Source organism: Trachurus trachurus (assembly GCF_905171665.1).
Source record: "Trachurus trachurus genome assembly, chromosome: 5".
Classification (NCBI taxonomy): domain Eukaryota; kingdom Metazoa; phylum Chordata; class Actinopteri; order Carangiformes; family Carangidae; genus Trachurus; species Trachurus trachurus.
The window spans coordinates 8,211,199-8,272,224 of record NC_139896.1 but is presented as its reverse complement, the minus strand read 5'-3'; the positions used below and the strand labels follow the sequence as shown (position 1 = coordinate 8,272,224).

The window sequence follows — 61,026 nt, the reverse complement described above, 5'->3', positions numbered from 1 at the left end:
TGTGTGCGTATGTAGGATCTTAAATGTCATTGTGTGGTGCTTGAGCAGAGTGTCTGTGGTTTCCTGAACATTCAACATCTCGGGCTACACTGAGATCTCACAAACACACACCAACACACACACACGTACCGAATATCAAGAGAGTATCACCGTGAGATAAACGACGTGTCAGATGAGCATGTGTGTGAATAAACCAAAGAAACACAACGGGGTGGGTGGGTGGGAGGCGGGGATACCAGGTGAAGGTGGTGATGCTTGTATTCTTTAGTTGCATAGATGTGGTATAATGTCGATCTGTGTGTGGATTGCGTAACACACACACACACACACACACACACACATATACTCTGTTCATTGTCAGCCGGTCAGATGGAGTGTATGGGTATAGGTGAGTGTGAAGTGACTGCATGTGTTTCACACCTCTGCAGCCGGGGGCATTTTCTTAGTAAAAGCCGCAGAGTTTCTGATCACAGCTGGAGGCAGCAGGGGCGGCGGGGAGGAGGGGGGGGGGAGGGGTGGAGGGGGGACACCTGTCAACCTCCCCATCAGCCCTGTGGTCACCCTGCCCTACATACACAAACACAAACACAGAGACAGTGAGAGAACACCACGTCCGACACAGGAACATTAGCAGACAGTAGAGGAGAAAACAGTCTGTAAAAAAGACACACAAAAAAAAGTTATTGTACATTTTTGTGTAAAGAAAAAATGTGCATGCATCTGCAAAATAGTCTCAAAATATGTTGTTTTTAGACATTTAGAGGGAAAAACAGGATTTTTAAAAGCCGATATTATAGTTCAGAGCAGGCGTGGCATAGTGATACAATGGTTAGTGTTGTCACTTGACAAGGAGAAGACTAGTCTGGAGTCCATCTGAAGTTTGCATGTTGTCCTTGTACCCAAGGGGGTGGATCGGACTACACGCAGGCGTAGCTCACAGTCGGCCATAATGGAACGGGCAACTTGCTCTGACTCTGGCTGCAGTTACAGTGCAGTAGATACAGTAGGTGATCCAGTCATCTTCACTAAAAAAAACTATTCATAACTCTGTGAAAAATAAATCAGTATGTAGCTATTACTTTAACTATTTGCATATTGTTACTTTTATTTTTTTTAAAGTACATGATTAAAATTATGCTGCCTGCATCATAACTGCATAAACGTTCATAAAAAACCAAACCGTTTGGAAATCGGACAAAAAATTGAGCAAGTTGTGGTCATTATAGCAGAACATGCACCATAGGCTTAATGCTCTGAGGGAGAGAGTTGCCCATCCCAAGGCGGCCGCCGTGTGGCTACGCTGTGTCATTAGGCAGCAGTGGCGGGTGAGTCATCTAGTCTTCTTATCTATGCTTGTACCTGTGTGGGTTCTCAACTCGAAACTGCCCCTAAGTGTGAATGTGTGAGTTTGTACTGTGTGCATGTTGTTGGTCTCTATATGTCGACTCGGCCTTGTGATAGACCGGTGGTGATCTGTCCAGGGAGAAGCCAGCCCTCGCCCTGAGTCAGCTGGCATTGGCTCCAACCCCTCGTGACCCTGCACAGACGAGCTGTTTAGACCATACTGTAGATGGAGGGACAGATAGTCTGGAACAGGAAAAAGCAGATTAATCGGGCAATAACCCATGAAAAAAAAAAAACCACATAAGGAATCAACAGCCCAGTCGGTTTGGTCAGAGTCAGCCCAGTAGGAGGCAGTTTATTTAGTATTTAGGGAAGTAGACATTAAAGGGATAGTTCAACATTTTGGCAAATTGGCCCATTGCCATAATCGCTATAGTCATAGCAGTAGGTTTGTTACCTTTAATTGTCGGTGCAAACTATTTTTAGAACGGCGGAGCAGAGCGGCGAGCTGCTCAGAGCTACGCTACGGAGGCTAATGGGATTTCTTGGTTTCCCTCATCAAACTCATCAAATACACAATCCAAAAACTCCAAAACGCGGTCGTGGACAAGTTATGACCTTCACATTCACCACGCTATGAGATAATAACAGAACGTTACGAAATGGAGTTGTTTTAGAGGTAAATTCATGCAAAATCGCTGATGCGTGTTACCGTTGGGGGCAGTTTTTCGGCAAACAGTCTCTGCATTTGCTTCTAAAACAACTCTGTTTCGTAACGTTACATTTTTATCTCATAGCGTGCTGAATGTGCAAGTCACAACTTGTCCACCAGAGCGTTTTGGAGTTGTTGGATTGTGTATTTGATGAGTTTGATGAGGGAAACCAAGAAATCCCATTAGCCTCCGTAGCGTAGCTCTGAGCAGCTCGCGGCTCTGCTCCACCGTTCTAAAAATAGCTTGCACAGACAAATAAAGGTAACGAACCTACTGCTAAGACTATAGGGATTATGGCAATGGGCCAATTTGCCAAAATGTTGAACTATCCCAAACTGTTGCCACTTTGGATTTCACTAAGACTTATAACAATCTTTTGTATATTATTTATTGAATATTTTTCTCATCTTTTGTGGTATAATGCAGGGAGAGCTTAGCCCCACTAGCCCGTTGATACCAGCCGTCACTGGTCCTTATGATCCATTCATCTTGTTCCCAGAGAGAGTAACTTTTATTTCAGTTTTCACTACACTCTTATTTTTACATCAAAGAGCGAGAGAAGAAGGTGAAAATGTTTTCTGTTGTTACTGACACACAGAGACTCAGAGGCTCCGAGCCAAGACTCAGTGGTGACGGGTGACACGGTTACAGAGTTCGACAACCCGAGTATTAAGGTAACAAGACAGACGAGAGACAGTACAGGTGGCCGATGTGTGTGTGTGTGTGTGTGTGTGTGCACTGTGGTGGTGACGGGGGTGGTGGTGGTGGAGGGGGTTACATTTCCGCCAGCGCACAGGTGCATAGTGACATGTAGCCCCTGCACAACTTTGATCCTATACACACACACGTATACCAACAAACACGCCTCTGATGTTGCGATAAGTGTCGTCTCTAACCACGGCGACGGTGGTATTTTCACTAGAGATATAAGGAGGAGGGGATTTCACAAGAAGTAAAAACTTCTCCTGAAAAGAGAGTGCACATGTGATCCAGGTGTGTGTCGACGGCAGGTGTAAAAAAAACTAAAACAAAAAACTCTGCAGCACAAAGTAAAGAAATACAAAAAACAAATGAAAAATCTCCGAAATACATTTTTGCACAACTGTTTTGTGTGTGTTTGCATGTGTCTGTGTGTGTGCATCCATGATTGTTCATGTTCACGTCTACATGTGGTTTTTCTCTTGTGTTCTGTGCATATATGTGTGTGTTTGTGTGTGTCTGTCTGTGTGTCTTTTTGTGCTATTTTCTCTTCCCACACTGTGCGTATGCTGAACAAAAATGTGGCCGCCCGTCTTCTAAAAAACCTGGGAGTGGCACATTAAACCACATGCAGATGCTTTCTAGTATAAAAATACAGAAACATAACGTACAGATGTTTATCTTGGCCTGGTCCCCCCCTCTCCTCCCCCCAAGAACAGGAGGTTAACAGCTCATTAAAGAGCTCAAGTGCAAAGTTGTGTGGAGCAAATCAACACAACCCAATGTCAAGTACATTTTCCGCATGTAATTTATGTGCATACAGAATTAAATCATATGAACCCTATGTCCCGTCCATATATTTAGGTATGAATGCTAATATTAAGCAGACATTTGTTCCCAAAAACATATTTAAGCATCATAAACAGATAGTTTCATTTTATGACCATATATCTTCATATATCCACAGGATATTTACATTATTGTGATAAAAAGCGACATATATGGAAACAATCACTCTGGATACAAGAACATGTAATATGTCATACATCACAGTCCAGTTTTAACATGTGACGATGTAATGCAGGACAAAAACTTAATAGCCGGGGTGACTTCATGTTGTTTCCACTACCTCCCACCTCCTCCCACACACACACACACACACACACACACACACACACACACACACACACACACACACACTAACACACACACAAGGGGATCTGCACTTTGTCATCCTTGCACTGGTCTTATTCATTCAGCCGTTCGAGTTCCCAAGGTTGATTCATTACAGAGAGAGAAACCACTTAATCGGAGGCACATCCACCCAACAGCGGATCGGATCATCGGTTCTGCAACAGCTGAGCAAAACATCTGCCGAACTCACACCCCTGCTCCCACCCACCCCTGCACCCCCTCCTCCCCCATCCCTCCCCCTCTCTCCCTCCCTCCCAGTCTCCCGGCCAGAGGACGGTCGGACGCTCTGGGGTTGATTTAGACCAACATTTGACATAAACCGATAAATTTGTTGATTCCTCTTCCAGAAGAGTCCACCCTCTTCACATAACTGCTGTGACTCTCGGAGAGTTTATCCCCCCTTCACACCCCCCACCCCACCCCACCCTCCTCCCATCCCTCCCGCCCCAATTTTTTTTTTTCATCATCTCCCCTGTTCTGTGAATCAACTGCCCCCGCCACCCACACCCCCTCTATACAGCTGTTCCCTTGCCTCATGTTGCACATTCTTTCATTCTTTAGGGCTCTGGATGTCAGGGACCCATTACTCTCCCCTACTGCTGTGTGTGTGTGTGTATGTCTGTGTGTGTGAGTATGTGTACTTGTATAGCTATACATGTGAGGACCAGTTTGAGTTTGAAACTGAAAAGTGAGGACGTTTTGACCAGTTCTCACTTTCTCAGACCCCTTCCAAGAGCTATTTGAGGGGTTAAGCCTTTATAATAACTACAGTAGGTTATTATAATTAGGTTTAAGTTAGGTTAAGTGTAATGGTTAAGTTTAGGCATTTGTTTTGGATGGTTAAAGGTGTACAGAAATGGCCGTTAGGGTTAGGGTTAGTGTTAGGGTTAGTCCTGTTTGTCGCGCCGAGTTGTCACGAGTTGCCGCATGAGTTTTCCTGAGTAAGGAAAACAAATTTTATTGGTCGTTATCGATCGGGCGGGATATTCAAAGCTGGGGCGAGACCGAGCTCGGTGTGTGTGTGTGTGGGTCTCAGACGTTTGATTGATGGATGATGGATCCAATATCAGTGGCTGATGATTCGTGAGCAGGCTGACGTATAATCCGTACGCCTGCATTATCCAATGCGGAAAAAAAATACCACACTTTCATCCCGGATTTAATCAAAAATAGAATTTTGCACAAAGTTTGACCTACATCGTCTGATAGATGAGTTATTACACTAATTTTATGACCCAGAGTGGGCTCAAATTCAATCTTCTTTTCTGTACAGCTTTAAGGTTAGGGTAAGGGGCTATAGGGAATACATTATGTCAATGAGTGTCCTCACAAAGATAGCATTACAAACATGTGTGTGTGTGTGTGTGAGAGAAAGAGGCAATGTAACAATATGAGAGGGATATGAAGCCTGAAAGACAGAGTACAGCTGCATGCAGTAGAGCCCCCCCCCCCACACACACACACACACACTCCCCCAGCTGTTTGTCTCTCACCAATTACTGCGGCCCCTACTCGTCCTGGCCCCGGCCCCCTCCTCCCCTCCCCTCCCCTCCCCTCTCCTCCCCGGGGGGCCCATAAGCACCTTCCTATTCCTGCTATTTTTAGCTTGAGAAACAAAGAGTGATGGTGTGTGTGTGGGGGGGGTGTGGGGAGGGGGGGTGTAGTGGTGGCGGCGGTGGCGGTGGGGGGGCGTCACGGCCTAATCATGGCGTCCACCGTGCCCCCACGCACCCTCCCACTCCTCAAATTCCCCTCTCCTCCTCCCCTCCTCCTCCCCCGTCGATTTTGGCCACGGGCTCAGGTAATATACTTGGGAATGCTAAACAAAGGGAAAAAGTGCACAACACAAAAACAGGCATCGACCCGACAAACAACAAAGCAATTAGCCAGTGTTTGGTCTGGCTGGAACAAACCGTGACCTTTCAGGAAACTCCCCCTTCCTGTGAGGGACGGGGCCGCCTCGCCGCTCGCTGCTCGCCGCTCGGGCTCGACCGAAGGCTGAGAAGAAGCAGCACAACAACCTTGCAGCTTTCTTAGAAGTGTGACACAGTTGTTGGGTGAGTTTCTTCAGGGGGGCATCACGGCCTACGAGACGTCATATCAGCAGCAGCGGCAGCGGCAGCGGCGGCGGCAGATTTTAAAGATTGTGTTTGTTGTTTTGGTTTTCAACCTCATTACTTAATCTGGTTGTAAACAAGCCCCATGGAAAACCAAAACCAATAATGAATTGATCTGGTATTTTACTTGTTTACTCTCAGCAACAGGCGTCCACATTGTGGTCCAGAAACTTGGGACATGAGTTTGTAGTTTATCCCACACACTCTTTGCTGCTGGTGTAAAAAACGAAAAAAAAGAAAAATGATCCACATCTGAAAACTGTCGCTGCCAAACACAGTTTATAGTTTATTCCTATAAACACCCAGCTGTTCTCAGAAATGATTAATCCTTTTCTCCTTATTATATTCAGCACATGTTTTGTTTTTTTAAATTTTTATCTCATGATAGATATGTGTCTTCATAAGAACAAATGAGCTGAGCACTAAGACTCTCACGTTGCTGATTTTGTCCTTTTCATGAGATTTTTTGGCAAATTCTTGATTTAATTTATGTTTAGTCAAGATTTCATATGTTTTATATTGAATAAAGTGAGATTTCTGTGTCTTTTAGTTTGAGGTTTTGCAACACTGTGAAACCAATACCTAATGCCAGCCATCACGACTTCCTGTAACTTTGTGATGTCACAAAAAAAAAAACATACGCCAAGCCCCGCCCACCTGGACCAACTATTTGGTTTCTCTGAGTGTTTTACCTGAAATCTGCTCTTTTCTTATTGGATCACGCAGAAAACCAATCAGCCAATCAGAAAAGAGAGAGGCTGTGATCCTCTCTTCTGATTGGCCAGCACCAACCTATTGTTATAAAAGTGTCAAAGAGAAGCCTGAGAAAGGATTATGGACATGGAAAAAGTGTCAAATTCAAGACTTTTAACGACTTCTCTTCAATGATAGGAGTCTTTTTTTTATATATGTATCGTATGTACAGTAAAACAAAATAAAAAAGACTGATAAGCGCCATCATTGTGACACGTCAAATTAAAATATACAGCACAAATGAGGTGAATGAACATATTCTTGGTGGAAAGGTTTTGAAACATTGTTAGCATAGCAGAAAAATTTCTGTCAAATTGCCAAGAGCGCCAGTGATAAAACAGATAAGTTGAAAAGGATAATGGGAAAAAAAGATGGTCATTCACATGCTGATAAGACATTTCCAGTATTTTCCTCTGCTCTGGCAGATAAAGCCCCCCGAATACCACCCCCCCTTTTCCTACCGCTCCTCCTCACACACTGATCTTCAGGGTCTTTTTAAAGCCTTTGTGTGCACCTCATGTTTCCAGATGATGCAGATCCCATTGTGTTCCTCAAGGACTCCTAACCTGGTTCTTATCTGCACTGACGTCTATTTTTTGCTTGTTTTTTTATTTTTTCACCCCCCTTTTTTTTTTTTTTTCCTCTCGCTCCCTTTTCCAAGAGGAACAGTTTAGCTATTTGTGTCCTCGCCGGTGCCCGACTCCCATTGATTTACGCCAAGATTGCGAGGAATTTGTGTTCACAGGGCTTCGAAGACTGGGCTCATCTAATTCAAACAGTTTCTTTTATGTAAATCAAAACACACACGCTGTCATAGTTGCTAAGTGAAAATTCCTGGAAATCGCTACTAGGGAGATTAGTTTAAAAATAACACTCACATATACACATACACAGACTCACCAACGCTGGCAAAAGCAATGCTTTAAATTCATGAAATACTTTTTCTGTTGAGGCTGAACATGCATCAACTGTAGTTTGTCTTCTGAAATGTAATCAGAGCAAATGAGCTGCTTTTTATGCATGAATTCAAAGACTGCACACATCACAGTCTTCTTTTTCTGCTTAAAAGTTTGTTTGAGGAGAAACTGAGACCAGGGGTAACTCCAGGGCTCACAACCCGTCTCACTTGCCTCGAGGACAGAGGGTCACGACCCCTAAACATGAGTTTCCTTTGGTCAGTATGTTTTCCCAAAGGATGAAGTTACATCTGAAGCAGAAAGCTAATCCATAGTTGCTAAGCGCAGTAGCGAGGAGGGAGCCGGACCACACAGCAGTCGAGGTCAGGGGGGTCAGCGACCTTTGTGTCTGCGTTTTTCTCCTCTCACAGAAAGAGCCGACGGTGGAGCATGCACTCCCTAAACTCAGCAAAGGTGAAATTAACTCAACAGGACAAATGTGTGTCGACTTGGCTGCGGCACACGGTCGGGCTACTGGCTTGTTATGTCTCTCATTGTTGTTGAGGGCATTGTTATGTCTGCTGGTTAGTCAGTGGAAAGATGTGCTGATTGGGAGAATTAAACAAACTAATCAGATTGATTAATTGCACATTTAAAGATTTTTTTTTTACATGCACATAGCTGCATATTGAAAGAGTATGATTAAATGCATGATGAAATTATCAATCAAACTGTTTGCAGAAATTCTAAAGATCTTAATCTTATAGTGATCTTTTAAGCACAAGTGCAAATTGCAGAGGTAAAAAAAACAAAACAACAACAACACACAAACCTTACTCATGTTTTGGCATTAAAGCAGAAGTAAGCGATCCGGTCGTTTTGGCTAACTTCTTGTCAGCCGATGGAGTTAGCAGTCCCCGCCCTCGACACTATGTCACCACATGCACGCGCATCCCTTGGCTGCACACACAGAGGGGACCGCCCTTTTATGCCGTTCTCTCTCCTCATTGGATAAAGGTTGTAGGATACAAGGAAAGTTTTCTCCTCGGCTTACAACAGAGCAGAGTGACTGACAGACCCGTGTTTCAGACCAAACACTCTATATAAGTGATTGCTGTCGGAAGATATAACTATTTAAGACTTATATTAACACAAACATTCTGCTTACTTCTGCTTTAAGGTTAAAAATCCAATGTCCAGATTACTTTATAAAATCCTGTTGATCGCATGTTCTGTCGGCACTGTGATGATGCCTTTGAGCCAATCAACAGAAAACTGGTCTGTAACTTAAGGTTGTCCTGATTCTCCTCTGACCTCATCAACAAGACACTTCCCAGAGAGTGAAATGAAACTTCTGGCCCGACGTATTCCCTGGTCCACATCTGGGCAGATTGCAGATGTTATCCTTGAGTACCGTCTGACAGCCGCAAGATTTTCTCTTGTGTGTCAGAAATTGGTCCAGATGTTGAAGAAGCGCATGACAATCATGAACAAGGACCAGATTTTGCGGCCTGGTAAACGAGCATATACGTCCTCACTGGAGGCTTTTTGTTCTTTGGACCGCACTCTGATTAAACTATAATGTTAGTGTTGTGTTCAAATCCCATCAACAGATCAACAGTTTTAGAAACACTCAAACAAGCCACAAAGTCACTGAGGTCACAGTTATGACCTTTGATGTTGACATCAAGTGAACCTTCTTACGTTTACCTGCAGGGTTGCACAGCTGCCACATGATTGGCTGACTGGGTAACTGCATGAATATATAGGTGTACAGTTGCTCCTAAAAAAAAGTGTTTCTGACATTTCTGCATCTTAAAGATGTTTTTTTCTTATATTTATGCAGATAACAATGCCATGCAGCGCTGCATGGCATTGTTATCTGTTTTCTTATTTCTTATTTTTTACTGATATAAATGCTGCTAGTACTTTGTCCTCTCTTATATTTATGCAGGTTGCTATCCGTCTTCTTATTGTTGTAACTGCTGCTAATACACTATGCTTATTCATACTTCCTATTGTTATCTTTTTGTATGGTATGTCTGTCCGTCTTTAATGTGAGGACTACGGATGGAAATTAGCTTTGAGCTAAATCCGGCACTTTTACATGACGTGATGTGCGCGTCACAAATTGTCCATTTATGTGCACTGTCCTCGTCAAATAAACAATAAATGAAATGAAACTTTTCTGTCATAGACAAAACAAAATAATTGATTTATTGAAATAATGATCCTAAACTTAGATAAATTCATAGTAAGTGTTATGTGCAGCCCTTCTACTGATACTTGTTTTAAAATGTTGTCGGATTATTAAATTAATCATTGCAGAATATTACAGTTCATTGTAACCGTTACTGTTGTCATCGTTGGACTGGATCAGTCCGTTCTGAATCATTTTAGATGCACTCGATTTCTTGTAACGTTGCATGAAAGCTCTCTGCTCTCTGTCATATAGTTTTATATGAATGAATCTCCTCGCCGAGCTCAGCGGTGGCAAAACTATGAGAAAAACCACACGCAGTAACACGTCTTTTCCGCTCTGTTTCCGGGGAACGTTTACCAGAATTACTGTACATAAAAAAAAAGAAAAAAAGAAATTGATGTCATGCGTTTATAACCTGCATTTCCTTTCCTGGCTTCTCACATTTACATGCAAGCCAGGAATGACTATGGCAGTTTATCAAGAATCTTTTCTTTGCCGAGATAAGATCACATTGAAATAAACTTAGTGTAATTAGTTAAGAGCACACAACACTGTCGAGCTGTTCTCCCCCTAAATCACCAACATCCTGGCTGTTTTCTCCCTTGTTAATATCACTCAGGCTGAAACGTAATTGCAGTGGTGAGATATGTCGCCTCGTGTAAGTAATCACACTGAATGCTCCATTTGTGTTTACACAGGAGTACGAGGAGCTCGACTGGGTCAGGGTTTGAAAAAAAAAAAAAAAAGAAGTGCTACCACTGCTGCATACTATAGTTATCTGCCTTTGATAAGCAACATGAGTAAACTGGGGTAAAAACAGGATTTTATATCTAATGCACGTGATGCATGTTTGCTGTATGTTTGCACCTCCTCCAATTATATAAGTTTATGCAACTGGATGCTTATGTTTGGGCTGTATGGATTATGATAGCTACTTGTGACATAAAAAGAGTGTAAATTGTTGGATATAATGTGGTAAATAGCTAGAATAATCTTAAAAAAGAAACACTAAATAGTCATAAGTGTGTTTTTAAAAGCCATTTGTATCAAAACAGCACACATAGTATACATTTCATTTTTATCTGCAGTGATATTTAACAAGTAAAGTTTGACAGTGCTGTAACATAATGTGCCTTTTAAGACTTGAATACTTGATGCTTGATTCTTATTTTTGGGCCCCGTGTACTTTGTGCATCCTAAAGCAACACTTCCTGCTATTGTCTGTCAGACACAAGCAGCAACACAATCTGTCGCCCTCTCCTTCTCTACAACACACACACACACACATACACGCATGCATGCAAACACACACACACACATCCCTCCCTCCCTTCCCTCCCCGGAGGTTCTGGTGCAGGGGCAGCACTGACAAAAAAAAAAGTTACAGTGGGATGATAGGGCAGAGCAACTGTGTCTTGTCTGAAAAAGAGAGAGAGAGCAAGACACAGAGACAGAGAGAGAGAGAGAGAGAGAGAGAGAGAGAGAGAGAGAGAGAGAGAGAGAGTGAGAGAGAGAGAGTGAGCTCACATGAGAGGAAGTGCAACACAGTAAAAGTCAGGGGGAGCCCGTTGTGTCAAGCAGTTGACTGTGACTTTCTCTGTCAGTGCACAGCCGGGCTCCAGCGTTGCAGCACCACTCCCCTGTCAAAGCAAAAAAAAAAGGATCTATCTTCTTTCTTCCCCCCCGAGCCTCCTCTCCGTGGGCCGGTCCGACCGACTGACTGCTGCTGCCTCGTCTGTGATTGAGTGGACTGCTGTGGGAGCACAGTGGGACCTCTCACTGGATGTCAGCACCCAGAGCTGGTAAGGAGATATAACATGTTTTGCTATTTGCATTCATATGTACTGTAGTAATGTAGTGTGTAACAGCTGCATGAGAAAAAAGGGGGAAAAAGTGATATTAGTAGTAGTATATCACTAGTGGGGGAATATGTCATTCTTTTATTTAATGTCGTCGTCTTCCAGCTGCAAGATGTTCACACAGTTTTGCTTAGATTTAAAAGATTTTCGGTCCAGTTGTTGTTTGGTTTTATCTGAGTCTTGTGCTCGCTATGTGCTCTCACTCTCACTTATACCGGCAGTCAGATAGTCCAGCTTTTGGTTTGGCTTCAGCTGTGAGAGGCTTAAGGTTTGTTCTGGACTCTGAGTAACAACAGCTACACTTTGTTATCAGTGCAAATGCTGCAAAATCGTGCAGACATACAAATGTGCAGGAATGTTTAGAGGAAAACTGTGGTCAGCAACAACTTTTTTTTTTTTTTTTTTTTGGTTTTTATTTGTTTGGTTTTGGAAGTATTGTTTCTCAGGACAGGGAAGGGGAGAAAATTGGAAACAGACCCACCCACCCTGGAGAGCTAGTCTGTCCACGAGAAAATAGAGGGCAAGGAATGAGGAGACACACACACACACACACATACACACAACAACAGTCCTTCACTGCAACGCTGAAGGAGGAGACGAGCACAGAGAGACAGAGATGAGAAAGGGAAAGTGTTCATCGAAAGGACAAGAGAGACAGTTTGGTCAGAAACAATCAAGCTGCTGTGCTGTCACAACACACAACAACATGCAAAAACCGAGTCTTAACAGTACTTGAGTTGTCAATGTCTTATCTCCAACCAGCCTCACACATCACATCACATCTCCACTTCCACAAGCTTAAAGAAATGCATCATCAAAGAGAGATGGTAAAAAAAAGAAAGAAAAAGGTTAGCAGAGTCCATTGTACAGCAGGTTTAGCTTTTCACCTCCTCCTTCCTTGTTTTTGTGCACTGTACATAAATCTTGCTGCATAAGATGAAATGCTGGCCTCAGCCTTTGGTTGCTCTCTTGCCCAAAACAGTAAACTTTCGCTCTATTTTTACTCTCCCATGCTGCTCCATTTTTAGAGACTTGTCTACGTGGTTTGTCGGGGCAATAAATCAGACTTTTTACTGCTCGGTGTCCTCTCAGAGAAAATAATGGGGGTATAATTATGACATCCAAGGTTTCATTTAGTTGTCCTTATCTGTGCTGTGATGAACACAAGTGTGTGTTTTAGGGAGTTTAGCACTGATAAAAAAAATAAATTGAAAAAAAAACGTAGCTGGTAAAGAGCTAAAAGAATACAAGACGCCACCCTGTCCAAGCTCTCAGGAATTCTTCAGTATAACTTCTACATTACCTGAAAAATAAACTGAAATGTTTCTCAATTCAACAAGTTAAATTAGTCTGATCTCAAAATCGGGGGGAAAAAAGTGAGAGTATTAACCAAATGCACCTTTTGTCTTGTGGTGTGTTTGTCAGAACTAGAGCACAAATCTTTAGTCTTTTGATAGAAAAAAGTGAAAGTTTTGATATTTAATCACTGTTGAGCTAGTATGCAACCATTTTAAGCAAAACAATACTGGTTCCAGTATGTAAAATGCAAAGAATTTCTGGTTTTCTCAAATATATCTTTGAATAAGTTGAATATAGTGTCATCTTGTGGACAGAGTGGCAGGAACCACCAGGAATATTAAACAACGTGATTATAACAATCACTATTAGTTGTCATATTTAGTTTGATTATATGGGACAACAAATAAATGTCATAGACAACGCAGTCAATCAGTCTGGGTAGTCAACATCTATAACTGAGTCATCAAACTTTTGAGTTTGTTTGGTTTGTAAAGGTCAAAGGGCAGAAGGGTTAAGAGGCCACAGGAGGCTGGAAGTGGCCCTCAGGGGACCGAACTCTCCCTCGTCTCTGATGAGATGGAGTCAGCCACAGCACAGAGTGTCTAAATCGAGCCGTGTGGGTGTCGAATGAGGGAACAGAGGGAAAATAAAGTCATGTGTTTCAATTTCAAATCTGCAGCACTCGTCTAGTGTAGGCGACATATTCCAACCCTCTCTAAAAAAGAAAAAAAAATGTCAAGGTCCTCCATGAAGAATTGAGTAAAGCTCCATCAACAATGATTCGCTGAGAGGCGTTTCCTTCTCTACTAAGTGTCAGTCCAATCAAAACTTAAATGCATCTTTGTTTTCAATTATCAAAATGACTTTTGGAGTTGCACTGGTCCGTTACATTTTCCAAGTTGCTGAAGGACAGACAGTGCAGTGACTTGGCTGAAGTTAGAGAGTGAAGCCAAAAAGTGTCGGTGATTCAAAACAGATCACCTCTCATCAAGTCCGCTGAGACTCCTTCATGACGGCAGGAGGTCAAGCGAGCGCTGTGGATGGATGATGAAGACGAGTGTTTGATACTAAAGAGTGTCTTCCACCTGAGCAGGCTGTTTGTGTTTAGAAACCATTAAATCAATAGACAGCAGTCATTTCCCTGAGCACCACCCCCTTGTGGAAAAGTATCTTTACTGCAACAATCTGCAGCAACTTTATTTGAATGATAATGTACTGTCATGGGGCAGTTTAATTGTAAAGGGGAAATACTGCCAAAGGGATTGTAACAGAGGAAGCTGTTTAAGTAGATACTGTCAGAAAATACTGTCTGCAGATGGAAACCACTGTCCACAGGAAATATGATGATGTGCTTTTGGTAAAAAGTTTTCACCTTTTTTTCACACATTACAATCCAGGCCATAAAATGAGTTTGAGTGCGGAAGTTATATCAGATATGCACTGCTTTTCCCATTATGTTTACCTCTTGGACATTCAACCCTATCAAAGCGTCTACTTTGTTTATAGTCTAGTGAAAAGCAGGCATCATAAGACTTTTACCAAAAGGGCGTTAAGTTCACATCTTCCTCTGTGAAATCAAGTACCTCACAGGTTTGTTCGGTTTGACATGTATAGTCGTTTTCAAAGACACGTCGCAAACCTTCTCAAAGAGGTACACACTGTTCTGAACTCTGTTTTGACATTTTTCCACACGTGTGCACACAGGAGTGTGAAGGCGTCGTAAAGCAACACTTTCCAGCATCACAGTCAGTTTCCAGAGAAACTAGGCGAGTGTTAAGTGCTATCTCTCCCCTCTCTGTGGGCTGACTTTGCTTTGCTGTTGGGAATGGAAAGGCTTTAGAGGCTACCCACTGCTGCGAGCAGCCTCCAGCGACTCCTCGGTTCAAAGTCACCACACAGCTGCTATAGCTACAGCTACTATACTTGAACACGTGCATTGGCCTTTATCATAAAGAGTTTGTGAGAAATGAAAGAAGTCTGCCTCTCTGCAGCTACTTCTTTTTTTTTTATTTGAGTTTTGACTTGTGGTTTTAAATGAGTGAATGAATGAAGGAGTTGTGATTTAAAGCCCTGTTAAGACGTTACTTATAGTAGCAAAACCGTAAACACAACATTAATGTATTAACATTTTCTTTGTTATTGCTGCTGAGTGGATTTATCATTGCTTTTTTAACAAAAGCAATAAGAAGCAATAGACATACTGTAGATGGAGAGGGAGCAGCTGAGGAGCTGAACTGATTCTCCTCTCCGAGTTCATCACATGACCCATTTCACAGATCACAGTATTTTGATCCGTTTCAGTAAGAAAATTTTGATTAGTGCAGCTGATTCGATTAGTTCACTTCTACTATTCCCACTACTAATTATGCTTCCACTGTGTACACACCACAGCTCTGTTGGTCCCAGAGACGTCCTGGTGCATCTGTTGTGTTTCTCTTCCCTTCTTTTCTTGCTGAAGAGATTTGTGAATGGAAAAAAGGGATCCAGAATCATAATCACATTTGTAATTCTCAATCCGCAATATATCTTTATTTGACTTGGCAAGAAACACAAATAAGAACAAAGAAAGAGTAAGAGAGATAGAGTTGCCTGTGTTGTGTGTATCCGAGTTTGGTTCTGTGTGATCGTCAGTGCATATCTGTGTGTGGGTGTGTGCGTGTCTGTCTGTGTGTGTGTACGTACGGTAGGATGACCCCCTAGATAGCACAAAAACAAATTCTTTGTTTGTCGACCCCCAGCCCCCCCCCCCCCCCCCCCCCCCCCCCGCTACCAGGAAATCTGTCTGACTGATAACTACACACGGTCTTGCAGTTCACAATACTGTAGCAATGCCTGTGATATTACACATTACACATTATCCACATCAAACTGTCAATAACAGAGAGAACAATCACACATGCACCACATGCAGCTACAAAAGCCGCTCCCGGGGCCGTTTTTGTTTTCGTGAGTGTGTGAGTGTGTGAGTCTGTGCAGCTCTGGAGGCACGCCACTGTTGGCTTTTGCCTGATTGTGCATCTTAATTATTCCTGTCCCGGGCCTTTTCCACTCTCTAATCACTTTCTCACTCCTCCTATCTTTCCTTGGCTCCCTTACTTTTCTTTCATTCTTCTTGGCAATCTGCCCTGCAAGTGCTGCTCCCTCCATCACCGTATTGCCTGACTGCATTCCTCTCATTCCTACTGGCTTCCTGTGACTGGAAGAGGAGTGAGCCCTACTGGCCACAAAACTCCACCTTGGAGTCCTACCCATGTATGCCATATGTGTCTTTCCAGTTCTTCACTGTTCTGGCTTCTTTTTTTTATTTAAGTGTTTGAAAAATCTCTGTGAAGTGCGTCTCACTCATACACTCATGCAAACAGGTCATCTGACAGACACACCTACCTACGTACACACAAATCACATGCTACACAGCGGCGACACTGCCCTTTCAGTGTGACATCAGAGCCAGTGTAGCAATGGTGTGAGGGGGAGAGATAAGAAGGGAGAGCTCTATATTGACACCGGATGATGACGTGCTTGAGGGAAACACAAACATCCATCTGGTCTTCATCAGTCCAGCTAATAAACTGGCCAATAGCGTCATTGTATTACACAGTGTTTTCAATTTCATGGAAATTTAGTATCTGACATGTTTTATATGACGTGGTTTACGGGGATAATGACATGGGGGATATTGACTCATGAAATTACTTGCAGAGCCCACACCAAATCAGTAAATAAACCAAAAAAAAAAAGTGATATATGATGCCAGAAACGTAAACAGTTGATAAAATGAGCTAAATATAGGGAAATTATAACTAAGGAAGAAACCACCACCACCACCAGGCTCTGGCCACATCTGCAAATAGAGGAAGGTCTGTCCCGAGCATGTGCTGTTTCAAAATTGGAAGAGCTGCTATGAAATTCAATTTGCTTGTACGTATCTCAAATTATTCAGAGCACAGTCAGCCCCGTGACTGGGGGATGGACTGTCAAGCCGTGGCCAGGAGCACAGAGGAAAAGACAAACTGTTGTTGAAATTAGACTGAGTGTTATTGATGGTTATTTTTTTAACTCTAAGTTTTTTTCTTTAAAAAAGAAATCCCCTTAGGTTCATCATTTAACTGAACAACAGAAAACATTGACTCATAGGAGCAGGACCGATCGGGGTCACATGAAATAAAAGTCTGGTTAAGCTCAAAATCTTTGAGTTCTTGTTTTGATCAGATTGCTTTATCTTGATTGACCCAATGATGAGGACTTCTATGTTAGCAAAGAGTGGATTTAACCTGAGGCAGGATAAAAAGACAGTGAAAGTTCAAGCACAGTTAGAGCAGACAGCACTGTAGGCTACTGTACAAATACTCTCAGTTGGCTTGGATTAACATGTGTACAGGACAAGACAAGACTAGACTAGACCAGTCCACAGGCTTCACACTGGCACAAAACAAGCTACATGTTCGCTTGGCAGTGTTAAGTATCTAATAAAACTGGACTTACCCTACAAATCACTATTCTCCATAAACTCAAAGGAGTATTTATGACCTCGTATGCAAATATATCACTTGTCCACATGCTTTGAACTGTCACTAAACACATGAAATATCAAATATAGAGAAAGTAAAACTCAAAAGATTACTTCTGCGTTAATCTTAGAAACATCTCCCAATAAATTAGAATGACACACTACAGTGACAACACTAAATCCTGCGTATTCCTGCCTCTAGGTTGTTAACCTTTCCACCTCTGCCCAAACATAAACTTTCATCTTAATCTTAACCTTAGCCTAATTTTTTCCCAATGTTTGATTATAAATGCTTGTTAAATGAACAGTATGTGATTTCATCCACTAGAGTGTTAATCAAAACAATAACAAAAGATGTGTTTTGATGATGGCGTAAAAAGAGCATGGAATCATGGGTATTGTTGTCACCATCATAACCTATGAAAATTGTTTTCAAATAACGACCAAAAACAGTTTATGTTTTGTACATATTTTACTTGACGATGAAATAGCAGCATGAAACAAAAAGATAAAATAAAATAATGGATTTCTCTAGATTTTTAAATAAATTATTTTTAAAAAAGGAGGAAAAACACCTGCACACTGTCTACACTTGCAACATTATTATATTAAACAACATTTCGGTCTTGGACCTTCCTCAGGTAGATGCAGAGAGAGCAAATAAAACTCATCTAAGGCAGAGATCACAATCACAAAGCATTTATTTAAAGGGACAGTGTGTAATATTTGTCAAGGTTTATTGGCAAAATCTGAATATAGTACTACCTGAATATATTTGTATAAGTGTATAATTGCTATAAAATCTGTTTGGTTTTCATAGCCTTAGGCCCATACTCCTTTTAAGGGTCTTGCTTAGAGAGTGTCGCATCTTGCGTCGCCAGAGTTTCATAATAGAATTATTTAATAGATAAATAAAATCGGAACGCTAGATGTCAGTGTTTTCCCCTTATTTTACACAGTGGACCTTTAAAAATTTTGAGATAGCTAATGCACAAACACAACTTAAAAGGATAGCTAGCTATATAGCTACCTATAGCCTATAACATTACCCCACCTTTTTTTTCTTTTCTCTTTTTGTCATTTTGATGTGTTCAAGTTACATATTCTTACTTTAAGTTTTGTGTCCACAAAGGTTGTTCTGGGTCCAAGCCAGTGTGTGAGCATGACCCATGTTGTTCAATTGTGTTCAAAAACATAGGCTACAAACAAGCAAAACAGTGCAAAAAAAAAATGTTAGCGTGTGTGTGGATGGGGGATGTCCTTTTTGTCCCCAGGTCCCCATATAGCCTAACCGTGGTAAAAAACCAAAGGTCCCCACAACCGCAGTAATACCTGGAACAAACACACACTCACTCACTCACTCACACACACACACACACACACACACACACACACACACACACACACACACACACACACACACACACACACACTCAGAGCATCCTCCTCTGTACCCGGCGGAGTGCAGCAGATGGAGCCCTCACACTAGCAGCACACACACACATACACACACGGATGAAAGTGAGACTCCCAGCAGATTTATCAGCAGTTTCACCACCACCACTCGGTGAGGAGGAGAGCCGCCTTCAGACGAAAAGAGAGACGGGCTTTTTTTGTGTGTGTGTCAGAAAACTAAACTATTACCGTAACTTAACGTTCGTGGAACTTCGGGGCTGCGCGTGTGTTCTGTATGGAACTCTGTGACAGCGGCGCGTGCTGCTGACCGTTGGATTCGAAACGGTTGTGTTGTTACGGTAACTGGAAAGAGAAAGAGACAGAGGAGAAGAGGAGGAGGTTCAGGTTGAGGTTGGCACCATGAGAGGAACAGCAGGCGGCTTCTGGACCAAGTTTTCATCCGACCGACCGACCTCTCTTTTGTCTGACTCGCTGATTGTTTGTTGTTTCTTCAAAACTGACCGTCCGTCCGTCGAATGAAAGTGAAAATCCGTCGCTTTTGACCCAAAACAAAACAAAGGTAGGCGATTTTATTTAGCTAACGTTTAACTTAACTGTTTACGTCGCTGTTTACGTTCACTGTTTAAAACGTAAGTTAGCAAACATTTTGACAACATCTTAGCTCAGAAGTTGTGTCTTGACTCCTGCTTTTTTTTTATAAATTCATGTCATGGAAATGCTTAAAACTTTATTTTGGTGCATATAAATGTGAGCTAAAATGTCACCTGTCTGCCATGATGAACACTGCTACAACTAATGTTGTGAAGCTGAGCAGGTGTAAAGTAAAAGTCTGACGTTGTCAATGTTGTTTTTCATTTAGAAAATCAATTAGCCTACCTATATTCATTTACAAATCAGAGTAAAGAGTAGGCTATGTTGTGAGGTCCAGTGTCAGATGTACGTTCACTGTTTAAAACGTAACACCTTTACAACATCTTCTTGACTCAGAAGTTGTGTCTTGACTGCTGCCTTTTTATAAATTCACGTCATGGAAATGCTTAAAACTTTATTTTGGTGCATATAAATGTGAGCTAAAATGTCACCTGTCTGCCATGATGAACGCTGCTACTAATACAACTAATGTTGTGAAGCTGAGCAGGCATAAAGTAAAGACTGACATTGTCAATGTTGTTTTTCATTTAGAAAAAATAATTAGCCTACCTATATTCATTTACAAATCAGAGTAACGTTAAAGAGTATGCTATGAGGTCCAGTGTCAGATGCTCAGGTGTGAGTGGTAAATACCTAATTACCTGTCTGAACTAATTGACTGTGTAACTCAAGGTGCCCTGGTTAATTATACTAATCTGACAGGGGTGAGGACTATTTTAAGGTGATTAAATAGGGCCGAATAATGGTGTAATTATAGCATTAAGGCCTCATTGTGAGAGAAAAGTGTAAAGTTTCCTGCTAAATGTATTTCTGCCCATAACGTCATTGAAAAGTTTGACTCATTCACTGCTAGGCAACAAATGCTTGGTTGTGCGATAGCCCCGTGGGGTGGGCAGCTGTGTTTGAGTGTGTGTGTATGTATGTATGTATGTATGTATGTATGTGTGTGTGTTGTATTATGACAGAAGTTGTAAAAATTGTTAGATCCCACCCGAGCCCCCTTAGAAAATGAAAACACACACATTATATGCACAACTTGCCCAAACACACACACACATGCAGCAGCCAGCCATGCGTGGAATAATGTTCTCATGTGTCCAGGTTCCCTCACTGGACAGGATGAGGTCATAGCCTCGGTGCTGTTGTGGGGATACAGTTACATTAGTTTCATATGGGCCGTGCCAAAGGAATCGACACCACCTACACTCCTCTGCCCCCTTTCTCTCGCCGTTTACATCGCTCCCTCGCTGCTTCATCATGTTTTCCCCCTCATCATCATCTCAGATAACCAGCAGCAGCAGAGATCATTATTGCTTTGAATAGGTAAATGTCGACCCACTGTGCATGCATGACTGTCTGTACAGGATGGAAATACTGAATCCAGGGGCTGTGTGTGTGTGTTTACAAAAGAGTATCAGTGTATTAGGGCTTTGATCATAACAACCAACCAACTTCATGTTACACGATCAGTGTCGTCTTACCTGAACTGTTCCGATCACAAAGGCCCCTTTGCTGCACAAGTTGTGACAGCCCGTGGGTTCGGCTTTGTCACAGTCATCAACAATGATCGCGGGCCTCACATGGCTTCAGATGAAACCTAGCCACCGTCATCATGGAGAGCAAACAAATTCCTTTTTATTTGTTTTTGTTTTTCCACATTCTTAAACATAAGACATAGGCTATCAGCTTTTTCATCCTACAGCTGGCATCAGCGAGTTGTGTGCTCCGCCTCTGACCTTATTGGTTGTAAAAGGTAATTGGTGCAACAGTTTGCAATTCATATAATTTGTATCAGAGATAAATGTGCTGGGATTGCGGTTGCCAGCCTCCAGGGGTTTTTTGTTGTTGTTTTTTTCACATGCCCTCGAGGTTGCTGAGTTTCATTTTGCATACGGCAATGCATATCAACCTCATAGAAATTCAGTGATTTAAAACATACACAGATGAATGTGTTAACTTTTCTTTGTCCTTGGGGTTGAATTATTAGGATTCAATATGCCCAAAATTGGAAATCATGAAAGCTTATCTGCATTGGATCCTGCTTTTTTTTTAAATATTAGTCTCATAGTTTGTAAATATAAGTGCAATAAGAATTCACTAAATCTTTTATTTCTTAAATAAGCCATTCATCATTTTGTATATCAACTTTCAAATAGGGCAGACCCGTCAATTATAACTCAAAAGAGCCCAAGGTGATTTTCAATTATACTGACTTTGAAAAATTAGTTAAATATCAGTTGATTTTAATTCTAGATTGATTTATATGGATTGATTGATTAATTAATTGTGAAAAATGTGGAAAAATACCACAACCTTCAACTTTGTTGTCACTGATAAATTGCGCAAAATCCAAAGAAGACCAAGAGTCATAGTTAGGAAGATGTGCTGGAGTTGAGTTGGTTATTAAAAAAGCTTCTCAGTTGATTTTCCGTTGAACATCTAAGCAATTGATCAATTTATGTTTTCAGCTGTAGATGGGAAATCCGTTCACAGTGTATTTTTAAGTTCAGGAGATTGTTTTGTTTTCACTTTGCAAACCTCATGGATGACTAAGATGAGCAGTAAGGGATCTTCCGCAACCGGTGAATCAATCACTTATCGTTCCCTGTGTTGAGAAATAATGACAGCGCATGTGTTGGATTAACTTCTTTTTGTGACACTTCTCTTGACCTCAAATTGGCCCTTTATGTAAATAAGAACCACAACTAAGAGACTAGGGGACATATTTAGTGATCAGGTCTTCACCAGGTATCCATTTTGGGTGGCCGTCTGGTTGTGAGAGTGAATATCAACCTTTTCCCAAGGAAGATAACCTTTAAAAGTCCCCAGTGTTTTCCCAGTGTCAGCCACAGCAGTGCACTGACAATAGGGACAGTGTTCTGGACCAGCCAGCGCTCCAGATCACATTTCCTGTTCCTGATTCAAGATCAACTCAGCTGACTACTGATACACTTTACTCCTCAAAATCGCAGCAACAGGACCATTACTCCGCTGCTCGTGTATCATGTGAGCGTAAGTGTGTGTGTGTGCGTGTGTGTGTGTAAGAGAGAGAGGACAGAAAGATGGAGAGTATTAGGGAAATCAAGAAAGTTCAAACAAAGACAGTAACTTTTTTATCAAAACCAGCAGTAAAAGCAGACTAGAGCCACAAGACAGTAACCTTATTCTTACTGACTGCAGGGTGTATTTGAAACAAAGAAGCTCCTCTGTGTACATAGCCTTCTAACCTAGTGTGCAATAACAGACTGTGATACACACAATATACAGACACACATGGACGACTTATAGTAGGAAGTGGGCATGAGAACCTGTTCTCTCAGTCAAATCACTCCTGTGCCGGCCGTTGGGTTTTACATGTAAAAAAATAAATACACGGTCATATGTTTTTCTTTCTGTGGGCGTGTGAGGGCCACATTTCCTCAACAACAGCATCTGTTAATGTCAGGATGATCACAGTGCAGAGGTGGATGTTTTGTGGGTTGAGATGAGCTGTGCAGACCACTGACCCGGATCGGTGCAATGCTCAGATGATCGGTCGCTGTTTTCTTTTGAAGTATAAAAAGGAAGTAAGCCGGCGTTCCCGTCAGGTCAAATTGTAACTGATGTCTTGATTTGCATAATTGAGGTTCAAGTTAATTTGTGTGTGTCTGTGTGTGTGTTTGATATTTCTAAATTAAGGGGCGTATTAGTGCTAATATTCTGTATTACTTCCCTCCATTGTGAACGAGAAGCACCTGCCATATCACGAAAGAAGGAATCATTGTCAACTCTCAACAGCGGTAACACATGTTGCAGAAGTTCTCAGGCAAGAACCAAGTTTCAGTCTCATGCCAACCTTATGACTGCACCCTGGGCCAAATTTTGGTTCCCCCTCCAAAAAAAAAAAAAAAAAAAAATTGACCTCCTGAGACCCAAAGGAGAAATAATGAAACAATTTCAACAATTGTGAGTCTGTTTTGGCTGTGAGAAATCAATCTGGTGGATCTCACTGAAGAGCATGCCGGCTTGTGACACTCTTTCTCATATACACACAACTCTACAGTGAGCTGGCGACCCCTCACCTTTTTCCCGAGCCGCCTCAGGGAACTGAAGATCAAGAGAAGTCTCATAAGGGTCTGACCTCTGATCTTTTGGTTTAAGAGAGCAGTAGGGACAGTACAAAACAGTACTGATGACTAGGAGCGAAAGAAAGAAAAGACTACACAAAAGAGGAATCTGCGTATCTGCTTGTGCTTTTTTTTCCTGCTGACAGTCAAGTATAGGAATGTAGTAGTCTTATGTCGTGGCATAATAACTTGTTACTTCATATGCCTTGGGGGGGAAAAGGAAATGAGCTGTTCGGTATGCTTCATACACTTGAACTGCGAGGGTAAACATGTGCCAAACATCTGACAATGATAGATTGGGCAGTGTTTATTTTTAGATCTACAAGAATTGGTTGATTAATTAGTAAGTGAATCAACAAAGTGAATCCGTTTTAAGTATTTTTTTAATGATCAAATGATCTGATCAATCATTTTCAAAGTGTAAAATCCGGTCCGTCTCTGGTTCCAGCCTCACTAATAGGAGGATTTACTGTTTCTCTCTGTTTTCTGATAGTTGTAAACTGAGAAGATTTAGGTTAAGGGCGGTTGCTTGGACAAAATAATCGTCTTGGGCTCTGGAAAACTCCCGTAGATATTTTGACATTACATTTAACAACCATTACAAAAGAAAACAGCCTAACAAATAAGCATTTTTCAGAATAACTTTGCTGCAGCCCTGGTACACTACATTTCATAAAGTAGACCTCAGTGAAACTGCAATTATTGTCAAAATATGTGCTAATACTGGTGTAAACCAGTATCTTCCAGTATCAGCACTCCACTCAATGTGGTTGGTCGTAGGGAACTTATTTTCTATTCTCATCCTTGTGCAGGAAACCTGATGTATATGAGGTTGAAGTTATTGACAACCACTTGCACACACGCCACACGCATGCAGAGACATGTGTGCGCAATTGGTAAAGCTATTAATACACTTACAAGCACAAACACACACATGCCACACACTCATCAAAACACGTGGTTTTTTGCGCTATTAATATGTAGAAGAAACGGCAACGGACAAACTTCAGTGTCCAGTCGCATGTGTGCAGCATGATTACATACAATAACACAAGTGTTGACTGGCAGGTGACACTAAAAATAAATGGCCTCGGTTACATACACCGAAACTTGCACAAAGAGCCACAGTGATCCTTCAGCAGAAACAAATGGGCACTATTAATACACTGGCACCGACACACACACAGACACACACACGACGAGCCCTGATGCTCTGATGCATGTGTACACACAGCGATCAACTGTTGCACAAGCAGATCCTACTTATGCAAACACAAAAACCTGCTATGTACACTCAAAAGAAACAACTGCAAGCTATTAATATCTTGGCGTGTTTAGGATGGACACATACAAGCGCACACACATGCACACATTGATGCACACAGTCAGTCACTCAGAGATTGATACTCCAGCTGCTCGGAAGCAGAGGGACAGAATGTCCCCAGCAGCTGTGGATTCCTATAAACGTAAGGACGGGGGTAGGGACAGAGGAAAGGACGGACAGAGCGATAGGTGGTGGGCAGTACGGCGGAGACAAAAGTTGTTTTTGTACGTGAGAATGCATTCAGTAACACACATTTGAACCAGGAACCAATTTGCGTGCTTGATATTGTTCTAGAAACAATGTTAATCTTATTTGTTTATATCTCAGATGACATTTCATCCCTGAGTTCTTGTTTTTTTTTTTTCTCTCTGTAACCAGGCACCGACCTCAAGCCCGCTGCCTGTCTTTATGTATACAAATAGTAACTAGCATTTAACCTGATGTGTGACTTCCCAGACTTAACTCCATTCAATACCACTGTGTGTGTGTGGAGTTCGCTCCAGCCCCACAATAAACAAAAGCACATTTTAGGGCCACACTGTGGATATAAATACTTTGCTGAAGGACATCTGTAACCCTCTCAAGCTGCAAAAATGAACCAGTGAAGCCATTCAACCAAAATAGCAGCTTCTGCTTGCCTAAATGAACCAAGAGGATGTTATGGTGCAGGCTAACTTTAGAAACAGGAAGTCACTGTTTCTGTGTGAGTGTGAGTGTCTGTGTGTGCACAGCAGTAAAGCCTATGCATGTGTGCAGGTGCGTGTGTGTGTACATGTATTGTGTGTGTGTGTGTGTGTTGTGTGTATGCATGTGTTAGTGCTTCGGTGTGTTGCTGCAGAGAGGGCCCACAGAATGAGGATGATGGTTGTGAAACGAATATGCTATTACAGAAACCAGAAGTTTGTCTCCTGCCTATTTTTAGCAGCACAACGCACAAATGAGAGACAGAGAAGCACGCACACAGATCTTATCTATATACACTTCTCTAATTTTTCAAATGTTCCAGATTTTATCTCATGAATAGTGTTTCTTTTCCATTTTAAAATATGTATCTTGTATTTTTAGCACACAGTTGATGAATAGCCGGCCCATGCTGAGCACTTACAATTGCGCTACTCTTTTGGAATTTAATGCTGAATAAAGTGTGTGTACGTGTAAGTCTTCTGCTCCTGTGGCGAGCTCTTGGTAATATGATAGAAAGTAATCAGCAGCCTTTTGAAACCCTTTAGGGTCTAGGTGGAAGGAGGAAACCTTAACTGTTTAGTTGGCTCTTTGGAAGCACAATGCAGTGACTGAGCTGGTTTTGTGTCCAGTCATATAATGAGTCACCTGCTGAGTTTGCCTCAAGTCACAGGTTCAGTGTCGGTAAAACTCAACCAAACATATAATTAGCTTCTTCTTTTTTTTTCTCTTTAAAATTGTAGAAAGATGGAGAAATTCAGTGGGTGTTAGGTCAGGTGTCCTTAATGTCACATTGTTTAAAATGAGTCGACTTCAGTTTCATGTTGATGCAGTCTGGTGCTCAACAATATTTTCAGGGTAAAAATACACCACAGGTGTTTCTTTTCTGTTTAGAATAGGAGTGAGACTGACTTCCTGATCATTTCCTCTCTCTCAGGGGAGCTCACTTGTTCGGTAATAATGTGTATATGTGTGTATGTGTGTGTGTGTTACTCAGTAGAGTGTATGCAGATTATTTGAGTCCCCACCACCACCACCACCGCTGCTACCACCACCATCCTGCTCTTCTAGTGATTGTCTGATTTCCTTTGCAAAAGCACACTGACATTCTTCAATAATATACTGTTCTGCTGCCTCTGGTACTTCCTGTTTTTTTTTTTCAGCCACTTAAAAAAAGTTTTAAAAGTTTAAAGAAACAAACCCTGGAAGCAGAGGTATAAATCATCTGAAAGTCTGAGTCTCTGACATACAGTTTGGCCTGACATCTGTTGGTCTGTGGGTTAGCTGGTCAGGTAGGATTCCTGCCTTGAAGAATGTAAAACAGCGGTGTACTGTAATGCTAACAATAGACTTATCATCTCTGGCTGTGATGAGCTGTGATGAGTTGTGCAAACAATGATAGTCAGAATTTTAGTTCTCACAAAAAACCTATGTAAATGTGTCTGCCACTTGCTCCGTTTCACAGAAAACATGAAAACGCAACACTTATGAGCAGATGGTGTTATTATTATTATTATTATGAACTCTTATCAAGCAGGGCAGCAGGTTTAAATATACTTGACCTAAACTGCATTATCTTTTATTCCGGTCATTATTAACTTCAGCACTTCTTGTTTTGTTCGGTTGCATGTAAGTCTCAATTGACCTGCAGTAATGAGAGCATGGAAGTGTTTTCCTCTTAGACAGACATTATTGTTTCTCTCTATGAGTCAGTCTTGCTGTTGGGAACGAGGGCCAAACAGCGCTGCCTGGGTCTGTAAGGCTAACTGTCTGGCTCAGGCAGGAGGGAAGTTTTGTGGCATTTGGGTGCAGCCTTTATGTGGAGGTTTGTTTTTGGGCTGTTTTGTTGCACTGCTGAAAATTTGATCTGATAGTCTCTTCGACTTATAAAAGTGTTGCAGGCTTCATTTAAGACTATTTTTTGCTGAAGCTTCTGTTAGACATTGGTGACTTAACCTCTAGAAACACCCTCCGCTTGACTTATCTGTGTGTTTTTGGATTCTGCTTTCTGTGCGCTTTACCTGTATTGATGTAGTTGGTTTGATAGTGTAATCTATTATTTGTTAACTTGTAGATAACTCCCAAAGCAAGTGAATAATTGTAATCCAAGTAGAGTTAGGTATGTAAAATACTGCGGTGTATGTGTGTGTGAGAGGTAATGTTTTCACTGCAGAGTTGTTACTGCGATACAGTGCTGTCCACAACAACAGGGTATGCCAGTAAAGAAATGTCCTCTTACAGGAATTATGTGAGTAATGTTGAGTAATATTCTGGGTTGCAGTCACTCAGGCGTATGAATTCAGTAAATTTCCACATCCTTCCCTCCCTCCTTTCCTCCCTCCCGCTGTCCCTTTTACCCCAGAGGGAGCAAGGTGTCTCCTTCCGTACTTTATCTGTCTGTGCCTTTGTATCAGTACCAAAACATTCCTCACCATCTTTATTGGTTTCATGTGTCAAGTGACGTGTGAGCTGCCATATGTTTTTGCCTTGTTGATGTGACGCATCATAAAAGTTGAAAATAACTTAAAGTTGTTTCCTAAGTCACCAGTCGGCGTGTTACCATCAGGACCCCATTGTGCCATTCACGCTATAGTTAAATCAATTGCGATGAAAAAAGTGGGGTTACTCTGACATATTTACAATGGGCCGCTGGATTGCATGAATGGATCAAAACCTTTTCTCACTCCCCTGCACCTATAAAAAGACATCTGTCTTTAGTTAAGCTTGGTCCACTTGTCTGACTTGTGCTAAATTTAGCTTTTTATTTCTTTCATTTCAGTAAAAACCTGGAAGGTGGATGACAGATTGATGTACCTGACCCAAATGCCTTGACCACACAATGTTCAGATCCGACAAATCCGTGCTTTTTTTTTTTTGCTTCTTTTTTTTTCATTCTTTTGTGCCCCTCCAACCCCAACATACACAAACACCCCTCTCCTTTTCTTTGCTGAATGCAGTGTTGGACAATGGCCAGTTCACTTGAGGCAGGAAGACTTGAATGAAATGAAATATGACTGGTGAATGTGCAGAGTTCAAGTACAAGTACACATCTGGGCACATACTTATGCCAAATAAACTGAGTGCACTCTTGATCGTGTTTATGTAAAGTATAAACAGTAAATGACGCTCAAATTGTTCTCTGAGTTTTTGTGAATATCAGTTAAAAACATTCTTCCTCCGGCGACCTTTTGTCTTACACACTCAACATAAAATATTTGCTCTATTCTTGGTGCTCCTCATTTATGATGGTGATCTGTCTGCGCAGCATGGAGGGCACTTATAAAAAACAAAAAAGGTCAAATGTAGGCTATGATTTATGCAATAACAGATCCTCTAGAGAAACAAACTCATTGTTCACCTCCAAAATAATTCCCTCATGACCAGGATAAACATGGACAAGTGTTATTATCCTCCATTCACAAATAATGTGTTATTCTCTCTTTATCCCTCTCTCTGCAGTGGATGTGATCATCAACAGTCGGCTTTCATTATCCAAAAGTGGGGAGCAGCCCATGGACCTAAGTGTCACTCAGAGGTTGTTGCATCCAGGCCCAGATTCGGCCATGCTGGCCCCCCGCCCTCCTTTCTTCCTGGGACCCCTCCCTGCTCAGCATTGCCCCCAGTTTTCCCAGCAGGGATTGCAGGTGAGGAAAAACATCTGTATCAGTAGAGTAAGTATCAGCAGGGCCCTCCTCATCTCTCAGCGTCACCAAAACTAAAAAATCAGCTCCTTAATGTTTCTTCTCAGAAGCCTGGGAGTACACCCCATGAATTTTAAGCCTTGTGTCTCACCACATCCTGCAGCATTAGCACATCTGCATCTACATTTTATTTAGTGTACAGGACGTCCTACCACAGCAACCACTGGGACAAGCCAATTGCCTTTGCCACACACTGTCACCCAGGTTAAATGCTTGGCAGAAATGAGTAAGAAGTAGGTCAGGTTACTATAAACAAACAAGCTTCTCAGCATTTGATTCTGAGTGATGTGTGCCATGGATGAACCGATTAATGCTGCAACTGAAAGATGCCTTTGTCAAGATAAAGGCTTTTATCAATATGCAAATCCTGTGGCTAGATTCAGTAATAGACATATTTATCAGCGACTAAATGTGGCAATGTTGCTTTTTCTGTATAAATCTTACATGTACAGATAAAGCAGATGAGGCTGCACAGTGTTAACATGTCTTCATGTTTTCCTTCCTGCAGTATAACACTGAACAAAGGCAAAGAGAGATGGAGGAGGAGAAAAGAGAGGAGCTGCAACAGCTGATACGCAAGAATAAAAACGAGCAGAGTGAGTATCACACTTATCGGGCATACTGTACCGTATCAGACTGTAATGTCTTTTCATAGGTTCCCTGAAAGACCATAAGGTTGTTGACGTGGTTTTGATATGAGTCACAGCACACGGTACGTTTCAATGAAGAAGGAGGGGATTTCCAACAGTGCGGTGATGTATTCTCAGATTCCAAGGAAATTTCTCCTCATATCAAACCAAAGTCAAACAAACACTTGTTTCAGGAAACACTTTGTGCTGTTTTTAAATTTTTTTTCACATAGAGGAAATGAAGAGAACAGAGAGTTGAACTTGACAAATGTCTTTGGGCTGTAGTTTTGAAGTCTCTTGACTGCTTATTGATACAACAAGAGCTTAGAGTCCAAAGTGGGGGGAAAAGAAACTGTTCAGATTTCAACATCAACACATTTTATCTGTATTTTTATATTATCAACCCCACCCTTGGCTGCAGGACTATCAGCTGCAAGGCCGTGCATGATCCAATTCATTGTCTTATTTTTATTGACTAACAGGTGCTGTAGCCAGTCCCCTGGTAAGGCAGAAACTCCGGGAACATATAATAATGAAGAACCATCCGACCCATGATAGGGTTACTCCCAACCACACCAGTCCTTCACCAGGATACAGGTGAGATGCACAAACATGCACAAATGTCAAAATTTGTGTTTATAACCATTCATTTATTCATGATAATCCATGACTCTTTTTCAGATTTTAATTATTCAAATACAATGCAAATACAAATCTCCTCATTCCCATTCATATTGTTTTGGTTACTAAGGCTACCAGTTCCAGACATGTCACCCAAGGCCCAGCCTTCACCCTGCGACCAGCGTAAGGACCTCGCCCTGCGCAGGACAGGTGAGATGCCTCCAGCTGTTTGTGTCTGTGATGGGGTTTCCCAACCTGAGGTGTGAAAGCTGCTGTTGAAGGTCACCGGTGATTTTCCACTTCACGTTCTGCTCTTCTTCTGGTGCGCTTTGTGAAATCTGAGTCTGACTCAGTCATCTGACTACATATCTCGGTGTCTCGGCAAACTGTACAGTACATATTGCATTATGCATTCTGGGCTAGAGAGAATGGGAAAGATGAGGATAGAGTGAACTTTCACAGTGTAGAGCTCTTTCTAGTGAGACTAAAGAAAGTCATAAAGCAACAGGCCTGCAGGGCCAGAGAGAGACCGAACGGCGATAAAAACAATAGCAACAGTGAGACACAAAGACCGAAACAGTTACATAACATCTACATAGGTATGTGTAAAATGAACTGCGTGAGAGTCTCGAGCAGGTCTCCCTCACCGTGTGAATGAGAGTGGGAGTGGTTTCGTCTCTTCAAGTACACCAACCATTCAAAAAGCTGCTATTTATTTGCATTGCCACAGAACCCTTAGGTGCCAGCGTGCACACACACACACACACACACCCTCCAGTGTTGTTTTTGGCTCGGTGACAATACATAGCTGCCTTTTATCTGCTCTCAGCAGGCCACTGATTGATTGTTTTGTTTGAGCTTATTGGAGCCTGACCAATGTAAACATGGAACTTTTTCATGCTATTGACCAGGACTGAGGCATTTGCTCGGTTCAGCTGTGCTGCATATTGCTTTAACTTTGTTTTGTTATGAAAATGAGTGCATCAGTATCACCGCACTGTATTCCTGCTCACGCACTCTGTAAGATGTTATTGTCATCAAGTGACATATAAATATACAGTACAGTACATGTGTTTCCATATGGATCCAAAGGGATAATTATGTCTCTCTATGTATGTATGTGCCTCTTTGTGTATTAATTTGTGTGTATTTGTGTGTGTGCAGTCTCCGAGCCCACACTGAAGTGGAAGTTAAAGAAGCTGATCAGTACAAGGCCAAACCCACTGCAGCGTAAGATCAGTGCCCCTCCTGCTGTCAAGCACAGGACAGAAACTCTGGGTAACTCAAATCGCTCTCATCATTTTATTCTTCGGTTTTATTTGCACTGAGTTCATTTCATACTTCATTTTAACAGCATGACAGATTTGAAACGTGTTTTTAGAAACACACATCATGTGATCCCAACACATTCTGTACCTTCACAGTTTGATTAATTAATTTTTCACTTTGTTACAGTATGTGCATCATTTTTTTCTGTATAAACGCATCTCTGTCGTTGGCTGTCATGAGTTTATGGATGTCTCTCTCCGTGCTGTCATCCAGACTCCTCCCCCAGCAGCAGCAGCAACCCAGCATCAGGGTGCAGCTCGCCCAACGACAGCCTCCATTCAGACAATGGGGCCCTTCCTGTGGCTCATGAGGTCAGTGTTTCTTTTATTTTAAAAATTATAGCTTTCTCATCCACACCGGCATCTGGCATCACAGCTGCACAGGTTAAGGTTCGGTGCTTAAAACACGCATCACATCAACAGTACACATGATGCCAGAAGTCTTTGAAATTCATCTACAGGGATCTCTATTTGATCTTCTCTTGGATTAATTCATGAAGTATTTCCTAGAAAGACTTTACTTTCTGTTTGTTTGTTTTAACAACTTATAGCCAAACTTACAGTTGAAATGACAACACAGAGTTGTGCAATGCTTATCACTTGAAAATGAGTCTTTCAGGTGATTGTACAACCACTAACAACTTGGATGTTAACTTGTTCATACAGAATAGTAATTTTATCATGGAAAGATTTTTATTTACACATTACCACATTTTCCTGGTTAACATCTTATTAACATTATAAAATTTTCTTTTCGAAAGTCGATTTAATTTGATGTTTATGTTCAAAATGGATCTGATCATTTGTTTTGTCTGTAGAGAAAACCAGAGTAATGACAGTTTTAATCTCATTCAGGCCCAGAGGTTGCTGCTGAAGGACGGTAATTTGGCCCATTTCACGTTGCCTCCCAGCCCCACTGCCATGCCCAACATCACCGCTGGACTCCCAGCTCAGGTGAGCAATGGTTTCTTTAAAGGGATGGTTCAACATTTTGGCAAATTGGCCCATTGCCATAATCCCTATAGTTTTAGGAGTAGGTTCGTTACCTTTAATTGTCAGTGCAAGCTATTTTTAGAACGGTGGAGCAGAGCCGCGAGCTGCTCAGAGCTACGCTACGGAGGCTCATGGGATTTCTCGGTTTCCCTCATCAAACTCATCAAATACACAATCCAACAACTCCAAAACACTCTGGTGGACAAGTTGTGACCTGCACATTCACCACGCTATGAGATAATAACAGAACGTTACGAGACAGAGTCGTTTTCAAGGTAAATACAGAGACTGCTTGTCGATAAACTGCCCCCGACGCGAATGCGCATCAGTGGTTTTGCATGTATTTACCTCTAAAACAACTCTGTCTCTTTACGTTCTGTTATTATCTCATAGTGTGGTGAATGTGCAGGTCACAACTTGTCCACCAGAGCGTTTTTGAGTCGTTGGAGTGTGTATTTGATGAGTTTCATGAGGGAAACCAAGAAATCCCATGAGCCTCCGTAGCGTAGCTCTGAGCAGCTCACAGCTCTGCTACACTTACACAGCTTGCACCGACAATTAAAGGTAACAAACCTTCTCCTAAAACTATAGAGATTATGGCAATGGGCTAATTTGCCAAAATGTTGAACTATCCCTTTAAGGGTTCCCCTCAGAGTCACTATTTAAATTGTTGAGGGTTCATCTGCCAAGAAAAGCTCAAACTAACCTCATGAATCATGCATCAATTTAAATACATTTTCAGATGACAACGATATGCAGATAGATTCATACCACCAGAGTGTATCTGAGACTGAGGGTTTATAGATAGAGCCTGTACACTAGGACACTTATAGAAACATGTGGTGTATTCACGCTTTCACTTCCCTCTTGATTTCTGTGGTGCTTTCGTGTCTTTTGAATTAGTCATGATGAGTCTCTCTGTACATTATGAGCCGCCCATTAAGCCCTCGCCCTGTGGACTAATTCCACATATTGTTCATTTCACTAAGCCAAGCCAAGCCCTTCTTCTTACCGGCCCATATAGCATTTCTTAACATGACCTCTCCACTCTTGTCTTCTCTTCTCTTCTACCTCTCCCCGTCCTTCTTCCCAGGCTGACATGCAAGTAGCCAGGCGATTGGCAGTGTCGGCTCTGCATCAGGTCTACTTGCCTGTGGAAGGAAACAGTCAAGCCCTGGCTCAGCGCCTGCAGCCTGTGCTCATACTGGAACCACATACTGGACTGGTGCACTCCCAGTTTGTCTCTTGTGAGTAGTTGTGCAACTGCAAATATTTTTGTAAAGCAGAAACAGGAACGCAGGACTGTGGCGCGCAACAACCATAAAAGATCAAGGGACTTAATTAGATTTAATCGATAAACACGTTGGTTAATAGTTTTTATGTATTTTCTTTTTTTGTTTGTTTCAGTTTCATGGTTTTGCCTTCCAGTCGCCACAAACCACCATATATTAATACTCACTCACAGACTTTTTTCACAGCACAGTTTTTCACATTTTAGCAGGAAACCATCAGTGCCACTCCATTTAGATATTCAAACTCAGTGTCCTAATAATATGTGTATCCGTTCAGATCTGGCATCAATATGTGTCTCGAGTGATCTGATCACAAGTGGACAGCAGTGTGGACGCCTACTCAACTGCTGTCTCCCGCCACACTTTCATTTTTGTGAAGCTGTAAGCAAGTGCATTGATGAGCTCATTCTCATCTCGTCCTGGCTCCCTCCGTCTTTCTCACGCACGTATCATAAACAGACCTACGGTATCTGTCATTCTCGCACTGGCTAAAAACAGCCACTCATTTGGTTTTCACGAACAGAAATGAGCAGGGAAGTGAGAACTAGTGGTCACTTGAGACACATTTGAAGATGCGTTTCACTGCCAGGTGTGAACTGACGTACTCAGAGCTGCTCGCTTGTAAATGTTAATACCAAAGCCAGGTCTTTAATCAGAATGAAGGAACAACAATGCCCTTTATCTTGTTCATCATTTCTTTTGACTCAGTATAATCAACAGCACAAGAGCGCCCTCCATCAGGCTGTAGGTGGTGATGCAGTTTAACTGATAACACAGAGACATGCTGTAAATGTAATCAGCATTGTCTTCTGTGAGTTCTCCAGTAAAACTAAAGTATTTTCTATAGAGGAGTGTTTTCCTATTCCTATCACACAGTCCCTTATGCCTCATTGATCCCTTTTTCCATCTTACTTTCCTCCTCCTTCCTTTTAGATGATCTTTTCAGCCTCTAATTTGTTACGTTTATTTCAGTTTTTCCATTGCAGCTCTATTTTTTTTCCCTCGGTCCTGTTCTCCTGTCAATCTGCCTTCACTCATCTTTATCCCCGGTTGTAACCAATTACTCTCTCCTTCTCTTTGCAGTTCATGGTTTGAGCTCTGTTCCTCTGCAGCAGCACCAGCAGCAGCAGCAACCTCACCTGTCCTCTCCCTCCAGAAGAGAGGGCTCAGTCAACTTGCCCTCGCACAGGCCTGTGGAGCGAACACGCTCGGAGCCACCACCTTACAGCCACTCGCCCTTCACTCTGCACGGCAGCCAGCTCTCACACACTCAGCACCAGCTGCTTCAGCAATACAACAAGCTGGAGAGGTTCAAGCAGAATTCACACCTGAGCAAGGTGAGAGGAACCAGGCACAGACAATAAAAAACAAACTAGACTAGTTAGGTGTAATACAAGTGTTTTTATTATATTTACCTGATATACAAAGAGTTTAATTTGTTAATAGCAAGTTGTGAAGCATGAAAAACCTCTCTTATATTAGACAACAAGCAAGTCCATTGAGAAGCCTCGTCTGACACAGATCCCATCGGAGGACATGGACCTGGAGGAGATCGGATCAGGATCGGGTTCGGGGCCAGGGTCCGTGTGCGGCTCGGAGACGGGCTCGGGGTGCGAGGACGGCCATCGCAGGAGACAGAGCACAGCGAGCACCGACTCAGTTTATGGCACAGAGTCCACAACCTCCTCACGGGAGAGTTTGATCGAGTCCTCACATCCACTGAATCAGGTACGAATAAAAATTCACTGACGCGTCTTAGCCGAGTTTTATATAGAGTCTTACTGTCCCATAATAGATAATCTCCCTTGTGTTTTAATGTATTTTGGGAAGAAAAAGTATGTTGACTTTATCTTATTTAATGACCTCAGTATCTTAACTCAGTGGTTTCTGATGAGTATCCATCACCAGGATTAGCAGCATGTGCATATTATTCCCTCTTTTAAAGCTCTTTCAGTATAATTTTAGAACAGATGTGATATTTAGCATTTAGTCTTTAATTAAAAATGTATAACTAATGTCATATTAATGATAAAGAAAACATCAAAACTGTGTTAAATGTGTATAATTTGTACTCCCAGTGTTCATGTACTGTACATGAATTTTCTTGTTTGAGCAATGCTGCTGACAACAGAGGGCGCTGTAGCTTCATTTATACATTATGAAAACACAGAGAGTTATAACTTTGCGGCCGCGTGTTTGGCAGAGCTGCATTTTCTTTATCAGTTGCTCGTTCTAGACAAGCAGTATTTAAATTGACCAAATAATGACTACTTGCAATGTACTGGAGAGAGAAACTGGAGCTTGGAGAGTCTGTGGAATTTACTGAAGTTTAAGTCTTTGCCATGTGCTGCTTGTTTTTTAAAATGCTCCTACATTCCTTGTTCTCCTCTGGGAACCGCAGAGGCAGGTGATCCTTAGACAAGGTCTCCAGCTGGACCCCATGAGCATGCCTGCCCTAATTTGGCCTCACCAGCCGCTGCTTCGGACCCGGTCCTCCCCGGCCTCCACCTCGCTGCCTCCTCCACATCCACCCAGCAGCATATCTTCTCTTTCACTGTCCAGCCCCACCACAGACGTCCAGCTACGCTTCACCACCGGTGAGCGGCACGTTTTTGAAAATGTGGAGGGGAAAAAAAGAGAAAAAAAGGCCATGAATGTTAATACTGTACCTGCTGAGGTATTTTGGAAACAGTTCACCTGCGATTAGATTATTAAGTGTTTGTGTGTGTGTGTCTAGGGCTGGTTTATGACGCCCAGATGCAGAAGCACCAGTGTACCTGTGGTGACAACAGCCGCCACCCTGAGCATGCTGGGAGGGTCCAGAGCATCTGGTCCAGACTGCTGGAAAGAGGCCTCAGGAACCAGTGTGAGGTATGTTACACACTTACACACACTTATACACACTTACACACATACTTATCCATCACTAATAATGCCTAACCCCAACAGGCTGGGATGTCCACACATGTACACACTTACATGTACACTACACATACTATATGTTGTGTTATATTGAATATTATACATATACGTGTGTGTGTTTTTGTGTAGCGTATCCGCAGTAGGAAGGCCACTCTAGAGGAGCTGCAGTCGGTCCATTCAGAGAAACATGTGCTTCTGTTTGGCACCAACCCTCTCAACCGCCTCAAGCTGGACAACCGCAAGCTGGCTGGTAAAAATCAATGATAATGATGATGATAATAATAATAACAATAATAATAATTATAATAATGATGAAATTAGTTCATTAATTTCTGATATTACATTCATGACATGAATTATTTCCTGCAGGAATCTTGGCTCAACGGATTTTTGTGATGTTACCATGTGGAGGAGTTGGGGTGAGCTATCCATCCATCTATCCATCTATCCATCCATCCATCCATCCATCCATCCATCCATCCGTCTACATAGATTCTTCTATAGTTGCAATGACACTTGCATTTACTTAACTTTAACTGTCTCAACTAAACCCAGACCAACTGATGTGAGGAGCCACTAAAATTCCCGCATGACGACGGTTTCAAACTAAAATTTGCCCACACAACCATACAAAGACAGTTACGCACATACACACATCACACACCCCTTTAAAACCAGTCATGTGGGAATCTTTCCACTTATCTAATTGCATTACTGAACAGCAAACATTACACGGCTGATTATGCCTCATTACACAATTAAGCTAATAATGCTACAAATTGCTAATGCTATTGTTTTTGGCGAAGATGACTTTGAACCCCAATCAGAAATCAAAGGCTGCACAAAGGTGAGATGTGGGAGAAATTGAAATAGAAGAGGGGAAGAAAGAGGGCATGCACAGAGACTGCAGCTTGGAGGGGTGCGTGCCAGTGAAACTGGATTTTATTTAGAGGGAATGGTTCTGGGCAAAACAGGGAGTGTTGTTGAAAGAAGAAGCAAACAATAAAATGGGAAGGTAGCTAAATAGAGTGTATTTAACAATGGACAATGAGAGAAGGAAAAATATGAGAGGCTAGAAAAGGCCAAAAGGTGTTTTCCCTTTTGTCATATGACAAAACACAGATAATAATGGCCTCAAGACGCCTTGTGAAGTACAAAGAGAAGAGAGGAGGCAGATAAAGTATGGAGAGGAGAGGAGGTAGGAAAAGAAGAAGGGGGCTGGGTGTCAGTTGATAAGACGACTGATCTGCCTGGATTTCCGGCCCTCGGCTGGTCTGGTGAAGAGGGGTGATTGGAACAAGATGGCAAAGTCTGTGATAAAAGAAATTCCTCTGATTTCATTGTTCCACCACGGCACACCACCAGAAATATGAGTCTCGGAGCGTGGAGCAACACGAGGGGAACACAAGACAGGTTTTTACACTGAGAATACGTAGATGCAACAAACAGAAGGTGGATGTGGGAAAAACAACGTTTCTCCGCAGAAGTTGCACTCAGCTGCTGCACATTTAAACGTTTTTACACCGCACTGTGAGAAAAATTCCCTTGTTTGATTTATTATTGCAAAATTCATTTCCATATATCAGCAGTTGAAACTAGATGAAATGAAGTAAACCTGCTGACTGAGAGTTTACGCTGTAGACTGTTTAGTAAAAATAAATAAATAAAAAACTGCAAACTGGTCTCACTGGATTTCATAAAGTTAAAACCAAACAGGGCAATGAGTCTGAAACTAAATATGCAGCAACTTTCCTTTCAACCTTTTTAAACACAGCTCATTTTAACCGCATCTCCAATGCAACATCTGCGGCTGTCTTTTGAACTGACTCTACTCGTCTCGTCACTGGTTTTCCCTGACAGGTAGATGTCGATACAGTCTGGAACGAACTTCACACATCAGCAGCTTCCCGTATCGCGGCGGGATGCGTCACAGACCTGGCTCTGAAAGTCGCACAAGGAGAGCTGAAGGTGTGTAATGTGTGCATACGCCTTTTCCTTGTACCACCATGTACTTAATCACCTCTGACAAAGTGAGTGTTTTCTCTCAGTGTGCTTTGTAACCGTTTGTGGGGTAAACACAATAATACACAGTGTTCTTTGGTACCTTTCCCCTCGGATATTTCAGCCCGTTGACTGTAATTTAAATCTATTTACAACGGCGGTAAACATGCAAACAACCGTTTTGATTTATGACGGCAGCAAGGTGTTGAGGCTTTTGCTCTCCTCTCACAGAATGGCTTTGCTGTGGTGAGGCCCCCTGGACACCATGCAACCCACTCCTCCCCTCAGTAAGTACAGCAGCATGCACACACACACAGACACACACACACACAGAGACACACACATAGACGCATACACACACATACCAGGAGCCAGGAGGTCTCAGCAAAGTGTTTCAAAGGATTTATTACAGATCAGCTACACTTCTGAGCGAGAGAGAGAGAGAGAGAGAGAGAGAGAGAGAGAGAGAGGGGGGCCCTATGTCTCTCTCTCTCTCTTAATGTGTGTGTGTGAGTGTGTGTGTGTCTGTGTGTAAGTGTGTGTGTGTGTGTGTGTGTGTGTGTGTGTGTGTGTGTGTGTGTGTGTGTGTGTGTGTGTGTGTGTGTGTGTGTGTGTGTGTGTGTGTGTGTGTGTGTGTGTGTGTGTGTGTGTGTGTGTGTGTGTGTGTGTGTGTGTGTGTGTGTGTGTGTGTGTGTGTGTGTGTGTGTGTGTGTGTGTGTGTGTGTGTGTGTGTGTGTGTGTGTGTGTGTCTGAGATGTGTGCTACCTGCCTGATGCCTGGGGCAACCTACCTCCTCCGCTCAATTTCTTTCAAGCTTTCAGGACACAGAGTAAAAGCACCTTGAAAGAACTTGTGTGAGTGAGTGTATGTGTCTGTGTGTGCGTGTGTCTACTGTACTGTATGTGTGTGTGTGTGTGTTTGCTTGGATGTGTGTACTTGTGTTGTTGTGTGCACGCACGGTTTTGTATCGGTCTTTGATAGGAGGCATTAGCCAAGTAACCACACTCAGCTGTGTGGCTGTGTGTGCTCAGCACTGCCTGACACTGGTTATTTATGGGATGATAATGACTTTTTTTTCTTCTTCTTCTTGATGAGTATGAGCAGTATGCATGATATACCGTCCACACACACACACATATACACACACACACTCACACACACATACACACAGACACACAGACAAAGGCATCCACAGTTTACGACCCATGCTGACACTGCCACTTCCAACATTCCTCCATTGTTTTTCATACATCAACACTTTTTTTTTTTGCATACCTTTTACTGTAGACAGTGAGTGAGAGAGCCGCCGTGCCAAGTCGTGAGTTCATTTTCTCTGAAATCATCTCAGCCCCCACTCCATCCCCTCCATCCCCCCCCCGTCTCTGCCAGCAATTCACACTGTGTTATCATTTGGAACGTGGGATGAATTTTATGATAAGCTCGGTTTTCTGTTTGTCACAAAATTTGTGGTTTCTGCATTCCAGCATGCAGGATTTCAGACTCAGCACAATGTTGTAATACGAAGAGACATTTTTCTTTGTCAGCAGAGAAAGATAGAATACAAAACAAGTTCAGATGAAACATCCTCATTTTTCAAATATTTGCAGTAAATGTTTACGTGGCAGGAGTTCCCCCCCCCCCCCCCCCCCCCCCTTCTATGTACAACTTCTTGCACAACGGCGGCAGCGGCGGCGACTTGTCACAAGCTGAACTCAGTATCCATCCGCCACCATATGACGCCAGATGACTGGAGCCATGTCTTTGAGGCTCCTAAGGTCCATATGGTGATTCAGTGATATTAATTTAGTGAGGATGTCCCGCTAAACACATGTTGGTCGCCTTTGTTCCTGTCTGTTTGTCCACAGGGGCTTCTGTTTCTTCAACTCCGTGGCCATCGCTGCCAAGCAACTCCAACACAAACTCAACGTCAGCAAGATCCTCATCGTGGACTGGGTGAGGAAGGACCCACCGCACGATCCGCACCCCTGGTCCCCACATGGACAGGAATAAACACACATGCACACAGGCACATAAATATATCACGGGGCACACAACACAACACAAACGCGCGGTCTCAGAAGCAGAGAGCAGCTCCGTACAGTAGCGCTGCTATATATCTTTTTTTTTTTTCATTGAGAGACGCCGTTATCTCTGTTCTCCATGTGTGATCTGAACTGTCACGTACGCTTAGAGGAGACACAGACTCACACACACACACACACACACACAGTCATATGAACACACATGTGGAGTTATTGATCCATAGCCAGGTGATTGTCTCTGTTCACCACGTGTGTGTGTGTCTGTGTGCGCAGGCCTGCAACATGTCCGCACACACACTGCGACTCCCATCAAACGCTAATTACAACCTGTTTCATCAAAAGCTTTAAGATTTTAAGAAAAAAACGAGTTTTGCCATTGACAGGGGAAAAGGCTCTGGTGGTTTTTATTAATCTGTCATGCAATCATTGTCCAGGATGTTCACCATGGCAACGGCACCCAGGAGGCTTTCTACAACGACCCCAGTGTGCTGTACATCTCTCTACATCGCTATGACGACGGCAACTTCTTCCCCGGTAGTGGACATCCCAGTGAGGTAGTTACAAAAGTTACAAAAGTCCTCCCAAAGCAGGAGGCGATTGTTTTTCTGCTTTTTGTTTATGTCGTCATGGTGATGTCTGTGTGTGAGTGCATGTGCCTAAGTTCTTGTTTACGCAATAACTTAAAGGGATAGTTCAACATTTTGGCAAATTGGCCCATTGCCATAATCCCTATAGTTTTAGGAGTAGGTTTGTTACCTTTAATTGTCGGTGCAAGCTATTTTTAGAACGGCGGAGCAGAGCCGCGAGCCAAAACGCTCTGGTGGACAAGTTGTGACCTGCACATTCACCACGCTATGAGATAATAACAGAACGTTACCAGACAGAGTTGTTTTCAAGGCAAATGCAGAGACTGCTTTCTGAAAAACTGCCCCCGACGGGAACGCACATCAGCGGTTTTGCATGAATTTACCTTGAAAACAACTCTGTCTTGTAACGTTCTGTTATTATCTCATAGCGTGGTGAATGTGCAGGTCACAACTTGTCCACCAGAGCGTTTTGGAGTTGTTGGATTGTGTATTTGATGAGTTTGATGAGGGAAACCAAGAAATCCCGTTAGCCTCCGTAGCGTAGCTCTGAGCAGCTCGCGGCTCTGCTCCGCCGTTCTAAAAATAGCTTGCACCGACAATTAAAGGTAATGACCCTACTCCTAAAACTATAGGGATTATGGTAATGTGCCAATTTGCCGAAATGTTGAACTATCCCTTTAAAAAAAACAACACATGAGAAACTTTAATACTCATTAGACAGGTTCTCAGGACAGATAATAAAACAACCACTTGTCCAGTTTTTAGTTCAGAGTTATAATCCGTGTCTCATGTGAAGATTGATATGAATATTTGATAATTATGTGATTCCAGTCGGACGTTAGGGAGCTCAGGAGCCTTGTGCTGCAGCATTTACTTGTCAAACAGGAAGAATGATTGTAACAATAAATCCAGAAATTGTCGACATAATTTAAACCCCCAATTAAGACCTAAATGTGCTCGTGATGATGGATTTTCATGATCACAGTCTGGAGAGAAAATGTGATAGGTTACTATATACGTAGACACTGTACAAGGGGGCTGCTGGAGGATTAAAAATATCTCCCCCTCCAACTGGACCTCAGACCAGTCAGAACTGCCATGATTAGAACAAACACATTTTATACTTTGTACCACTGGAATCTAAACAATGTGATCCGGTAATTTAAGATGATTTACAATATAAATCAGGATTTAAGCCTCTCGCGAAGTTAATCCGAACGATTTAGATGTATCACATCAGCTTGTTTAGCTTTGTGCATTGTCACTGTTACATTGTGTTTGTCAGCCAGATACATTTTTGATCTACGATTCCCTGGATTGTTTGAAAAAAACTTGAAAAAAAAAACTGTACGGTTTTGGATGTCGGAGCCTCACAACAGGATGTGTACTGTGGAATTGCATGCTTTTGTTTGCATACAGGAAACTGAAAATGCCTATGAATTCTGCCTGTGGTCTTACCAGAAACCAAGTGTGATGACTATCTCCATTCAGATGAATTGACCCCAAGCCACCATGGTGTTAACCACCCATCCAGCCCCCCCCCCCCCCCCCCCCTCCCCACCACCACATCCCCTCCTCGTGCTCCCATCCTCCTCCGCAATAATAAGAGGATAAAATAGTCAATGTTTTCCCATAAAATCCCCTGATGAGGGACGGTACATAAAACGCTCAGCTGGCTTGGATGTGGCTTTGCCTAAAGTGGCCCCTCAACCTCTGTGGAGCTGTGTGGTAAACCTCTGGAGTCTCGCTGTCCCCCGTGTAGGTATATAACGCACCATGGGGTAGGAGCGTGATGTCATCGCTATAACAGAGCGGAGTGTAACGCGTACCACACAGAAAACCAGCGGAGGCCTAATCCAGTCCAGCAACGCTCAAAACATGAAAGGGAGAAAGAGGACAGAGGAGCACAAGAGACTCGGAGCAATAGCAGAAATTGTGTGTTTGTGCGCGGCGGCCATGTGTGTGTGTAGCCGTGTGCACGTTTGCGCGTTCATGCGGGTACATTACCAGTTGGCAGAGGACAGGAGGCCTCATGTGTTTTTCGTTTGCCCTGTGAACATCCCGTCCACTGAGAGAAGAATGGAGACAGACGCTCTGTGATGCTCATCAGCATTCTTTCTCTTTCAAACATCCTCTCACACCCATACGCACACACATGCACACACATGCACACACACGCACACACACGTACACACACACACACACAAAGGAAATTACCACGCCTTGTTGCCAAGAGCGTGTCAATCACCCTCCTCATTCTCCCCTCAAACTGACACATTGACTGATGGTGAAAGGCTCAGAGAAACAGCTAAATGGCTGCTAGCAGGACTACAAAGAGAGAGGCAGGAATCCTCCCTCCAAGACCCGGGCCTCGGTTCACTCTGCCCCAAGTATGTGAGGTCAAAGCTGCGTCGACTTCTGCTTGGCATTTTGAGAGCAGACGCCAAACTCGGTGCAGATAAGAACTCGCTGAAATCATATATATATATACTGTACATGTGGATCAGTAGTGTGGAGAAGGACGGCTTGTGAGTTTTATATGACATGCGATATACAAATATATACATTTTTTGACATGTAAATAGGAGATTTTACAGCACGCGGTACATATCGGCAGCAGATTCCCTGAATGTGAAATATTTTTTTTCCAGTATATATAGCTTTTTAGCCTAAAGCTTGGGAACCATAAACGGGTGTAACTGTGTTGTGGCTCCGACTGATTTATAAGGCCATTTGACAAATTGTATCAAAATCAAAATGGAGAGACAGGGGTGTTGAATTAACAGCCATCCGTCTTTCATTTAGGAATCATAATCACTCCCTGGTGTTGCCTTGAAGAGATGCAGTCACTTTCCCCCTCGATTGCTGCGAGTTTTGCAACGGGGCGCGCTGATTTTGTGAACACTTGACACAAATCTGTCATCGTCGCACAGTTTCTCAACTTTCACTGGGACTCATTAACTTTCTTGACATTCACAGAGGCTTTTTTTCTCTCTCTCTCTGTCTCTCTTTTTGCTCTCCCTCCTCCTCCTCCTCCTCGTCCTCCTCTCTCAGGTGGGTGCAGGTGCAGGAGAAGGCTTCAACGTGAATGTCGGGTGGACGGGAGGTCTGAGTCCTCCTATGGGAGATGCTGAGTACCTGGCTGCATTCAGGTAAACACTCACACTCAGCTCCTCTCTGTGTCTCTGTTCTTATTATAGTTTAGTGTTTAACAAATCAAAATCTAAAAATTCAAGATCCCCACTGGTTTAATTAGTACATTCAAGCACTTTATATACACTCACATACATCACTGTTGACAGTTTTCAGTGTCATTATTGCAGTATAACAAATCAGACTTCCAGCTTTATGTAGGTGACCTTCTTGGCGATTATTCAACAGTCGCCTGTAAAACAAATGAGTTACGCTTCTGTCAGAGCGGTTATTTATATCAGTTCAACTAATAAAACAAGTAGATTTTAGAATAAACAGAGATTATAGCCAGGTCAAGTAAAACAAAAAAAAACAAAAAAACACAAAAGCATTATTTTCACGATGAGGAGGAAAATGCGGGTTTTTTCCACCATGTGAATGACAAGTGTGTGTGTGCGCCAAGTGGATAAACAGTAAGTCATTATTTTTCTGTTCCTGCTTTAAGCCCACTCTCAAATTTTGTGGCTCGTAACTTCCCATCTGCACTTGAATACAACACTTTGTTTTTTCTTACACTTCTTGCACTCTCTGCCTGCACTCTTGTCTCATGTTCAGCATCTCTACTGTAGTACTGTGGGTTTCAAACCTGCCTCCTGACTTGCGTGGCAGTCATCAGGGTAAAATGTGATTGACAGTTTTTCGCCGGCGTGTTTGTGAAACACACCTTTCGCGCTCGCCGCACTTTTCATTTCATTCAAGCTGATTTTTTTTTTTTTTTTTTTTTTTCCTGAATGAATACAGTTTGGTTTTGCTCTGCACTGTAATGAACTCGGGAGTGTTTCTGTCAGCAACACTGGCTCACCACCAAATGATTAAACAGTATGTGAGCTCGACACGGTGCTGCACGCAGCACACACAGTGGGTGGGCCCCCTCGTCAAAGGAAACATGCTAATGAGCTAACCCATACTGGTAAAAAAAAAAAAAAAAAACCATAGACCCAGTAGGCCCGGCTCGGAAACACTAAGTCCAGTGTTTACTGGAGCCCTGAATGCTAATTAAGAGACAACGGGTCCTTTTCCTGAGCAGGCGTCTGGTTTTGGTATTTTTTTTCATCCAGTTTGGGGAAATGGCAAGTGTTTTCATGTGTAAAACTTCCTCAGTTAACCACACTGTAGTACTGTACCGAATTGTGTGTTTCTCCTCGGAACTTCTCCCCATATCAAAGCGTTGTGGCGAAGGAGCGTCCCGGTGGTCCGGTGGTTTTGAGGCACATACCGTGTAGCTGTGATATCCGGGGTGCATATCCGGGCCAGTGACCCTTCTTTGTCGTGCGTTACCGTGTGGAACAACCGCTCATTTACTGCCACTGTCAACTAACTAATGAAGAATTCAAAAAAAAAAAAAAAAAAATGTCATGTGGAGTTGTGCTAGACTGCAACGAGACGTGAGGGTTTTTAAAAAATGTGTTTTCAGTAAACGCTGCCACCATTCTGCGGATTAACTGGTACGAATAAATGCATAACACGCCATACAGGCAAAAAATTTAATGCATCGTGAATTCATGTTTATACAATTAAGTATCTAGTCTGGTGCCAGTTGTGTAATTCAATTTGAATACATGATTTAGACAGCAGCAGACTGATCCAGCAGACTGTGTGTTTTCTCCTCGGGATGGAAGAGGAGAAGGACTCGGGGGGCCTGTGCTGTGCTGTGCTGTGTCGCTCGCTGTTGTTGCTGCTGATGATGTGAGTCTCTCTCTGCTGTTGTTGGGGTGTGTTAGTCAAAAAAAAAGAAAGAAAGGGGGAAATATTGTGGTTGAGAGCGGTGTGGTGGGACTCCAGTACAATCAAGAGAAAGCTCAGCTGTGTTCAGATTAAGTGTCATGACGTAGTGTGTGAGTGTCTCTCTCTATGTGTGGAGGATTACTGAGGTGGTCAGAACTTAAGGTCAATGTAATCACCGGTAGCACAGCGCACACACACACATACACACACATACATACATACGCATGTGCCTTACATCCACTTTCAAAGGATATACTGTATATTATTGGCCTTAACATTGTGCAGCATGCGTGGGTGCGTGCTCATATTTTCATGCGTGTTTCAAGGTGGCTACTGACAAATGACAGAATATGGAGGAGAGGAGAATGCAACAGAGCAGAGCAGAGCAGAGGAGAGCAGAGCAGAGCAGCAGAAGAGAGGACAAGAAGTGGGGGGTGCATTGTTAGGGAATCCAAAGGCGGCGTAATTAGGCCCAATGGATCCCAGATGGCTGGCTGTCAGTGACGTGAGAAGAGGGACGAGCTCCTAATAGGAACCAGACCCACACAAGCTCCTTTGAACTGCCGCTGAGAGAGAGAGAGGGAGAGGGAGGGAGAGAGAGAATCAAACGCGGCATGGGCCATGCGCTCTTGCTAAATAACTGGCAGCAGGAGACGAGAGGAAGTGAGGAGGAGAGCATATAAGACGCATAGAGGAAAGTGAACTAGTGGAGTGTATACAGTATGTGGGCGTCTCAGGTCTCATTTTTATCTGCTGGTGTCACTTTTTTGCAAAAACAAAACAAAACAGAAAGTGTTTTTGATCTTCATGTATCCAGGAGACATTTGTACAGCTCTCTCCCTCTCTCTCTTTTCTCTTTCTTTCTTTCTTTTTTTTTTTTTTTTTTTTTGCACACATTCACACCTGGGAGCGACTCCACCTTCTAGTGTTGGCTACTGACCAAGGAGCAGGAGAGGAATCAAGAACAGAGATCAAGCACTTGGAACGTGGCCGTAGATAATTTATCTTTCATCATTTTTCAAACGGAGGGAGTTTACAATGAAGTAAATGTTTGCAGTTAACAATCCCCGAAAAAAAAAAATCCAACTTCATACACATGTTCCAGTTGCAAATCAATCACCTTAGCTATACAGTGCAGTGCATCGGTTTATTTTTTCCGAACTTAACATGCAAACTTTAAATTCTCTTCTGTGCAATAATAAATCTTTTCTGATGTTATATTTGTTGTGCAATGACTTCCTCTCTCACATTATTATATTAAACGCACAAATCATAAACACCTGTTGAAAAACATGATATCTTACATTCAGCCTCGGCCCCACACAGCGGGAATTAACTCAACATAACATTGACAGCGTTGGTTTCCCCCCCTCTTTCTCTCTCTCTCTTGTCTTCCTCCTCCTTAGAGCCGTGGTGATGCCCATTGCCCACGAGTTTTCCCCTGACGTGGTGCTGGTGTCGGCCGGGTTCGATGCCGTCGAGGGACACTCGTCGTCACTGGGAGGCTACAAGGTCACGGCCAAGTGTAAGTGCTCAGTTAACTCATTTACATACAGCATCTCATCACATGTCTTCACTTACACGTGTCCTCTGATGGTGGAAAAAGTGCAACCTGTTTCCCTTTTCCATCTTATATCCTTATAATATCTTCATTTTAACCTTTATGTTCATCTTTATTTTTAATTTATGAGACAAACTGTGCGCTCCTAAAGCTTAGTTACTCCTCACAGAGTGATTTCAGGTGGACAAACTCTTTAGTATTCACATGAGCATCAGGTGTCTGTTGATAAATTCTGGTGAAAACAAACCAAACTTCTTGAGGAAAACACTGGAAAGGAGTTTCAAATCTTAAAAGATGTGGATAACATCTTAAATCTAATTGAGTCGATCTGAGTTGTGTCTTTAAGGCAGGAGGAGTCATCACTCTGAAATGGAAAATAAAGATTCTCATTGATTGTATCAGATAACAGATAAACTTTTCCTGACCAGTCGATATCCGGCTCAACTTTTCTGTCTTTGTGTTTGTTTTGTTTGGGATTTTTTTTTGTTTCTAGGTTTCGGCTTCCTCACCCGTCAGCTCATGTCGCTGGCCGGGGGTCGGGTGGTTCTGGCTCTGGAGGGGGGACACGACCTCAAAGCCATCTGCGACGCCTCCGAGGCCTGCGTCAGCGCCTTGTTGGGCATGGAGGTGAGATATTTGGTGTGTGTGTTTGTGTGTTTGTTACACAGTTACACAGTTACACAGTGTGTTCAGTCCTCTAACTCTGTCTTATTATGGGTTGTGTGTCCCAGGTGGAGCCGCTGTCTCAGTCCATCCTGGACCAGAAGCCCTGTGATAACGCTGTGCAGTCGCTGCAGAGGGTCATACAGGTTCAAGGTGAGTGAGTCGACTCCTGAACACAACAACACAGCCAGAAAAAACACACACTCAAACATTTTTCTTTTCTATAAACGTCTGTTTCTGTTTCTGTCTCTGTTTCTGATCTTTTCTTTTTCTCTTATTCGCCTCCTATTCACTCACTCACTCGCTCGTTCAGGTGCAAAAAGTCTCATACATACTGTACAGTTTTTTCGACCGTCTCACTTAAATATGTGATGTAAATGTAAAAATATTTAACATCAGCCGGTCACATAGATAAATAGGTTTTCAATACAAAACAACAGGAATTTATTGTTTTTCAGGAAGTGATCTGAATCGGCCAAGTAGTTATGCGCTTTTTGGTTTTGGCTGAAGTTTTTATTTGAGAGGAAATCCACCTGTTGCTGTTGCTCCAGCTAGAAACAAATACCGGCGTGTTTGATACCGTATACTATGTGGGGAAAAAAATCTCAACACAAGTCAATTTTATATCGATTTCGCCCAAAACAATTAGTTCAGTCTGAACAATAAACACGTTTTCTGTCTCCTCACTCCAGACGGGGGAGAAACTCTTGAGTGCTGTAGAATTACAACAGTGTTGTACAGAGATTTTAATTGTTTTGTTTTGCATCAAAACGCCCACGTATTGATCATTTGTCACATTCGTCGATGAGAAGCGATTTCTTCCTCTCTTTCTCTGTGTCGTCGTCACATTTTTCTTCTTTACAACTTGAGTTTATTTTATTTCTCTCCTCTGTCTCCTCATCTGTCCTGCTCTCTGGCCACCTCTCCTCCTTCACATCCCTCCATCCATCCATCCATCCATCCATCCATCCATTCATCCCTCCCTCGAGCCGTCCCACACACAGACCGCCTCACACACACTCACACTCGCACACACGCAACACACACTCACTCCCACACGTACGTCCCGCCCTGGCTCCAATTATCTTCAAACACTTCTCTGGCACACGACCTTCGCAACATCCCCTCCTGATTGCACACAAATGTTATCCCAACCAAATTAGATTAATTAAAAATATTTGCAAAGCCACAAGAATGTTAAGCCCATAATTTAGACCCGGGGTGAAATATGTGTGAGTTGCGTGCACAGCCAGAACACACACATGCTCGTAGATTTGCAAACACTGATTGATTTTTTACTTCCACTGTGTGTCACAGGACTTCGGGGCCTGGAGACCTCGAGAGGACAGATTGGATTCGAGTTTATTTTTATTTTTTTTTCAAATTATCAACATGGATATTTAGACCACGGGCTGTTTACATCACAGTCAGTGCTTATATTCAGATCAAACAGATACAACTCTGCTCGATCAAACACCAAGTAGTGCCTTTTTTATTAATGCGGCGCAGGCACTTTCCCTGAAGGAACCATTCAGGATGAAAACAACGCTGAAATGCCAACGACCGAGGCCATTAATCTTCCTCTCTCCTGTTTCCTTCCTCCTCTCCCTCTCTCTTCTCCTCCACCTTCCTCCCTCCTTTTCCTCCTTTCCTTTCCTCCCTGGCAGGTGAGTACTGGCAGAGTGTGAAGGACTCGGCCGCCACGCTGGATCTGTCCTACCTGCAGGCCCAGAGGCGGCGGCTCAGACGGGACTCGGACAGCGAGGCCGTCAGCGCCATCGCCGCGCTGTCGATGGGATCTCTCATGTCCGACAGGTGAGGACGGCGGCGGCGTTGCATCGAGTTAACGTATCGAATAACAAACTTAAAACACTTTAACGTAACATGATGACATTAAATATTTCTTCTTTCTCCTCTCTTCTCTCTCTTCGTTACTTAAGGAAGCAGCCGGAGAAGCTGACGGAGAAAGAGGATTCTCTCTGAAGAAACGGTCGCTTGACAGCTGCCTCAACAGACACACACACACACACACACACACACACACTTACAGACACACACACACATGCAGAGCTATGCATTTTGGACCATCAGTGGAACCAGATGTCCTCCTCAGTTCAACCACTGTATTCATCGCCTCACAGAAACTCCTCCACCTGCATCATTACTACTGGCTGCAGTCTGACCGCTCTGATTCAGACACCTGGACGTCGTCGTTCGTAACTCTCGTGACGCCTCCGCGGACTCATCGTCAGTCAGTCAGTCACTGGACGACGCGTTTGGGGTATAAAGACACCAGAGAGACCTGAGACTAATAATGAAGGATGTTCAACTTCTCGTAGCATTCGGAGCTGCCAACATGACGCAGCAGCTCTGTGACTTTTTTCTAAACATTCGGACTGTGGCCTTGAAGCGCGGCGCCGGGGGCCAGAGGTCGCCTCGTCCTAGCGGAGCCAAACGCTCTGAGCGGAAAAGAGTCGTCCCCGCAGGACGTGTCTGTGAGGGAGAACAGATACGTCCGCGCCGCACTTAAAAACGTGTCCTGCTCTGATGATGTCATCTATCTGCAGCTGACAAAGATCCAATGAAGGAAACATCTTCTCTTAGCAATTTTCTTTTTTTTGTTTTGTTGCACTGTACCGTTGTGTAATGTGAACTGGACGACATGGAGGAGAAGACTGATGTTGACAAACATCTCATTTGCTAATATTTTTAATTAATTTGCATATTCATAAATTTGACCTATGACTCACATTTTTTGTGAATGTCAGTCAGCATGAGTTTTTCTCTTCTTTTTTTTTTGTTTACGAACCAGTAATCCAGAGTGAAGCTACAGTGAAGGCTGAGATACATATGTTTCATATTGTTTTGTATGTCCACATATTTTCTTAAATCTTTTCTTCTCCTCTCGGCCTGTCAGGCGAGCACATGCGGCGAGACTTCAGACGGCTGCAGTTATTGTTATGGCTCGCGGACAGATAGAGGAAGGAGAAGAAGAAGAAGGAGAAGGACACGTCAGAGGTGCATCTTAAACCGTACAGGACATACTGTATCTGTTGTGTATCAGTGGCCTTTTAGTCACCATGATGAGCTAATAACCTCTAATCACTGGAGCATCACCATCAGGGCAGAGTTTTTTTTTTAATTATATATATCTACACAAACGACGTCAGCAAAAAACGAATCACCCATGATGCCTCGGTGCAGCTTGACCACTCAGAAATGATTGTAAAAAAATTAAAATGCAGATCACGTCTCCTCCGTCAGGGGGTTGGTGGCAGACGTTCCTGGATGGAGACTCACATCCAAAGCCACATGGGCTTTATGACAATCACAAACACACACACACACACACACAAAGTGCACTTAAACTGCCCCGAGGACAGAGCGGGGCGGGAGGGGAGGGGCAGGACGACTTTTGGTCTTAAACTCTGAACTTTGATCATGTTTGTGTAGTGGACCAGTGTTTCTACCTGTGGACGAGCATTCCTGCTGTATTTTGTAAAAAAAAAAAGAAAATTCCTTTTATACGTTTCTTTCTTTTGTAACAGGGATAAAGCGAAATGTCCTTTGTTCGTCTTTTTTTTTTTTTTTTGAATTGCGCTGTTCTGTTTATCGTCAGTGGGATGCCGGGATGTGTTTTTTTTTTTTTCTTTCTTTCTTTCTTTGCCGCCTGGACCAAACAGGGACGTTTTAGCAGTGAGAATGGCGAAGCAAGTAATACTGAGATAGTCGAGTATCCAACACAATGCAATTGGACACAGGTTAAGCGCAACCAAAGTTTATGAGAACAATGTGCCGTCCCTGGACTGGCATGGCTTAAAGAACTTCAAAGACTTTGTGAAGAGTTTGTGAATGTTTCTTTCTTTCTTTTTTCTTTTTTTTTCTGTCCAAACAGTTGAGCAGCACCAAAAAGCACAGGATGGATATATAAACAAATTCATTTCTCAAAAAAAAAAAAAAAGAAAGGAAAAAAAACCTACATGGCTTCTATTTATACTTACAGATCCTGTCTTTGAAGTGCTCTTTGCATGTGTAACACAGTTTTGATGGTGCTATAGATTTTTTTTGTTTTTAAACACAGCATGTTTGCTGTTTTTCTTTATTTCTTTACGTTGCGTGACGTTGAACGCAACTCAGATCTTTTCGTTAGTCTAACGTGAAAATGTGAAAAACACATGACACCGTCTACAGTTCAGTCCCTCAGTGTCGCCTTCACGTAGCGTCATCACGATGACAGTGACCTGACACGTCTTGTGTCTCATCCTTTGTCTTAACGACCATTTTTTTTGTTCGTTTGTTCGTTTTTTTTTGTTTTGTATCTGATCTTAAGAATGAATCCCACGCGTCCAGTACGCAGAGACCAAACCATGAGCCCGTGTGCCTCGAAGTATCACGCCGACCAACAACCTGTGTGAAGTAGCATCGACAAACTGGACCTTAATTAAAACTGCAGGCCAAGTCCAGTTTGATCAGAACTGACTGTCTGATTTATTTCTGTACAGTGTACATAATTACTTTATTTTGTTGTCGTTTTGTCTTTTCTACTATTTTTGTCTCCAAAACAAGCCTTAATAAAGGTTAATTATATACATTTGAATACGATGTATCGATTGATTTATTCCCAATGCCATGCTCTTTTGAACTTTCTTTGTTTGAATCTTTGATTATTTTATTGCAGCAAATCCACCACAGCTTCCTTTTCATATTATATCTCATTTCTCAAACCTTTCTGTGTGATGTGTTATCAATCGATTGATTGATTACCAAAATATTGCACTTCATATACAGTATATATATGTACAGCACAAAGAAAAACATTTATTGTCCACAGGAGCTGATCAAAAGCAAATACAGAAGAAACATAAGCGAACAGCAATTAAGACTAGTTATGGTTACAAATGAATCCTCTATACTGTGGCTGTAATCACTATGTTTTTTTAAAAAAAGCTACAGGAAACAGCAGACAGACAAACAATGATTTTTTGCTTTTTTTCTTAAAAATACAACTTTTGTAACAGAGAAACTGATTTAAAAGTGGTTTGAGTCATTTTCCCATGGACATTTAGTTTGTTTTTTTCCCCATTACGTAAAGCCAAGTGTACCTATTGCATGAGCAGAGTTACAGTGTCCATTCACCAAGTTCACAAACAGATACACTCATAAAAAAAAAAAATTAAAAAAAATCCCAAATACACAGAAAGCTATCCAGTTACTACAGCACAACAACGACAAAGAAGAAGATGAAGATCTGCGTCAGATTCCTCCTGCTCTTCTTTTTTCTTTTTTCCCACACGACGGGGGCTTTGAGAGCCAGAGCGATTAGCTTATTAGCATTTTAGCTGTAAACATTCATTGGCTGTGACCGCCCTCTAACCATCACTGTGCCATTATCATTAGTCATCGTTAAACGTCTGTCTGGCACTGAGTCATCATCCCGCTGGATGCTGATGGTTATCATGGTTGTTGTTACCCAAGGCACTCGAACCAGCAGCCATTTTGTTTCATTGTCACCGCAGGCCAGCTGTTTGTTTCTTTTGTATCTTTGTTTCTTTGTTTCTTTGTTTTTTCTTTAAAATGTTCAGCACTGTGACCGGGCTCCTCGCCTCTCTGTGTTTCAGAAACAACTCGGCGCGAAAAAAAACCCAGTTCAGAGTCGTGAAAACATCTCAGTGTCACTGAGTCGAGCACGTGTCCGGAGAGAGAGAAGAGAAAAATAAAAAAAGATTAAAAAATAAAAGATTAAAGATTTTAAAAAAAGAAGTGGGGACGTCTGGTGAAGCAGGAACAGATTTCTACTTTGAGTGTCGAGGTTTTTCCATTTTGTGGGTTTTCTGCAGAGATGAGAAACACAGATGAGTTAACATCAGTCAGATAAGAGGCCGTTTTATCAGTGAATGAGTGAGTGAACGTCTGCTCAGTTGTGTTGTTGACGCTGTAAAAACATCTGTGCACAAACAAACAAACACTTCTGTCTCCTGGAAAGTGGAACAAAACAAAACAAACAAAAAAATCTAACAAAATCCAACAAAATCCCTTCAGCTCCTCGACGTCTCTCGTTTTAACAAGCACAACATTTCATCTGGCCGCTCTCACTGCTGCTTAATGACACCATGTTGTTTCTCTGAGCCCGGCTAAACCAGTGTTTGTGGGCGTCGTCCCATCACATGGCTTTATTATGTAGTAAAACCAGCACAAAGGTATGTGTTACATATTTGATAAATCTGGTTTTTGAGTTGCTTTCCGCTGCTTTTTCGTTCTTTTTTTTTCTATTTTTTTTACACAAAGTTTCAGGTGATATTTAAAGTCACAATCTGTGCCATCCTCTCTATATTTGAATAGACTTTGTTCTTGCTATACTTTCTTTTTATTTCCCTTAAAGGACTTCTATTCATCCCCCTTTAAATTAACCATAACCTTAAGTGGCCACTGTAATCCTATACTGTATACACTTTAATCTCCCAGAGCACCACAGTGTGATCCAATCCTGCCAAAATATTGAGTTTAGGAAGATGTGGAGAAGAGAAAAGCAGCAAATCTTTCATTTTATTTTTCCTTATCTGAAAATATTTTGATAACTAGTTAAATCATTTGAGAAATTCAAAACTAAAATGCAAAGAAAATGAAGGTTACAGCTTCTGAAATGTGAAAATTTTGTTAAATCTAGGTGCTAGTTTTTATATTTATCGTTAAGAGTTCTGCCCTGGACTCTGATCGTCCACCTATGAGCGACACTTTTTAAAAAAAGTTTTTATTTTACACTTTGATAATCATCTTTTATTTAAAATCACAAAGCCGTCTCGGGTTTGTTTTGTTTTGTTTCTTGCGCGTGAACGTTCGACAGACCCTGATGCATTTTGAACTTTACTTTTGTGGCATTTTGTTGCCTACGTGTCAAACCAGAAGTATAAATTTCTCCCCCCTTCCCCTCCTCTCCTCCTCTCCTCTCCTCTGGCTCTGTGTCCCTGCAGCTGCCTGAGAAAGGCCAACACATACAAACAAGCACATATGCATGCAGTAGTTAAATGCACACATATACACTCACATATACACACACATACACACAAACCCTCCCACCTGCGCCCATGCAGCTCATAGCTTGGCTCTCTAAAAATAAAGATGACTATCAGAAGCCACAACTTCTGGATGAGGCTTTTAAAAACGCAGATGAGCCACAGAGACTTTACATCTGGTCCCAAATCAGTCCTGAGTGAAAGCCAAAGATTTAATATGCACAGAAGAGCGTCCAACAGCTGGTCAGTCCAAACTGTAAAACACACACACACATATACACACACATGGACGCAGCAGAGCCAGAGGTTCCGGCAGAGGAAAGAGCAGTGACAGGCATTTTGATTATAGTATAAACAGAAGAGAGACTATTGTGTATGTGTGTGTGTTTTTTTTTTCTTCCTCCAACTCAAACAAAACAATCCTCTCACTCTAAAAGTCTCACACTGAGCCAGACACCCACATGTCATGAAATCATACTCATCAAAAAAAAAAAAAATAATGCTCACAAGTGTCACACAGTGCACACTCACTCATATCATCCATATGTGTGGGTGCATGTTACTGAAAAAGTGCAAAAAATAAATGAATAAAGAGGAAACTTGTTGCTTTTCCCCTGAAGTCAGGTCAAACCAATTATGAAGTGATGGGAAAAATAACAGGAAGATTTTTTTTTATTTTTTTTTTTACAATTTACTGCCATCCAATTCATCGACACAAATCACAGCCTTAAAAAATAACCACTGCAATAAATCAGACTTGGTTTTTCAAAAGAAACCAAGAAAAAAACTGACTCTTATTTTGAAGTGTTTTCATGATCGTGGAGTTTTTTAAGTTGTAACTCATAAAATTTTCATCCTTGACGTCCCTGATATGTTGCACATGTAGAAGTGACAGACTGTGAAAAGTTCATATACCCTCTTATACATGCACGCTCTTTAAAAAATAAAATAAAAAAACCCCACTCACTCACACACACATGCACACACACACACTCTGTGTCTTTGAAGTTTTCCTGACTCTCTCTCTCTCTTTCTCTCTCTAGCCTCATCTCCTCCTTTAAAAAAAAAAAAAAAAAAAAAAAATTGGACGTTCAGGTCAGAACCAGGGGCCTCGGGTTTCTGGCACTTTCCGCGGCAGCTCCTGCAGAGCTGATGACAACAGGCAGAGCAGGCAAAGTGGTGGGTAATAACTACCGCGCTGCGTTCAAGGACATTCGGCTCCACGTGCTGGGGGCCTTGGCTTTCTCCATCCACAGCTCTGCAGAGTGGAGGCCGCTGGAGGTTTGATAATAACACAGAGGGGAACACCTGGAGTGTGCACATGGCCCACGGCTGCATGAGTGCATGTGTGTGTGTGTGTATGTGTGTGTATGTGTGTGTGTGTGTGTCTGGACAGTGTAATGTATAGGATGTTGTACTGGTAAGTTTTTATGTGTGATTCACTGATTCCTGCACAGTGTGTAATGGGCTTGTAATCTGTGTCAGAGTATGAGTGTGTGTGTCTGTTTGTCATGTGTTTACCTTGACCTGTCATCCTGCTGATTAAAGGTGTGTATTCCCTGCAGTGTGTCAAGCACACACTCATATCACACACACATACACACACACCCAGTCTCCTTGTTGTGTTGAACACTTATCGTACATGTTGTCACGTTTTATTTTGAAAGACTTCCTGGCTGCCTCTTTGCATATGAAATGTAACTCTAAGTCTTATCAAAATAAAAGCAGCAGCAGCAGCAGCAGCAGCAGCAGATGAGTGAGTGAGATAAAAACCACTGAGACAACATCTGTACGCAGCATATTCCTGTTTACAGATGTGTTCAGATGCACACACACACACACATATATACACACACAGAGAGAGAGAGACTTACATACACAAGCTAATTAAACCCTACTGCAAACACATGCACAAATACACACCAGTGCACATGTACACACACACACACACACACACAGGCCCATGTGCCTGACCCTAACCCTGCTACACACACCTTCCTAATACCTCACAACTGTTTCCAATCTAAAGGTTCCTGCTTGTCTGGGCCCCGGCGGGGCCTGATTGCACGATACAAGATCCTGAGGAGAGAGGGCAAGGCTGCAGGGAGAGAGGGAGAGAGAGAGAGAGGGAGAGATGTGCCCACACTTTCTTTTTTTTCACCCTCCCTCCCTCTTTTCCTCCCTCTCTCTCTCTCTTTCTTCCTTTCTTTCTTCCTTTCCCTCCTTTCATGCTGTACCTGTGCTGCAGGAATCTGGTGTCTGTTAAAAGCGGCTTGAAAAAAGCCAGAGAGAGAGGGGGCCGTGTGAAGTCGATCCCACCAGATTCTGGAGGAAAACATTTGTCTTAAATACATCAGAGGTCTGTCAAACAGTGGAGCAGCTCTCCGCTTAGATTTCCATGATAATGTGCTGTTAGTTCATTTCAGTTAATAAAGTGAAACAACACTGTGAGCAGCTCCACCTTTGATTGGGCCTCAGAGCGGAGCCAAGTCCTGTTCTTCATGTTTCATGTTGTGGCTTCGAGCTTTTAATCAAACGTATATATATATATATTTATAGTAGACGAGTCGCTCCAGTTGATCAGAGTGATAGAGATAAACATTTTATAAAGGTGCTTTTGTTTATGTCTCTTTACTGATGTTTTAATACTTTGCTTTCTGGTTTTTTAATGATGTATTTCTCATTTCTTAACATTTTTATTCATTTTTTTAAATTTCATGTGACATGTTTTGTTTAGCTTGACATTAACAGAGTCTTTTTCCTCCTTCTGAATATAAAGCTTCACTGATTTTTATCTGACAACACATTGATCAACTTCTTCTCTTTCCTTGTCCCTCCCAAAATGGCAGAATTAATTTCAACCAGGTGACTCAGACCCAGCACTTCATTTATGGCGTTTATGTTTATTTCTGATTATTTATGGAGTTAAAAGTAACAACTAAACATCAACAATTAACAACATGTTACACTTTACAGAATTAAAAAGAAAAAAAAACAGCGGAAATTGAAAATAATTTTGTTTCGTGAACTTGTTGAACTTTTTCTGCAGGAGTCAAGATGTGAACTGGACTAATCCATTTACATTCAATCAACTGAAACATAATTTATTTTAGTTTTTTAGATAAAATATCACGAAATAGCCTGAGCAAGTTTTTCATAATGGAAAAGAAATTTTTGAATTTTTAAAAAACAAAAGCAAAAAAGATTAAATTCCTTTGTATTTCTATGGAGTTTCTTATAATTACTTTACAATTTGTTCATAAAGACATTTCACTTCAATTTAATTTTAACGTTTTCCTTTCCCTGTTGAGTCCAAATTAAGATTATAAAAAGTGTTATTGCGTAGACGTTGTAGTGCTTTTAATCTATTTTATGTTAGATCCCGTTGTTTGGGGATTTCCAGCTTTTTATCTGGTTCTTTGCAGTTTTTATCGTTATTTATTCAATGAGCTAAAAGTCTGATGCAAAATAATCGACTGACAAGTTTTCAGAACATGAAAATAAAGCGACGACACAGATGAAACGTGTTGTTGACGTCCATGTGCTGGTATATAGCGAAACAGAAGTGTGTGTTTGAGTGTATGATTTCTGTTTCTGTTCTTGCATGTATCTGTATCTGTGCACCATTGTGTATTTTGTGTGTGTGTTTAAGTCGTGTGTGTTAAAGTTGTATCCATACCTGAGGGGCTGCAGTGAAGCATCTGGTTGCACTGGACTAAACTGGGACCGACAGTGGAGAAGAGTGGAAACAAAGGAGGGTGAAGTTTGGAAACAGGGTTTTTTTTGGGGGGGGGGGGGTTTTTTTAGTCGCACATGATCCAAACTGAAATGGATGTTAGTGGAGTGAAAATGTTACTACGGAAGCACAACAGAGAAACGCAGAGCATGAAGAGTGAGAAACGAATGCAAGAGGTTTGAGACGGAAAAGATTGAGGTCAGGTCAGACCAGACCAGAGGAAGGTGGAAGTCAAGAGGTTCAAGAGGTTCAGAGGTCAGGAAGTGGGCGCAAAAAAACACAGACAGAAGGCACAGTTAGTTGGGGTTGGAGATGTGGACACGAGAGGAGATTTAGGAGGAGAGTTTGAGGGATCCTAGTGGCTGGTGGACATGGCCCAGGCGCCCTCCATCCTCCACACGGAGAAGGCGTAGCTGAGTCTTTCGTGGGCCAGGTAGTTGCAGCTGGCCAGCTTGGCGTCCATCTCGTCGCTCTGCAGCACCTGGTAGAGGAAGTCGATGTAGCGCGAGGCCAGCTTCAGGATCTGGATCTTGCTCAGCTTGTCCGACGGTAGCGTGGGGATGATCTTGCGCAGGGAGGCGAAGGCGTCGTTCAGCGACTGGGTGCGTTGGCGCTCCCGCACGTTGGCGATGACGCGCTGGGAGTGGAGGTCCTCGAACGGCCCCTGCTGGTCCGGCCGGGGCCCCAGCGACGTCGGGGCCAACGACACCACCGTCGTCGGGCTCTTCTTCGGCCGCTTGGGCCCGGCCGGCAGCAGGCTGGTGGGGCTGCCGCCGGTGCTGCTCTCCTCCGCCTGGCCCAGCCCGTCCTTCTTGGGGTAAGGGGAGCGTTTTCGGCCACCCGTTTGTAGGCTCTTCTTCGATCCCCTCTCCAGCTCTTCCTCGCTGGCCCCCAGCCCTCCTTCGGGGGAGTTGGTGCAGGACACCTCTTCTCTCATCGTAGTAGTACCGTCCACCAAAGACTTCCCACGCTCCACTGCACGGCTGGCTGTGCGGCGGCTCTCACACGACTGTTTTACCCCGGCGGCTGACAGCTTCACCCGAACCCGAGCTTGACAAGCTTGTGCAACAAAAAGTCTTCCCCTCCGTCAAACAAAGTTACGGCTGCTGAGGCTCCATCGGATTGGACGTCGCTCCTGTTTCCTCGTCACCTAGTTAAAATTTCTCACTTTCACATTCCCCCCTCTCTCTCAACCTGGCAGACAGAACAACAACAAACCATCTGACAGGCAGGTCCACCTCCACTTCTTTTATACCCAAAC

The 61,026-nt window shown here is 42.6% G+C and overlaps 2 protein-coding genes across 6 annotated transcripts; one reads left to right on the top strand and one right to left on the bottom strand.

Moving 5' to 3' along the window:
* Window positions 1–11,495: 11,495 nt before the first annotated feature.
* On the top strand, window positions 11,496–53,547 carry LOC310986540 (histone deacetylase 7-like). 5 transcript variants are annotated; one of them, XM_083972484.1, is made up of 25 exons: window positions 11,496–11,721; window positions 29,222–29,406; window positions 29,972–30,059; window positions 30,575–30,689; window positions 30,844–30,923; window positions 31,878–31,991; window positions 32,256–32,353; window positions 32,897–32,995; window positions 34,128–34,281; window positions 35,410–35,663; window positions 35,848–36,054; window positions 36,728–36,923; window positions 37,064–37,197; window positions 37,378–37,498; window positions 37,618–37,667; window positions 39,109–39,216; window positions 39,481–39,536; window positions 41,115–41,202; window positions 41,726–41,845; window positions 44,933–45,030; window positions 48,202–48,320; window positions 48,850–48,983; window positions 49,088–49,172; window positions 50,687–50,834; window positions 50,960–53,547. In XM_083972484.1, the coding sequence occupies exons 1-25, from the start codon at window positions 11,703–11,705 to the stop codon at window positions 51,000–51,002; spliced, it is 2,913 nt and encodes a 970-aa protein (XP_083828610.1). In that variant the 5' UTR covers window positions 11,496–11,702; the 3' UTR covers window positions 51,003–53,547. The 5 variants fall into 5 exon arrangements, with proteins under 5 accessions (XP_083828610.1, XP_083828608.1, XP_083828609.1 ...); XM_083972482.1 differs by having other exon boundaries at window positions 35,809–36,054; XM_083972483.1 differs by having other exon boundaries at window positions 29,222–29,433.
* A 6,573-nt stretch (window positions 53,548–60,120) lies between these two features.
* On the bottom strand, window positions 60,121–60,702 carry LOC310986551 (twist-related protein 2-like; the record flags this gene model as incomplete). Its single annotated transcript, XM_083972500.1, has 1 exon — window positions 60,121–60,702. One exon carries the CDS (start codon window positions 60,700–60,702, stop codon window positions 60,121–60,123), a length of 582 nt encoding a protein of 193 aa, XP_083828626.1.
* Window positions 60,703–61,026: the final 324 nt, after the last annotated feature.

Excerpts from the sequence above, each read along its gene's own strand:
- LOC310986540 (XM_083972481.1), top strand. Across the intron at positions 32,354-32,896 it reads CCCTTCCTGTGGCTCATGAG|GCCCAGAGGTTGCTGCTGAA; the intron begins GTCAGTGTTTCT and ends AATCTCATTCAG. Across the intron at positions 41,846-44,932 it reads GTAGTGGACATCCCAGTGAG|GTGGGTGCAGGTGCAGGAGA; the intron begins GTAGTTACAAAA and ends CTCCTCTCTCAG.